The following is a 72,089-nucleotide window of genomic DNA, read 5'->3' as shown; positions in this document are numbered from 1 at the left end:
ATGGTGACACGATTTCCGAGAGATTTTGCGGAGATCACCCAGGCAACGGCTCCCTAAGCCGATTAAGCAAGTTATACAGCTCAGACAGTCGTTCGTCCCTGCCGATCGGCTAGCCGAGAGCACCCCGTCGAAAGGAAAATCAAGGCCAGATAACCGAGCGCTGGCCGAGAGGCATAGTTGATCGAAAAACCCAACAAGAGATCGTCTTTTCGCACCAGTTAGTCCAATCAGTCGGACTTATAGCCTCCTTCGACTAGACGTAAGGGGGAGGCATGTGATCCGGTAATGACCTAGGGGGGCCTACCGCCGAGGAGGTTCAATGTTCGGATGGTCGTCAAAGTCAAAGGGCGTTCAGCTAAGAGACTAGCCAGGCCAAAGTCCCCATGGGCCGAGCGGCAGGAGGAGTTTGTGGTGGTGAGGCCGAGCCCGCAACCCGATCAGCCTAAAGAGTTCAAAGAAGGCGGGCTGAATCTAAAGTGAGAGATACCCATCGAAGACCAAAGAGTGAGCCGGCCGGATAGACCCAAGGAAGTGACATCAGATTAACGGCTGACATTTAAGAAGGGAAATATGTCTTAACATCCTTTTGGGAGTCGATGTCGCCGGCTGACGACGCGAATGGACAGGAAATCGTACGTAAGAAGATTGCGCCGTCTTGGCATAAATGCGTCTGCCCCGTTAAGATAAAGTGTCAAGGATCCTTTCTTGATGTTAGCTATTCAGGAAAGTTTAGGAAGTCGCGTCCGCTCGGGAAGTGTGTAGTCAACCCATCGAAGCTCTATATAAGAAGAGGAGTAGTCACCCGCGGAGACACGCGCAGATACGTCTCTGGGCACCACCATTCACTTCTTCATTTCTTTCATTTCTCTTCTTGTCATTGTGTGACTTGGGCGTCGGAGGGCCGTCGCCGGAAAGCCCTTCTCAGCTTGGCACTAACGACTTGTGATTACAGAAGTGAGGTATTTCCACCACACATGGAGATCCATATCAACGATATTTCCTGACAACCGTCCACTCAATTTCGAGACAGGATCATTTATATTTAAGAAAATTGATACTCTACCGTAAAAGAAAATAAATCTCTATAATCGACCGACCAAAAATACGAGTTTTTTCATGCACTGGAATGGCTACGCTCCTCTACCTAGTCATTAATTTCTGCTCGGCTCAATTTAGTTCGGCTCGGTGCTTTGCATTGACTTGGCTGCCTCGGCTCGGCTTCGCCTTCCCAGGAAAGTGTAACAGAAAGGGTCTGTACGCTGTATTGCCGTACGATCGTGTGTTCTGCATCCGACGGGTGGATCAGCCCCGAGCGCAACGAGAGCATTAGGGTGTTTAATCGAAGACCTAAGCGAGAGGCGTACGCCGCTATTTAAGCTGCTTACGCAACTCTCATCGCCTCCGCTCCCCTTCTCGCATCCTTTCCGGCGATTTGAATTGGAAGTGGAGGCAATAGTTCTAGTTTCTGCGTATCATTTCCTTCTCTTTTAGTCTCGGATCTATGATTTTTTCTTCTTTTTTTTTTTTTTCGATCCAACGATCGATTGGATTCGGTTGCTGTTCGTTTGATTTCTTTGGGTGACATGCAGACATCATCCCGGAAGGAAACATGTCGGACGAGGAGCATCATTTTGAGTCGAAGGCGGACGCTGGGGCATCCAAGACCTTCCCACAGCAAGCCGGTACCATCCGCAAGAATGGGTACATCGTAATCAAGGGAAGAGCGTGCAAGGTTGGTCTTAATTAGATCCGATCTCATATCTGTTGCTTACTTGATGAAAGCATTGATTTTTTTTTTCACCGTCGTCTTTTTGGTCGTGATCTACTGGGAAGGATAATTTGCTGTTTATCGCACTTATGGTGCCGCTTCGAACCTTTTATATCCAGAGTTATCTGTTTCACTTCTGTTACTTCACGTATCCTCTTCTTCTGTTTGGTTAATTTGCAATTTATTAGCTTGTAGTTTCAAATGCTTTTATTATATATATATTTTTGTTTTATTCAAGTCAGGAATTGCAAACAACTTCGATGCAGATCCTAGGATTAATAGTAACTGTTTGTTTTAGAAATTAAAACAAGTACAATTTTTATATTTTATTCTGAAGAATGTGTTCGGCATTTTTATAAGTTACATTGATGTAAAACATTGAGGGTACCATATTAGTCAATACACAAATCTTCTCTAGTTGCTTGATGATAGATTAAAGGAACAAGGACTAGAATCTTCAATTGTTCTCCATTTGTTATAACTGCCGTATTAAATAATGAAAGTTGGGGCAATACATATTTACCCTTTTAAAATTATGAAATAGCATATTTACTATTACAAAATCTAATACTAGATGTGTATCCTTCCAAATCTAGAAAGCAAACTAAGATTAATGATGTTCAGCCAAAATTATATATGCAAATTGCCCTCATAAGTCAATAAAAAATTGTGATAGCTATTGAATTTAGCCTCTTTTTTTTCTATCTCTTCTTCATATTCAATTGACATTCTGAAAAATTAGGTAAATCTACTTGAAAAATTGATAAAGAATATATATTAGTGTCTAAATTGAAAACACTTTCGTATAACCTTTAAAGTAAAATACAATATTATCAAATATAATCATAAACTTGTCATGGGTCTCTGCCATTGTGAAGCTCACAGATGTATGAACTCATCATGGTTGTCACAATCATGTGCGGGTTTTGTTGTCCACTAGTTTTGTGTGCTGGTCGGTGGACATAATAAGATGGTTGGCTTGTGCTAACTAGCATGGATTAAATTTTATACCATGCTTTTAACAATGTTTTTACAACATATTAAAGCTGATCCCTTATGTGGAAAGAACCTTTGCATGATTATGATTTGGGAATACCTACAAGGCATCTTTCACTAAAAGAGATATTTTTTCTGTGAAAGAAATGGAGATGTTGGTTATCATCCATAGTTTCTAGAAATCTTGGATATTCTCAAGTGCATGTGAAGAAATTGGATGAATTTTAGCTGTTACGCCCTATTATCACAACAAAATTAGCAAATTTTTGTGATTATGTAATATGAATTCCAAGTTTTCATCTCTATTTAATTTATGTATGCAGCAATCATGTTATTATTCTTTGCTTTTGTTTATATTTTTGATTGTTCCACTAGGTTGTAGAGGTTTCAACTTCTAAGACTGGAAAACATGGTCATGCTAAATGCCACTTTGTGGCTATTGATATCTTCAATGCCAAAAAACTTGAAGATATTGTCCCTTCTTCTCATAACTGTGATGTAAGTGTCTTGTAGTTTTTATCTCCAGAATTTTTGGCCTATGAAGGCTAATGCTGTTTTTCATTCTATTGTAGGTTCCTCATGTCAATCGTACTGATTATCAACTTATTGACATCTCTGAGGATGGATTTGTATGAGATCAACATGCTTTTTAACTCTTCTTTTATCTGTTCATTGGTTGAACTTGGAATTTTTCCTGCATGTTGCAGATTAGTCTGTTGACTGACAATGGAAGCACCAAAGATGACTTGAGACTCCCAACTGATGAAACTTTACTTGCTCAGGTTCAAATGCTACATGCACCCAACTTATTTTGTGCAAGCATTGTCAATATGCCCCTTTGCTTATTTATTAACACTGATTGGAACTTTTATGTATCTCCACAGAAGCATGTGTCAATATATATTTGCCAATTTCTATTCCATTTCTGGTGATTAGTATTTAGTGGTCATTCTTTGTCTTAGTTTAGGCATGGGTTTATTTGCTTATTTTTGGTTTTACTTTATTTTTGCTCTGATGTCATTTGTTCACCCACTATGTTTTACAGTTCTACCATGTGGAGTCTGCCAACCATAATTCTTTCATAGTGATAGTTGCACTCTAGTATGTCACTGAACTGCATTTGAATAGAAACTTCTAACTTAGAAAGTGGCATTGGTGGTGTTATCTATTTTGATTTATCCCAAGTCCCAATCCACAAGATTGAGACTAAAAAGTTCAACCTTGTGCAAATAATGTTCTACCAAAAAATTAACCTAATTATTTGGTGCTCAAGAGATGTTGATTTTATTATTTGATTGCTGATGTTGTGTAGTTTTGCATCTCCTGTTCTTTGATCCCTTGGTTCAACATCTTTTGATTTTGTTGTTCTAGATTCCATAATTTATCTACAGATAACTTCAACCCGAGAGTGACATTTTCAACTGACAGATTTTCTTTTCTGTTGCTCGCCATCGGAATTGTTTGTTGTATGCGTTGGTAATGGCATGCTGATTCTTTAAGAGCACCACATTCTGAATTGTAGCTTTTATCATGTGAACTGCCTGTACTAGACAAGATGGAGGTGGTAGAATCAATCATGCACCAAATTCTTTTTTAGGTGTTTTTTTTTATCTTGAAGATGAATGCCATAAGAAAATACATGCTCTATTCTGTTTTACTTGACGTAAAACATTGAGCAAGCCTACCATGGTTAGGATTGAGAGTGTATTTGATGGTTGACACATCTTCGTGTATATTTAGTTGACCTTACTGTCAGCTGGTGGAATTTACTCGTGTATATATGTCACAGAATCATTTTTGGAAAAGAGCATATCAATTTGTCAATGGTAAATGTACTACTGTGTTGGTGTTTCCAGAATTTTGAACTCTACCTGGCCGTAAATGTTCAGCAATACTTGCTGCAAAAGTAGTTTTAAATATAGCTAATAGCTTGGTTACTCTCTCTAATTGTAGTCCGTATTTTTTGTTTTTTTTTTGCGTGATGCAGATCAAAGATGGTTTTGCAGAAGGGAAGGATCTGGTGGTGACTGTCATGTCTGCGATGGGTGAAGAGCAGATCTGTGCGTTGAAGGACGTTGGTCCCAAGTAGATCTCATTTTATAGCAGCTGCTCCTGCATTTTAGCAGTTGCTATTGTGAGCAATGAGCGTAGTATTGGGGGATAAACAAACACCTATTTATTGTAAGGATTTTAATTCGTTATCTTGTCTTTTCGACTTTGGTACCTTAAATTCGCATCAGAACATTTGGAGATAAATAAAGCCATGCTTGAATTATCATTTCTTATCTAATCCAAATTGGAGTTGTCAATCATCATGACTGCATTGACTCAATAAATTTGTAGGGATGGTAAGAGGTGATGCACAGATCTGATCTATATCTATCCCAATAATTCCCATTTGTTTCTTCTAATAATCCATGCCTTGTGCGCTCTACGTGAAACAATCTAAGTTCGATTTGCAGAGACCATGCAGTAGATGCCTATTCCTCCTAATCCGGCTTCAATCACGTGTACTTGGCCGAAGCTACTGGGTGATGGTTCCTTTTCTTGCTAACTGTTAAAAGGTAGAAAAGGATGGAACAAGAATTTCAATCAGAAAGGAGCACTACCCTACCACTATGATCACAGCAAGGAAAATAATAACATGCCTATCTCACTTTAGTCAACTAATAAGTATAGGCCCAAGCTAGAATCTCAGGATTGGTCTCCTAACAGGAAAGTTGTCATGCTAATCTAATGTGTCTAATTGCAATGATAAGCACAAATTAGTCCTGGGGCAGTTGCCAAAGACTTACTCTGAGGTATCAAACTCTGTTAGGAGCCATTATCAAACCAAAACATGATTTGTTTTGTTAAACCACGCGAAAACACGCGAAAACACACAGCTCATATCTCTAGACAGTTCAGAGGACAGAGATAAGAGCTGTACTGGAACGCAGCCACTTAGAGGCATCTCAGCTCGGTTGATCTCAAAACATAAAAACAGAGATTCCATGATTTCAGCAGGTAACGCGGATTCATGCATCACCTCACGTGAAGACGAGTTCCTCTTTTTTCTGGCATTGTCTACTATTTATAAAGGGGAGAATCTTGTCTGTGAATGGGCTCAAATGGTAGGGTTAAAACAGCAGCTGTGGATTTGTGCTCAAATGATTAAGGTTAAAGAAGAAACGACAAATGCAAGATGGCCTTAGCTAGAGACAATTAACTTCCACAAAATTGCAGGGGGGTATTCCCCTACAGGAAGGAGGGCAGCTAGGAAAATCTGAAGTCGTCTTATCTAATTATAATAATAACAATAATAATGGTCTTATGTCAATTCGAGAAGTTTTCTTATTTTTTAATAAAAAATAAGCTCCAATCATCCCACTCGATCGCCAACAACCCTTCTCGTCCATTGACACCGATTCAGTTACCCATTCTTCCCTACCTTTGCTAGTGATTATATATATATATATATATATATATATACACACAGTTTTGTTCCGCTACGGAACAAAACTTGCGCACCTTTGCGGACCGCCCTCGTGGCACCGTCCGCGTCACCTTTTCTCTCCCTTAGAAAACGCCACAGTCCTCCTGCCTAAGCCCTAACGCAATCTACTCCTCCTTTTCAGTCTTTCTTCTGCGGAACAAAACAGATCTTCTCCAACCTCGCGATCCTTCTCGCCTCCGCAAAGGTCGGCTTCCATCCCTCGCGAGGATCTGTAACGCCGCCGCATAGATCTGCCGCCTCGCCATTCTTCTCGCCTCCGCAAAGGTCGGCTTCCATCCCTCGCGGGTTCTGCAACGCCACCGCGCACATCTTCTCCACCTCGCCCTTCTTCTCGCCTCCGCAAAGCTCGGCTTCCATCCCTCGCGGGTTCTGCAACGCCACCCCACACATCTTCTCCACCTCACCTTCCTCTCGCTTTCGCCGCTAGCATTACAGAGGCCGACGGTCTATCTAGGGTTTCAGGCGTCGCCTCCACTCATCAAACCCAACGATTCTAGGGTTTCTCTCGGCGCGACGAATTTCATTGCAGGTAAAACCTCATTTTAAAAAATGTTATTGTTTCTGTTTTTATTTATGGTTTCGGGTTTTAATCTGTAGCAACGCCGAGAAGTGCATGATCAATGTGACATCAATTAACAAGAATCTGTGATTTGTTTGAGTGTCTATTTATGTTGTAATTTGCAATATCAATGTGATTAAGAAGTGCATAAACAATTTTTGATGGTTTCTGTTTTTATTTATGGTCTCTGTTCTTAATCACATTAGGCAAATAACTGAGGAGTCAACTTGGCTATGTATCATCCAAATATGCTTCCTTTAGTATGAGGAGTCAAAGAGAAAGTGATATGCTAATACAAAACAAAAATACATTTATCTGTTAGTTGTTTCTAGGCTACTTCCATTCTCAAAGCTTATACCAATTTTGAGATACTAGTTTTTTCATGATATCTAGGCATGTCATTCAAATGATATCCTTATTTCGGTTATATCTAATATTTGAGATACTAATTCAACATGGATCATGAAACTTACTATTAAACACAGTCAACCTTTAAAGTGTAGGATTGTGTCAATGGATGGTGTGCACCTACTAAAGAGGAGGGTTTAATAGCTGTTTGCATAACTGTGATTAAGAAGTGCAATATGTTTACTAATGATTTGTTCTTGCCTAAACAGTGCATATACAAATCTTTCTATAGTTATATTCTTGTAGCGCTTTAAGTTGCAATCATTTCTTTTGAATGCTCCATATATTATCACTTGAATACCATCTATATTTTTCAATACTTATTCAAACTGCTATTGTTTAACTTAATTTTGTTAAATTTTACTTTTAGGTTGTTATTGAATGGCATCATCAAGTAACAGTAGCATCAACCATACCAAATATGAAACTGTACGATGCAAGGATTGTGGATTAACAACATTTGTGCTAGTCTCAAGATCGATCAAGAACCCAGGAAGATTATATTATGGATGTAGGCAGCATGGATGGTTAAAGTGGGTGAGGTCTGATACTGGACTAAATGTAGACACCAATGATATACATTTTAGGATGTTGCCAAGAGTGGAGTCAAGAGTAGAAAGTGAACACATTGCTTATCCTAGACATAATATGAGAAATTGGAAGTACCACTTATGGTTTGGATATTAGTGATAGTGAACTTATTTCTTTTGGCTATATACTTGTTTTGTTTGTTGGTTGGTCTAGTTAAGTGATGCTAGTGTTGTAATGTGATACAGAAATGTAATGACGGATGATGCGACATTTGATTTTTTTTTGTTTATGGATGGATATTAGTTTTGTATCCTTAATATTTGTATTTCATAACTCCATTAACATTCAAAATGGGTCGGGCGCCATCATGATTTTCCATTGAAGCTTAACCATTGGTTCAATGTTGTGAGATGGGAAATTAGAAGCATTTACTTGTATTTTGTTTATATTTTATAAGTTGTAATGGATCAATTGTTTTGAGTAGCTCTATACATATTTAGTCCTCAAAAAGACTTCTTGAGCTTGTATCCTCCATCTGGATAGAGTACTGAGTTCTACGAAGAAGTTCCTGATACTTCGTCATTTGAAATTAACCAATGGCACGATACCTGCAACGCAATTTAAAAAATCTCACAGGATGATTTGATCGGTGAATTTGATCGGTGAATCGGAATCAATATCAGAAGGATCGATCCATAGCTCTCGAGTCCTCGACGGTGCGAATAGTCTGATCGATCGTGGACCGATCACCTGTGCGTCGGATCGTCCACGATCGATCCCCCACGATTCTCGAATTCATATATTCTTCAGACAGCCGATCGATAGCCTATGAAATCTTCATGTATTGGCCGACCGCGCACCGATCGAGATAACCTACAAAGCTTCGTGGTCGAGCTCGACGATCGCAGTCGATCCTCCGAGGTATCTCCGATGCTGCGATCCGGAACACAACAACCAGATGAATCGATCTGAGCCAATGCGATCCAAAGTCCCTGAGTTAGTTTTAGAGCCTCCCAGCCCTAAACCCTAACCCCTAACGTATTTCTGGTCCAGAGAACGAGCTATCAAGCCCTCTCTGACCTAGTCCAGAGAACGAGCTGCCGAGCCCTCTCCGACTTCGTATTGAAAATTATGTTTTGAAAAATATTAAAAATTAATATTTACAGAAGATTCCTTGGCATTCTTTATAGAACTGGCATTCTTTTCAAAATTATGTATTATCATTCTTTTCAACAGGCATTCTTTTCAACAAGATAATTCCCTGGAGCTAATTCACAGAACATCCAACGATAATTTTTTCAGTAATAGTTCTACTTCTGGCATGGTTTTAACATTCAACAACAACAAGAATACTTCTCCTTCTACAGAACATCCAACAACAAGAATACAATGAATTAAGAAAAAAAAGAAGAGAAGAGTAAATACATGAACTGCATCCAACATCCATAAGTAAATACATATAGTCATTAGAACAGAAGAGCAAGTGAATAGTTTATAATGTCAGATAATACATCAATGAGGAATACAGCTCCTGCATGGTTTAAAAAAGAAGCAATAGAAATTAAACACCATTACAAACTCAAGTACCAAACTGCCATCTTCTATGCCTCTTACAAAAATTTGATCTGGAAAATTTTTCAAACACTTGATCACCATGCTGAGAAGAGTAAGAGAATAGTTTCCAACCAAGATATTCACGCAACAAAATATCAACCTAATTGGATAAACAATATAAACAGTATGTGAATGATAAAAAATATGATACCACAACATAAAATAAAAAATTAAAACAGTATGTGAATCGATTAACAATCTAAGAAATAAATAATATGATATCCATGTAACTAAATTTGTTTAATCTATCAAGTTAAGAAGTTGAACTTTGTAAGGTTATCTTATGCAACAATATGATGTTTAGGATTGTAAAATATAACAAAATATAGCTTTCACTACTTTTCTAATTGGTTGATTACATTTTGTATACTGTGCTACAATCACATTATGACTCAAAGCTATCAAATTTGGTTTGTGCATTGTGCTACATTCACTACAATTTGTGTGCTGTGCTACATTACTACTTTTGACAATGGTGAATGGACAAATCATTCACGAATGAAATAATTTACAGCAAGTAAAAAAGTAGCATCTATCAAATATCAAAATTTTACACCCACACTAAAAAGTCAATCTATAATCACATAAAGACTCAAATCTATACATACTGTTTCCAATGACACTAAATCACAATAAGCAAACACCTCACTATAATAAACACAATAAACCAATCAAACATACCAACAAAGCAAATAGATGAATACCAACCATAGTTAGCATCCTAACGCATGTTATTAGAACCTGTAACAATAAAAATAATTATTAATTACATTTTCTCAATAAACCACTATAATTCAACACAAAAAACTTTGATATTACCAGAAATAGATGCCAAATCTGGTTCATATGTATCGTCAACACTGTTATGATAATTATCTTGAGTTGACCTGATAATTAACACAGTGTCATATTTATAAAATATAATAAAATTAATCTGTTCTTGCAAGTAAAAGTATAATATAAATGCAGAAATAATCGACACTTACCCTTGCTGTAAATTTGGACAATTACGCTTGTCATGTGACACTCCTCGATGTCCACATCCATGACATAGCCTGGAATTTGAGGTTGATTTCTCCTTCGCTAATTTCAATCTCTTCCCACATCCCTTTGTTCTAACTAAAGAAAGATCAATAATACCAAGACCCTCATCCATGGATTTCTTCCTTTGACTTCTATCACTGCATACTCCACTAATGTTCAACTCTTGAATTTTATTATAGATACAATCAAATTGTTCATCCAAGAAGGTTGTCCCCTCATTAGTCAAAGATGCATCATCAATTAATACTGAAGCTTTATAGGATAACCTTGAGTGTCTCGACATCAAAAACTTTTCTGAATCTGGATCATCGATCACATTTTGCTCACCCAAACCATATACCGCTCCAACTTTTGCATCTCTTGTCCATCGCTTAAGTATATATGTATCAGGCAAATGAAACACTTGATTGATACGAAAAAAAGCTAACATATGCCTGCATGGAATGCCCTCGAACTCGAATTTTGTGCAACTACATGATATGTAATCCCTTTGTTTATCATGTGTGAGCACCCTTGATTTGGAGGAAGAAAAACTTTGAAATTTCATCACATGGTAAACCACTGAATCAACACCTGTAAATGCATGTTGCACGTAATAACCATGACTCTCGGTCATCTCACTTTGAAATTCAAGCCATTTCTTTTTTGTGTACACCTTAACCATTTGAGTTTCCATTGGCCAGTTTGTATTAATCTTAGGATGCTCATTCATATCAATATGGTCTGCAACCAACTCATTGTGCCTTTGGTGTCTTAGTGCTCTATTAAAACGGGTGATAAAATCCATCAATGAGTTCTTATTTGAGACATATCTCTTGAAAAATGCATGTGAGCCTTCGGATCTTTGACTACTCGACATTCCAGCACAAAATATATGCCTAAAATATATTGGCACCCATCTGTGTCGCAGTTCATACATCAAAGACAACCAATCATTATTCCCTAAGTTAGCACACTTGATAGCTTCTTCCCATGACTTTTCAAACTCATCAGGTGTTGTAGAATTTGCAATGACATTCTTTATGTTTTGATAGTGGTTTCGGAATGTCAAAGGGTCTAATTTATCTGGGAATTTATTCAATATATGCCACAAACAATATCGATGCACTGTTTGAGGGAAAATCTGTGCAATAGCTTTTGTCAGTGATGATAATGTTGGGTGCACCTTTGGGCATAGCTTTTAAGAACTTTGTAAGCAACCAAACAAACGAATCAATTTTCTCATCACTAAGAAACCCGCAGCCAAAAAGAATTGTTTGATGATGATGATTAACTCCTACAAATGGTGCCAAAATCAAGCCATATATGTTGGTGTTATATGTTGTATCAAATACCACTACATCACCAAATACACTGTATGCTCTTCTTAATACATGATCAGCCCAAAAGCACCTACTAAATCTATTATCCGAATCAGTCTCGTAATCAAAGAAAAAAGCCGAATTCTTCTCTTGCTCAGATGTAAAAAACTCGATGAGTGTTTCAGCATCAATACCCTTTTGTTCATCCCTTAGATTTCTTTCAAAGTTTCTAATATCTCTTTCTGTGCAACCTACACCCTCAGTTCCTCCATACTCTATCTCTAATAATCGCATTTGTTGACAAGTTGGCACATTTGCCTCTGAAAATTGTTGAGTTAAAGCTTTCTTTGCAGCAGAAACATTACGATGTGAGAGTAGGAAATGCACCTTTGATGGAGTTGCAAGTGGATGATTATGAGTTTCTACAAAATTACTGACAACCCAATTAGTTCCAGTTTGATTCTTGACAAATGTAATATTTGACTTACATCCCGTTCTAACTGACCCACGTGCTCTTTCCCTTGTCAGTTGATCAACTTTTGCATGTTTATTCCACCGCATTTGATCTGTATGCCCTTCTTTAAAGCATACAATTTGTTTCCATGTTACTTCATTTGTTATCTTATTTTTCTTGCTCGTGTGCATCCTTGAACTAAATCCAGCTTCTCGTGCATATTGGTTGTAGAATGAATATGCATCCTCTAGTGATGAGAATTCCATTCCAATTTGTGGCTTTCGATCTTCTGAAACTTGGGGAATATATTCTTGATCATCAACTCTGTTTTCTTCTATTTCTAGGCGCCATCACATTATAATTGACAAATATAATTAGATAAAAACCACAATTACAACCTTATTACTATTTGCATAAGTAATGGAAAATATATATGGTATTGAAGTGACAATATATGGAGCATTCCAAAGTTTTGATTGCAACTTAAAGAGCTACAGAAACCATAAATAAACAATTAGGTGCAGAATTCTTTATAATATCATGCATAAAGGTAGTGTGAAGCTAATTAATTTTGTCTGTTCGGTTATTTGGCCAATGAGACTAAGAACAAAAATCATAAATAAAAACAGAAACCATCAAAACTTCTTATAAAAACATTGATCATGCACACTGATATTGTTAATTGATTTGATAAAAACTTCTTATAATTCCTATGACTGTTCAGTTCAACAGAAGATATTGTATATGCACTCGACGGAAGGCCGTCAAACTAGACGGAGTGCTATAGCAAGGGTTTTACCTGCAATGAGAGAAACCCTAGAATCGTTGGGTTTGATGAGTGGAGGCGGTGCTTGAAACCCTAGATAGACCGTTGGCCTTTGTAATGCTCGCGGCGAAAGCGAGAGGAAGGTGAGGTGGAGAAGATGTGTGGGGCGGCGTTGCAGAACCTGCAAGGGATGGAAGCCGAGCTTTGCGGAGGCGAGAAGAAGGGCGAGGTGGAGAAGATCTGTGTGGGGCAGCGTTGCAGAACCCGCGAGGGATGGAAGCCGACCTTTGCGGAGGCGAGAGGAAGGCGAGGTGGAGAAGATGTGCGCGGCGGCGTTGCAGAACCCGCGAGGGATGGAAGCCGACCTTTGCGGAGGCGAGAAGAAGGGCGAGGCGGCAGATCTGTGCGGCGGCGTTGCAGATCCTCGCGAGGGATGGAAGCCGACCTTTGCGGAGGCGAGAAGGATCGCGAGGTTGGAGAAGATCTGTTTTGTTCCGCAGAAGAAAGACTGAAAAGGAGGAGTAGATTGCGTTAGGGCTTAGGCAGGAGGACTGTGGCGTTTTCTAAGGGAGAGAAAAGGTGACGCGGATGGTGCCACGAGGGCGGTCCGCAAAGGTGCGCAAGTTTTGTTCCGTAGCGGAACAAAACTGTATATATATATATATATATATATATATATATATATAATTTTAAAAATATTTCTTAATCATCACATGAACATTTTTTTTAATCAAAAGATGTTCCATTTTATTAATCTCCTTATACACAACTATCCTTAAGTAGATTATTCAATATTATTATCTTATAGAGAAAATTATACACAACTATCCTTAAGTAGATTATTCAATATTATTATCTTATAGAGAAAATTATGTTTTTAGTCTTGTATTTTATATTTTTTGAATTTTAATCTTGTTATGAGTCAATTTATATTTTTAGTCCTGTAACTTGTAATATTTTTCAATTTCAATTATTTTTTCTCTAAAATTAAAATTTTTCAACGGAAAATGATGAGGTGTAAATTGAATTTGGAATTTTGATTTTCTATGACCCATGTGTTTTTTATATTCCAACCACAAATTAGACATCTTTCGTTGAAAATTTTCAATTTTGGAGGAAAAATGATTGAACTTAAAAAATATTACAAGTTACAGGACTAAAAACGTAAATTAACTCATAACAGGACTGAAATTGAAAAAGATACAAATTACAGGACTGAAAATGTAATTTTCTCTTATCTTATACTATATGTATTAAATCATAAATTGATAAGGTATTTACATGAATAGAATAAGTTTGTGTTGTAGTAACTATAATTTCATAATTACTATAATGTGAATATTATTGAATAATAAAGTTCATACTCTAATAACTATAAAATCATAATGGTTAAAATATAAATATTAGATGAACTCATTAAATCCATAATTATACCAGTTAGTATTTCATAACTATTATAATTTATATTATAATAATTATGAAATCAGATATATATTATTGAACAGATTGCATCCGTCCGATTTTAATATCCGTTGGCCAATGAATATTATAGCGGTATAATTTTACAAGAGTGGACTCTTTTGTTAAAAAAAAATAAAAAACTTTTGAATTATTATTATTATTATTAAATTTATTTTCAATATCTCTTTAGAAAATTCACTGCGACATTTGTTTTGAAATTTACCGAAAGATGTCTCTTTTGCTTTAAATTGAACCCAAAGTCAGGACATGCTCTGCTCATGAACCCGGAGAGAGGAGGGCAGCAGGCCTGAGAGTCGAGCAGATTGTAAGCACCCAGTGCACGCTCCATGTGCCTCTGCCCTTTACCGTCTCAGACAGAGACTCCTGTCTCGCTTGTCTGAGCCCTGAGCCCTGAGCCCTGGAGCGCAGGACAGGACCTGACATGGACGGACCCGGCAATGGGTGCCCGAGCTGAGCCCCAAGGCAAAAATGGTCTCTTGATAATTATGGGAACAGCTGAGGGTAAAAGCAGCACGCCCTTCTCTACTACGTCTCTGCATTGATGATGTTTAACCTCTAGACCACCAACCAGATCTTTGGGCAAAGGCTCACAGGACTGGAACAAGCAAACAGCTCATTGCGTCTCGTCTCCCCCTGTCTCTGCACCTCTCACCGCATTTATGGCTCCGAAGCAACAATCCCCTTTCCGCTCTCACCTCCCACAGATATTTCTCAGCTTCCCTCTCTGCCGTTGCCTTCGTCACTGTTGAGTTTCTCAATTTCTGGCTCGTGGCTTGCTGCCGCCGCCCGGCTGTGACATGCTTTGTTTTTGTTTTTGTGGGGATTTGAAAGGTTATGGTTGCACAAATATCCGTTTTTGTTGGGTTTGGTTTCTACAAATCTAAATCTGGAGTGATCTTCGCTTTTGTTTTTTCTTTGTCAATGGCGTCATTGCTGAGAGTGTAGCGCTGGAGGCTTGTTGTCTGCAACCTAGGTCACATTATTTCACCTTCTTTTTCCTGTGGAGAAGAAATTTAGAGGAAAAAGAGATATCTTTGGCATTTGGGTGGGTTCTAGTTAGATTTGGTGTCGTGAAATCTAAATCTCGCAACATTCTCGGCTTTGCGGTTGTGCCTTGGACCAGGAGTGAAGGATGAGGAAGCATGGATGGCAGCTTCCTTATCATCCTCTCCAGGTCTCTATATAATTTCTTTTATTTTTTTCTCTTATTATTTCTTTCCTTATGGTTTAGTTGCGATTCATCTCCCTTCGTTTTTTTGCTTGACTGTGTGCAGGTGGTAGCGATTGCTGTTTTTCTTGCTCTCGGGTTTGCTTTCTATGTGTTCTTTGTTCCTTTCGTTGGGAAGAAGCTGTTTCAGTATGTGGTAATGGGGCTTTACACTCCTCTGGTACGTCATTCTTCTCGTGACCTGTTCATTTCTTTGTCTTCTCGCCTTGCGATAGATCTCTCAAAACTCACATCTCTGTTAAATTAATTACGAGCAATGTTGATCCTCATTTTCTAATTTTAACAAATTTTAACAAAAACTTTTCCAGTTTATTCACAAACATTAAGTTACAAGCTACATTTTTAATTATTAATTGATACGAGATTCCCTCCATATTCTAAAATGATTAATTTGACAGTGGCAACTACGATATTAATAGAAGGATGATGCTGTTGCTGCGTTTCATTTCCAAGCTATCAAAATTTAGTGGTCATATCGTTTTAGATAGGTGCGGGTATATGAGAGACTTTAAATCCTTATAAAACTATGACTGGAGATGTGTATTCACTCGGTGGGGGAATCTTAATATGTTGTGAAAACTTATTTGTATTGGGATAACAAGTGTTGTCTTATGCCACTAGATGGGGTTAGATACTGCTCTAGCACCACTTGGTTGTCTCAAAGCACACAAAAATAGGTCCAAATAGGCAATTACTAGGACAACCCCTGAATATTTTTTCAACTAGGCAGACCATTTATGAATGGTAAATGGACAGACCAATTTGGATTATATTGGATGCTTAGGACCTAATGAGAAGGTCATGGTGTGATATTTTTTAAATAACATATTTGTGGTTTTTTATTTTTAGATGATATTCATTACTTTATCTGTTGAACTTTCAGTTGGCCATACTTCATAAATTGTATGGAAATTTGCATATAAATTGGATGCATTATGTGGTATACGGTTCGTTCAGTTTTTAATGTGATCTGATTTCAAAGATATACAGGGGAGTCTACTCAAAAAAACTGACACCTTCAATATTTCTTTGCAGGTTGTGTCTGTCTTCTTTTTATACGTTTGGTGTGCTGCAACAGATCCTGCTGATCCTGGCATTTTCAGACCAAAGAAATCTCTTAAAGTAGGGGACTACAGAGAACAAACCTTTTCCAAAGAGTCTAAGCCAGAAGATTCAACAAAGGAACTAAATGCTGAAATAACCGCTGCAAAGCAACTTGATGGGAGTGTCAATTCAGCTAGGCATGAATTGCATTCGGAACTCGAAAGTGGAAGATTACCTGGCTGCATTACTACATTTTTGGCAATACTTCTGAGCTGGTGCGGTTTGTCTTTTCTGTGTAATTTGTGTCAATCACATGAGCAGTCTTCTGAACAGCAACTAAGTGACGAAGGCATGTTTTACTGCAGCCTGTGTGAAGTTGAGGTATGACATGATGATTATATGAAGTTTCTTCTCTAGTCTACTGATCTGTTTTTAGTGAAAGTCCACAGAGCTTTCTCATCCTTAATGCTGTTTTCAATTCTGGATCTTATTATGAAATCAATTTGAGAACAGAGAACTTTTTATTTTTCTGTAATATTTGTTATTGCTATTAATTGGGACTTATGGCTTCTTGATGAGTTGTCACTGGTGTTTCTTGAGTTGGAATGTGCAATTGTGTGTCCACTCTACTTCTCTTGCTTGCTGGAAACTGAAACATACAGTTGCTTATAATGCTTTGTAGTTTCCAGCTCTATCTTCTCCTTCTGTTAGTGTTTCATGGTAAGTTATTTCCATTGAAATGACTTGACTAATAGAAGGTGATCCTGTCCGAGAGTCGAGGCAATAGATACTGGGGACGTGGCGCTCCTGATGACTGGAGGTGGACTCCTCGTCAATGAAGCCTGCAACCACAGTAACGTTAGGGCCGAGCCAGGGAGGGGTTCTCCGGTGATGGCCCTCCGACGCTTAAGTCAAACATCGGCGATGTAGAAGAAACGAGAAAGCAAAATGACAGAGTAACTGTGGCTACAGTAGAGATTATGCATACCTCCATCGAAATTTAGGGGTCTTTATATAAGACTCCCTGGGAGCGCATGCACGCTCCCCAATGCGTGCACGCTCCTCAAAGCATACCCTGAAGAGACGTGTCAGAAAAGTGTCCTTGACATCATACCTTAACGATCCGAGCATATCTCGGACAAGATAGTGGAAGCTTCCACCGTATGATCCTCGGCTTGTCTATGCCGCCAACCATGCCGTCTGTCGGTGGCGCGAGTCCCTATGAGGATATCGGCTGATCCTCCTTTTGTCTGTTAGTGGGCCGAGCAGGATGGACGCTCGGCCAGCCCTTGGTCGTGCAGCGAGCCTTGTTCTCGGGTCGAACGGAATGGCCGCTCGGCCAACATCCCATTGTCCTGGTTCCATGTTATGTAGGCCGGAGCTATGTCTGAAGGTAGTCTGCTCGGTCGTCACTGTTTTGCCGGTGTGAGTCTGAGCGGGCTTGCCGCTCGGCACATACTTTGTCTGTCTGAGCACCGAAAGCTCGGTACCTGGCCGAGCTGTGCTAACGTCTGCTTCATGTAGGCTCGACGGTTCTTCCTCCCGGTCGGAGAAAGGGGGTTGCCCAATCGGACGATAATATCGGGACCGTTGACCAACTTGACTTTGACCTCTACCTTGTCATTGACCACCCTGCTGACCGGGATCCCTCCTTATCACCGGATTAGAAGGTATAATGATCGGTTTCTTGGCAAGAATAGCTATCTTATTTTATGTCTGACCAAGGTGCGAAATTTAATTTTGAGCCTGGGTTTTGGTCCCTGATTGAAATAGGTTTTTTATTGATAGTGTGCCGATGGTGCGGATATATGGTGATCCTGTCCGAATCAGGGGTCAACGAACGCTGGGGATGTGGCGCTCCCTGCTGGATCCTCGAGTGCTCCGGTGAACCTGCAACAAAATCGAGCCGGGAGGGGTGTCCCACACGGCCTCCGGCTCAAGTCGAGAATAACAAAGAGGTGGCTTAGAGAAGACTGCGTGTACCTCCGGTGAAGAAATGGAGACCTTATATAGACCTCTCAAGGGCACGACGCCAATCAAAGCAGCCGACTGCCTGACCACGCCGTGTATGGGTCTCCGAAAGGGCATCCATAAGGCCATACCGCTTGCTACTCAACCTCTCCATGATGTGACGGCTAGATCCTCCGTCGTGAAATCTGTGTGCGGCATAATCATTAGCTCTGCGACATCCCATATCCCGAGCCGAACGAATGGCCGCTTTGGCTCACCTATATCCCGCCCTTATCGGCCGAGCGGACCCCGCCGGCCGCCTTGGTTCGAGCAAGACACCCGCTTCGGCCACTCCTAACACTAGGCAGGCCGGATGGAACCCAAACCGACCGGGGCTGCGGTTACTCCAGCTCGCTTACCCGCTTAGCGGCGCTTACCTGTCCTATCTCGATCCTCGCCCGACCCTTGAAGTGGGTCCCCATTCTTATCATCACTTGTCTCCCTTCAAGTCTAGTCAAGGAGGCGGTGAGTCCGTGGCCGATCGACCGAAGCGCTCGCCGCCAGCCGCATAATATCCCTTGAGCCGCGGCCCTTACACAGGCCTTCATTGTTTTGAATGTCTTAACTCAACGCGAGATGTTTGCTTTCTAAATCTTCTCGAAAATCACGAAATCCTTCTCATCAAGTCAAGCACGCGCTGGTACGGGGCGCATTAATGCTCTCACGGTGACAGAGCGCCACGTGCTCTTCTCACGCGGTGATGATCCGTCCGATGGGACGCGCTTGTTTTGAAATGGGCGGTTCGATGGCGTCCTTGTTTCCGCGACTGAGATCGGACGGTGGAGGCAATCGACTTCGCAGTATAAAGCCTCGCTCCTCCTCCTCTGCGCTCTTTGCCGTGCTTTATCCTCCGACTCTTGTTGCGGCTGCGGCTCATCCAGGTTCCGCGCTTTTACTACCATCTCACCCGATCTTCTCCGCCCATCTCCTTCTTAGTGAGCCTTCTTTCCTCGCTACTGTGTCTTCCCTAATCGTTTTACCTCTCTTTCGTTGCTATCCTTTTGTCTCTTCGAGATGACGAGCTCTTCCGAACCCGCTACCCATGTTCACAGTCCATGGTATATGAGTATGGAAAGTAAATTTGACGAGGAGGGCGCTCGGCGTCTTGTTCGGACGTACGGGATCCCGGACGACCATGAAATAGTTATAGCCGACCCGACCGATCGGCCCCATAACCCGCTGATCGGTACCATTTGCTTTTTTCTAGACCAATTCCAGGGCGGCCTTAGATTTCCTACCCATCCATTTATTTTGGAAGTTTGTAATTATTTCCGCATCCCGCTCGGCCAACTTGTGCCGAATTCCTTTAGGCTGCTGAGCGGGGTGGTCGTCCTCTTTAGACTGCATAGTATTCCACTTGACCCCAAAATATTCCACTTCTTCTTCTACCCCAAACAATCCGAGTTGGGCACATTTATTTTCCAAAGTAGGATAGACTTAATTTTTGATAATACGCCGACCTCCAACAAGCACCGGAAGGAGTTTTTCTTATCTCGACTTCCGATCGGCCGATTCGAACTAAATGGCGGCACCACCAAACACCAACCATCGACAAATTTAAGCAATCCCTACCTACCTGTCCTGTCCGGACTGTCCGGTCTACGCAAATCGACTTTGCTTCTCAAGGTGTTGTACATTTTGGATTATCTCCTGTCGCGAATCTTCCCTACCGCGTAGTAAGGACTCTTTACTCACTCCGCCTTTTTGTCTAACCGATTTTAATTTTTCTCTGGTGAAGTCAGTGTGGCGCTCAAGGCTCATCGATCATCTCGAAGAAAGCCGTGGAGATTGAGGCGGCACTAAAAAAGAACTGCTGATCCGGCTAGCAGCTAGCTGACCGGTGACGAGGGGGCGCGGTCGCCGCACGCAGGCTTACCCATCCGCTTCACAGAGGTTGAGGCGGATCCTGACTCCGCCGAGCCTGGAGTTCCCAGTAGGGGATTCACCAGGAAGTTCGGCGGAAACGTCGAAGAGACCCACCTCCCGCCGACCCAAGAAGGCGAACCCAGCGCCGATCGAGGTCGCCCGCCCGATCGCCGCCGTCGCAGCAGATCACCCCGTGGCCTTGCCACCTGACCCCTCGGCTCTCCTCCATCGACTCCGTCGCTAAACTGACGCTGAGACTTCAACCGTAGGGAGTCCTCGGGCCAGCAGCTTGGAGGAAGCGGCCACCCGACCGGCCGTCAGACTACCCCCGATTCCCATCGGGAGGAATATTCTGTCTGCACGATCGGCCTTGCAGCCATGAGATAACCTTGAGGGTCGCGCCACAGAGGACGCTTTTGAGGATTGGGTCTTGCCCTCCCAGCTGACTCGGCGATAACCATACGCGAACCACCTGGTAGGTTCGTTTTCTTCCGTGCTAACGCTCCGACTCTTGTTATTTTCCTGCGAAATAGAATCGCCACCATCTGCCTGGAGGACCTCATGGAAAAACTCCAAGTCTCGGGGTCCATCGGCAGCGGGAGAAACAAGCCGAGGCCGAAGACCGACCGCGCACAGAGGTGGCTCGACTCAAGGCTGGTGAAGAAATGCGAGCCGAGAGCAGCGAGCGTGAAAGCGTGGGAAGAAGTGGGCGATGCTGATCAGACAAGATGAAAGTTGAAGTCCGAGCCCTAGATCAACACTCTAAGAATCCTGAAGTCCAACTAGGCCGAGCGGGATGGGCACTCCGCGAGCGCACTAAAGGAGGTGGACCGAGAAAGTCCTCAAGATTCACTAATTGCCTCCCGAGCTTTTCGGGAAGTACAAGGAAGGGCCGAGTCGCCAGCAGCGAAGGCGAAGAATACCTCCGCCGGAGCGATTCGGCTAAAAGTTCGTAGCAACGCCTCCTCCTTTCGAGGTAGGTCAGTCTCACTAAGCGTGCTTCAGAAGGGGCACCTTCCTGCCGACTGAGCATTCCTCTTCAGATCCGGGCTATGATTAACGATATCCCGACGCTTTTTAATTTTGAGGACCCGGAGTAAGCGAGTTCTCCCAGATTATTTCTGATTTCATCTGCGATGTAAAATTTTGCATGTGCCGATCGGTAATTGTCTTCTTTGCCTCTATTTTCGCTTGCCCTTTTTCGTTGCTTTTGCTGTTGGATCTAAGCTCCACGTGTTCCCCACTGCACGTCGGGTTAATCACCGACTTGTTTTCGAAATCGCGCAGCTTAGCTATGTGAATCGTCAGAAGTCAAACACGATGGCGAGACTTAATCAATTTAGTACTCGCTCGCTATTATTCGCGCCTAGTTTAGGCCATCCCAAGAAGTCTCGACTCTTAGCGCTGGGTTCGCGATCTAACGCGGATTCGACGGCTATAGCGGATTATAGTCGTGGCTCTCGATTTTAACGATCGGTCCGGCCTATGTTTATAGCCGATGTTTCGCGCGGCTTCGATTTTTCGGTGAGCCTGTACCGGATATTTATAGCCGATGCGGCTCTCGATTTTAACGACCTGCTCGGCCGGATATTTATAATCGGCATGGTCGGCTCGATTTTCGCGGGCTCTAATCGGCGCGGATATTTATAGCCGGGGGCTCCTCGATTTTAACGACGCCAGCAGCTCACGGTCGGATATTTATAGCCGGTCGGCGAGCGGCTCGATTTTAACGGGAGCTTCGTGGCGCGGATATTTATAATGTCGCGTGCACTCTCGATTTTAACGGGCTCGCGGATATTTATACGGGCCCGATTTCGACTCGGCGATATTTATATCGACGTTTGAACCGGCGCGCGGCTCGCACCGATTTTACTTTGCCGCCGCGCTGGATATTATAAGCCCGATCGGCGGCTCGATTTTAACGACTCATCGAGTCGCATATTGCTCGGATTTATAGCGGTCCGGCTCTCGATTTTAACGGCCGAGCTCGGGCGGATCATATTTATAGCAGCCTCTCGATTTTTAACGGCTCGAGTCTCGCGCGGATATTTATAGCATTAGCGCGGCCTCGATTTTAACGATGAGCTCAGGCGGGATATTTATAGCCGATCGGCTCTCGATTTTAACGACGGAGCTCGGCTCACATGGATATTTATAGCACTCGATTTTTAACGAGCGCTTGGTGGTATTTATACCGACGCGCTCGATTTTAACGTGCGGATATTTATGCGGTGGCTCGATTTTAACGAGCGGCGTCAGATATTTATAGCGGCGCTTCTTATTTAACGTCGGGCTAGGCGGCCTTTAAACTCGCCAGTCGGCGACCTTCGCCTTCATAACTTATCTCGGCAACAGTTTACGTCTTACGGCGACGGGTCATTTGCTGCTAATCCAATCGGCCGAGGCCTTCACTATTCAGCTGGTGGATAATCCCTACGCCTTTCACCGAGCGTACTCCCAGAGCGGCTCAGTGCCTCGTCGAGCATTTGCTCGGATAATTTACCTCCGTCCGAAGGTACTGGTCTTCGATCCTCGAGCGCTCGACCCATTTACCCCGCCGGCGGCTCGAGGTCTTCTTCGATTGCCGCTCGGATAACATACTCCACGCTAGCCGGGTCTTCTTCGTCGAGCGCTTGGCTCAAATATTATACCTCACCGAATCGGGCTCGGCTTATCGAGCCTTTGGCTCGATGATATATCGACGACCGTGGCCTTTTTTCGGAAAATTACGATGAATTCTATGCCCGAAAGAAACTATATCCGGAAAACTGACCTGCCGATCAGCATAAGATCTAAATTAATTTCTCAACTCCCGAATACCCGTGGAGTGAGGTGGATACAATGTACTCGTCGAAATTTATCAAGGCCAGGAGGACGGCGAAACTCCCCGGTCGGTCCACCATGGCCGCTCGGCCGATAACGCCAATTGCGCACATTATAACATTTTGCCTTCTACTTTTCAAATATAAAACCAAACGGAAAATATACAGCACATATTCTATTGGTGCACCTTTCACCCTGCCCCGGATAGGCTGGAGATAATTTGCACTTCAGGGTGAATCCAAGTGTCAATCCATCTTCATCCGCTCGGCAGCTCGTTCACCCAACTCCCTCGTATGCGATCGATTCATCGCCTGACATCAAACTCCCGCTCTTGAGGTTCCAGAAGGAGGGGCTTGCTATAAGTTAGATTCGGGAGATGAAGTATCTGCTTTTGGGGGAAATGGGACTGTGGCAGTCGGTGCTTCCGCTCGGGAGAAGTGTCCGCTCGGAGGGCATTGCCTTTTCTGTTGTCCCGACGGAATAGAACGGTAGCCGGTGGTGTTTCCGCTCGACTACCAGACGCTGACGTTGCTTGCTTCTCCTTCGCTCGTCTTTCTGTTTTGCTCCACAAGCTGGCCCTTATCTCGACCAGGCGCCCAACTCTTCTTGTGAGAGTGCCACGGTATGTATTCTTCCGGCCGTCCATTGCCTCCTTCCGACGATGCGGTTCCCTACAGGCGCACGATCCGATCGTCCGAGGGGTCAACGTGAGATGTGGCGCTCCTGCTGGATCTCGAGTGCTCAGCGAACTGCAACAAAACCGAGCGGAGGGGTGTCCGCGATGGCCTCCGACGCCAAGTCAGGCGAGGAATAACAAAGAGGTGGCTTAGAAGCAGAAGACCCGTGTACCTCCCAGGAAAGAAATGGAGACCTTATAGACCTCTCAAGGGAGCACACGCCAATCAAAGCAACACCGCTTCGACCATGCCGGTATGGAGTGGGTCCGGGAGAAGGGCATCCATAAGTCCATACCGCATCTATACCACCTCTCCGATGTGACGGCTAGATCCTCTGTCGTGAAATCTTGTGTACGACATAATCATTAGGGTGCCTGGACATCCCATATCCCGAGCCGAATGAATAGGCCGTTCGGCTGACCTTTTTCCCGCTTTATCACGGCCGAGCGGACCACCCGCCGACTTCCCTCCCAGGCTCGCCTCCTTCGGCCGGTTCCATTCGGTAAAGACATTTAGGCCTGAAACCCAAGCCGATGGTTGGGTTATATCTGGCTCCGCTCGGACCCGCTCAACCGCTCGACGCGGCCCTTATCCGCTTAGTCAGCCCTCCATCTGTCCTCAGGTTGGGACCCTTCAGGAAGTGGGTCCCCCATTCTTACCGCCGGATCATGTGGTGTTGGTGGCAACAAAGAGGAAGAGGGAAGAGATGGAGAAGAAACAATGAAAGGAGGGGTTTCAATCATTGAATAGGGGACACGACTAAGAAGAAAAAGAAGAACAATGGGTTCAATCTACAAGGAGGGGACACAATCGATGATGAGGGAACACAGTAGGTTTTGATTGGTGAAAAAGGGACACATGAGGTGTCAAGTGTTGAGCAGAGAAGAATAAGACTGGTGGGTTTGATCAGCAATGAGGGGATGTTGCGAGTTTTGATCAGCAATGAGGAAACATGGTAAGTTTTGATTGGTGTAGATGGGATGCATGAGGTGTCAAACGACGATCAATGGTGGGTTGCAAATTAGTGTACCAGTAGTTTTATGCTTTCTCACATGTCAATCTACGGGCATAATGAAAAGTTTTGGCCATGTTAAGTGACACAAACAAGATCTAAAACCATGTGTTTAAGGCATTCAAAGCTATTGGCCTCATCCGGTGGGTGGCTGTTCAGAAGACTGCTCGTGAGGGTATGTAGTGGGTTTCAATTGGCAATGAGGTGACATAGTAGGTTTCAACTGACAAAGAGGAACACATGAGGTGTTAAGGCGGCAAGCGGTGGTGCAGTTCATAGGAGCATACCAGTAGTTTTGTTCTTTTTCGCGTGCCAGTCGGCAGATGGAATGATTTTTTTTTCCCTGTGCCAACCAACATGGACAAAATTTAAAACTTCGAGGCTTCTAAAGTTGTTGGTCTCTTCCTGATCAATACTTTTAATCTTCCATCTTAACTAAGGTAATATTTCTTCGCCATTTCCTGTTCTGGTGTTTGGATTGCTATGGATGGAGAAATTGTGCAATAATTCAGAGTGATGTCACTGTTGGGATTGGAGGTGATAAGTTGCAAATTTCTAGGCTAACCAAAACAATGTGGGTGCTTCTTATGTGGTGTGGTAGGATGTCTTAAAAAGAATAGGACAGTAAGATGAGTAATTTACTTTTTTTGATTGCTTGATCAGATGGCCTTTGGACGAATGCATAACCATAAAAGATGGATAATTCAGAATATTGGTTATTAGGGAGAAAGGTGATAGAGATCTCATTTACGATGAGCCACACATCCTTTTCAAGAAAATAAAGTTCTTATGTGCTTTATATTAACTTGGTTTTTCTCTAATGATTTCTATCTGTATGTATTGCAGGTTCTAAAATATAGTAAGCATTGTAGAGTCTGTGACAAATGCGTTGATGGCTTTGATCATCATTGCAGGGTGAGGGTTTTCTCCATTCACAACCTTATATGTTTTGTTATCTTGTAGTAATATGCAGTATTCATCTTTCCTTGTAGTGGATCAATAACTGCATAGGAAGAAAAAATTACAAAAGGTTCTTCATCCTCATGGTGTTTGCTCTTCTCTTGGTAAGCACAAATATTTCCTACCATTCCAATAGTTGTATTCATTAATCATAGTGATTGACACTATTTTCTTAGTGTAGATTTATCATCTGTGTGCATCAACTTAGAAGATACTATTTTCTTAGTACGTGAAGGACCTGATACATAGAATGCATTTTATGTCAGGTCCTTTTCATTCTGATTGACTATTGATTGGTCTCCATGCTTTGTGCACCTTGGGCCAGCTTATTCTGCAGTGGGCTGTTGGGATGCTTGTGCTGATACTGTGTTTTGTTGAGAGAAGGAGATTTTCTGCTGAAATTGTTTCAAAGCTGGGTAGTAGCTTTTCCTTGGCACCCTTTATCATTGTGGTGGTGAGTACTCAGAAGAGAAAATGAATGAAAATCACACATCATAATGAGGATTTTTCAAGGTTCTGATACTAATTTGATAATGTCTCTATAATGCAGGCTGTGTGCACTTTATTAGCCATGGTTGCTACTCTTCCAGTTGCACAACTTTTCTTCTTCCATATTCTTTTAATAAAAAAGGTACACTACTTTCATATTTCTACTTGTGACACAGCAAACACTACCAGTTACACAGCTCCTACATTTATATAAAACAAACCTATGTATCCGGTCAAATATCTCTATTTCAAGGAATATATCTTTTATATTTTCAAATTCTTTACATTCATCCATACACTGAGCATTACTGAAACTTATTATCCAACTGAACTATTACAGCTTGTTATTTAACTGATAGATTTTCCATAGTGGAAAACAAATAGTAGAATTTGAACGATATGGTGTTGTTTATTCATCAATTCTGGAGAAAATTGACACTTTAACTAGCTCATGCTACTCTACATGGATGCGCTTACAGGGAATCAGCACCTATGATTACATTATTGCTTTGAGGGAGCAAGATCAGGAGCAGGAGCAACTTGCTGTTGGTGGGCAGCAAAGTCCGCAAATGTCCCAAGTGAGCTCTTTTACTGGACTAAGCAGCACCAGTTCTTTCAATCAATTCCATCGGGGTGCATGGTGTACTCCGCCAAGATTATTCCTTGAGGATCAGGTATCATACTTTCATTATTTAGAAAGTTATTGTGAATGTAATTTACCATGGTTAAGATTATTTTTGAAAAACCTTTTAATAAGATTTTTTTTACTGTACGAGGCAAATCCATTTAATTAAAAGTTTTTTTTTGGTAAAAAAACCTAGTTGTAAATCTTTATCAGCACTTCATTCATTTCTCCTTATTCATCATTATCGTATTTTTGAATAAAAATTGAAATAACAAATGTAATGCACTTGCTTATTGTTCACTTGGTTCAATGGTTAGCGAACTTAGGTGTGTGCTGTTTGAATTTTGTTTTCATGCATTGACCTCTTTAGATGATTTGTTTCTTGTGAACCTATTTTGAAAGATGCAATATATCTTTTAATATGGGTAGTTAATGTTGTTATAATTAACCCGTTTTTATGGAATTTCTTGAACTAAGAAACTTGTAAACTGCATGCGATTTCTTATTCAAGCTCTCGCTGGAAAGCTAACCAAAATCAACTTAGTTGATCATTAGCTATTCATAAATTGAACTGCATCCACATTTCCATTTAGGGGTGGCAATTCGGTTCGGGTTCGGGTTGACAGGTTCGGGTTGGCAGGTTGGCGGGTTGGCAAATGACAACCTGAACCCGACCTGATTATTAATTCGGGTCAAAATATTCAACCTGAACCTGATCTGTTTATTTGCACTTGACCCGAACCCGAACCCGACCTGTTTGACCCGTTTAATCCGTTTGACCCGTTTAACCTGTTTGACCCATTTGACCCGAATCTGACCTGAATTCATTAAATAAATTTTGTATATTAAATTAAAAATTAAAAATAACATTTATCTACACAAATTAAAAATTCATATCATAAATGATAAGCCATAGCAACATTGCAATCAATAGCATAACATATCTCTATGTTTAGGGTTTTTAACTTTTTTAAATTTGTAATTTTAGTTTAAATTTATAATTATTTATAAACGGGTTCGCGGGTTGTAATTGTTTCATTTCAGGTTGACCTGAACCCAACCTGTTTATTAAATGGGTCAAATGGGTCGATCCGATTTCGACCCGAACCCGAAACTACCCAACCCTAACCTGATTTTTTCGTGTTCGGTTCGGGTCGTGTTTTCGTGTCGGGTCAAAAATTGCCACCCCTATTTCCATTGCCAACTTCTGACTTCTGAGAATTTGATAGTAGGATAATGTCTACAGTTTGTTAATACATATATTTCCATGACGCATGGGTGTTGGAAGGGAATAGAATGTCGTCTTCGATTTTGGGACTGTGAATGTGCCATGTCAAGTTGAACTTTTACCTTGCTTCAGCTCAATTGTGTAAATAATTGTCAATCTCATGGTATAACTTAAGTTTGATTTTGTTACAGAGATTCTAGTTCAAAATTAATTCTAGTTCAAAATTAATGTCAATAGCACTCGCGGCTTTTTCACGTTCGTTTAAAAACAATCGAGTAAAACGTAGTGAAATATAAGTTAAGTAAAAACGATTGCTAACACAGTTTATTTTTACTTGGTTCGGAGTCTACAACGATTTCTACTCTAAGACCCGCGATCGTTGATTACTTTCGTTGGACAATTCACTATCAATTCGGAAATTCTAATTACAAGGATGAGTACAATAAAAATATAATTTGAATGCTTTATAAAAATTATACCGACGACTTTTGGAATTTGGAGTCTTGCTTTCGGTCATCAGAGTCGCGTCGCGGAGTCGTAGAATCGTCCTTGACGCAGCGCACAAGAGAAGAATCGTAAGAATGAGTTATGTAAAAGCTCTTGCTCGAAGCCTTCTTTTATGGGTTGTTGAAGGTGCCTCCAGCTTGGATCCTTATCTCTAAATCCGCGGAGACGATAATTCCTGCATTCTGCGAACTTTATTCCTTCGAAGGCGCCTTCAAGCTCATGGAAGGCGCCTTCCATCCAGCATCCAAGGCGCCTTAAGGCGCTTCGAAGGCGCCTCCGTGCCTCTTCCGTGCGGGCCTTCGGCCAAGCCGCCCGAGGCGCCTCCAACAGCCTTGGAGGCACCTCCAACAGCCTCGGAGGCGCCTCCAACAACTTCGGAGGCGCCTTAAGCACTGTTCATCCAAGCCTTTTGTGTGCTTTTTACTCCCTGCAAGATATGTTAGTCCAAAATACTAAACATATCCTGCAAAACAAAGTTAGCACAATAAAATATGATTAATAGAATTGTTTGACAGTCTCGGACTGTCCGGTTCTGACTTTTGGATTTCCCGGAAATCTTAGGTCGAATCGACGCCTACTGTTCCCTCAACAGGGAACGCGTCCTCACCTACTTCTCTCAGGAGAGTTTATCTTTTGCCAGACCGGTCTTCCAGACCGACTGGACCTTTGCTTAGCGTCCGATCTGTTAGGATTTTATGCTGAACGTCCTATTCCTAAACCCGTCCAGACTTCCACCTGGTGTCCGTGACTCTCAGGATTTTTACCTAGAGTTCTCGACTCTAGGATTTCGCCCGACGTCCGCCAAGACTTTGCCCAATCCCCCGGATCAGGACTTCGTTACCTAACCATAACTAGGACTTTCCACCTGCCTAAAATCCACTAGGATTTTTGCCTAAGACAATTTAGGATTTTCCTACAAGCTGAGTCACACTTGTTAGACAACAAGACAACTTAACTTTGAACCTTTTGCCATTACCAAAATAGAGGTTTGATCGTCTGGTGCTCCCTGCACCAACAGCTTGCACATGATCTATATCTTGTTAAATTCTGATTCTATCGCAGCAACTTAGCTATTCCCGAGATCCTGCACCAAAAATTTTGAGTGTATTTCATCCTTTGGTCTCTTATTAAGAAGAGATAATAATACGGGGATACATATGATAAAGGGCATTCCCATGAAGTGAACAAGTATTATATTTTCATGGATCGTGTATCCAGGGATTAACTGGTATCAGATTACCCTTTCTCTTCACCAGTGAATAGGGAGCTCAAGGGTTGCTTGTGCCATGAGCGGTGGGCTGCAATAAGAAAATTAATAGATTTTGGCAGAAGGAGAGCTTCATGGGGTGACTAAAGGCATTTTTGACATCAGTTCTGGTTCAATGATTGCTGTTGGATACAATTATGGAACTACCCAAACTTCCAGGCTTTGTGTTTGCTCATACTGGTCTATAAGGGAAAGGCAGATAGCTATATTTAGGCCTAATTTAAACAGATAGTGGCATTTTGTAACTTCCTAACTATCATAATGCCAAAAATAAATTATTCTTTTTGTGTTTTGCAAAGCTTTTGCTCTCAAGAGTCGTGCTAAGGTTCCTCTTTTTCCCAGTTTGATGTAGTACCTCCAGAAATTGGCTCATCTGCAAATCACAAAAACAAGAAGATGGCTGAGGAACCAGTGAAGAGAAGAAATCCTGGAACTGTCAAAATTAATCCATGGACACTCGCACGCCTTAATGCAGAAGAAGTTTCAAAAGCTGCTGCACAGGCAAGGAAGAGATCCAAAATACTGCAGCCAGTTAGACGAGAAACTCTGCAAGAGCAAGAGACAGAGAGTAGTGTTGACAGTGCCAGTGGAAGAATGGCCCTGAGGTCTGATAACCGAAAGCGAATCAACAAAAGGGGAAGGGTTCCTGTGGATCTTCCTCTTGAACCTCTTGCCAAAATTTCTGCTAGTGCTACTGATAGTAATGCAAGTGACCTGGCTCCAGAGACATCCACAAGCTTAGCACCTCTTCAGCTTGAAGCTAGGAATGCTTTTCGGCCGAGCATGCCAATGTCATTGACCAGAGCTGTTTCCTCTTCCCCAGAGAGCAGTTTGGACTCACCTGACCTCCATCCATTTCGGATATCCTCATCGGGAACTGAAGAAGTGCAAGGCATGAATTCTTTTTCTGCTTTAGGCAATGTTCCACCTAAGGGTATTCATCTGTCAAGATCAACCAGTGATGGATATGAAGCTTCTGGAGGCGAAGATAGTGATCGGATTCCATCAAGGATTGTTCACAGGTCGTCAAATTGGGCAAGCATTGTCCTTGGCTCCGAACATAGCCAGATAACAGATGATTTAAAATCATACACTAGACAACAGTGATGCAACATCCATTCTGAAACCTATCTGTAATTTCCTTTGATCGGATAGACTAGTTAATGGGATGGCCATTTGTACTTCTTTTGTGAAAATTTCGGATGGCGAAGGATGCAATCTACAAGCCTGGATTTTTGTTCTAGCAAGAAATATTTTGGTATTGCAACTTGCAACTATTGTTTGATATGCATGTTGAAGTAATTCTCTGCTAGTATTCATCAATTTTGATCTTCTGGGGGTTTGAATTGGCCTTGAAAATGTCATCAACTTTCTAATTTTTAGATTCAAAATTTTCGTGACAGTAAAAGTCTAGATCGTCTTTACTTTTATCTTTATGCAAGTGATAATAATCTATCACCTCTAATTGATTATCCTTTTGCACTGAAGCTAATTGTCAAATCTATTATGGATACATAAAAACTGAAAATAAATCAGACAACGTAAGGGGAACAAAAAAACAGAGGATGAACAAAATCTGACGACGTGCATAGTTTGTGTCTGTGATAAATTAATCCGAGCTCGTCGAACTGCTAGCGTCGCAGTCACCGCCGGTACTGCCATCGTTTGCCGGTTGTCGATTACTTGGGCCTGCGCCGCCGTTGATGGCTGCAGCGATGGCCGCACGGAGCGCAGCCGTGAAGTCGGGATTGGCCATCAAGTCGTTGCTCAACGTGTCCAGCACAGAAGGCGACAAGCCGTTAGCGCTGCTCGGTTGCACCGACGATAGGGCAGCATTGGGTTGCGCCGCCGCCACTTGGGAAGCACCGCCGACGAGGGAGGATGTCAGCGGCCGGACCTGGCCGGAGGGAACGCCGCGGTTGTCGGGGTCTTGTGTGAGGTCGAGCATCATGGTGGGGAACGGCGCGGAGGAGGAGAGGCTGTAGGGGAAGGGGATCGACGGTGGGTTCATCAACCTACTGCCGCTTTGCAAGGAGCTCGACAATAGGATCTCCAAAGCGTCGGAGGTGGCTTTCGCCATCGGTAAAGCCGCCGGCGGCAGCGGGTGGTTGTGAACGCCTTCGTACGTGACGACCAAAACCGACCTGTCCTCCGCGCACCTTTGCACCTATATAAATCCACCATTAGTCGAAATTGAGTGAACAATCCACTGAGAATCGACCAAAACCTACCTGCTTTCGAACAGGGCAGTTAGCTTTGACCATCGAGCAACGGTAATAAGCACGGGGCTCCGGGTTTCCTTTAGACGTCTTCTGCCCGTACTTTCTCCATTGGCACCCATCTAGATTCTATAAATTAGAATCAAATTAATTAAATGCATGCATATAACGAATCCAACTTGTTGATTTGATGTTAATATACCTTCTCCGTTTCAGATTTGATTCGCACGCACACGCGAGCTTTTTTAAGCTTGGCTGGTTCTTGCGGCTTCTCACCGGAATTGTTAGGAGACAGCTCGAGCTTCTTCTTCTTCTTCTTGTCGTCATCCTTCTCGGGGCGATATTCGATCTTTTCTTTGCCTTTTCTCGACCCGGATGGCAATGGCACCGCGCCTTCGGCCGCACGGCTGGATGAGTTGCACGACTCGGCGATGGCAAGTCGTCGTCGTCGTAGGTCGTCCTCTTGCTGATTTTCAAGAATGGCGATTTGGCTTCGGAGGCGGTCGTTCTCGGTGGTGCGGTGTCTCAATGACGCCTGCAGCATTTGGTTCTCTTCGTTCACCGTCTGTAGCTGGGCTTCCAGTTGCCGCTGCGCTTCCTCGGCGGGCAGTGCTGACTCGCCAATTTCGGCCGGCGTTCTGTAATTACACACGCGGGTACGGAACGACTCTACGTGAGCACTCACGTCCACGGCGGGCTTCTCCCGGTCGACGGATTTCATCGCCGTCTTCTTCCTCTCATCAGAAAACGACAGCGAATAGTTGTAACCCGATCGGTCCATATTTTCCCCTGCAGTCAGATTGTTCAAAATTCCAAGAATCAAAATAAAAACTAATACCTTGTGGATGCAGAGGTGGAGAAGGCAGGGGAGGAATTAAGCAGTCAGAGGATGAATGAAAGCGGCGTTGTATGAGACGGACGATTAATCAGAAAGGTGTGTATTTATAGATTGAACGACAGCCAGGTCAAAACATGGAGGGAAGAAAAAAAAATAACAATGTTTAAATGTCTGTTGCGATCTAATTTCTAGGGAAGTTTTCTTTGCTTGAAATTTTGAAGGAAGTTTGTTAACTAAAAACTTTTGACTGGGTTAATTCAATTCGCTTTTTCAATATATTATCTTAATTTTATTTTTATTTTGGTTCGTGCCGTTATCTTTTAGTACGAGGCGCATGTGGTTGGCATCGTCATTAATAATGATTTCAATTAAACAACGGTAATTTACTAAAACACGTATTTAAAATTTTAAATTTATAAAAAGAAATATGTTATTTTAATATTTATCAAATAACATACTTTTTTACGATGATTTCCTATTCTACACTTCTGACAAATTTAATTGATTTCTTTTTTCTTTTCTTTATCATGTCTCTCTCTTCTCTTTCTTACTATGCACCTAATATATCTTCTCTTTCTTTCTTCTTTTTTTATCTTCTCTTTGTTTTTCTTTTTTTTTTTCATTTTTTTTCTCAAACGTGTTATAAGAGATCAAACTCACGTTGGGTTTGATATCTCCCCATATCATACCCAATGTGGGCATGATATGGAGAGATATCAGGCCTAACAACATGGAGAAAAAAAAAAAAGAGATTTAGATTTTTCAACACGGTCCACTACTAGAAATGCTGAAAATAATAATGAAGAGCATATTTAGACTCCTTGTAATTTTAGAAATCTACAGGATCTGTTGTCTTTTTTTTTTGTTATTAGGCCTGATATGAAGAGATATCAGGCCCACGTTGGGCACTTCGGAAATTCCTTCATGAGGGCACTTCGGAAGCAAAGTTAGCGAAACGGAACATCCTCCGAAGCCAACTGATGAATCTTCGGATGAACAAGGGAGAGAAGGTAGCTCAACTCCATGCTAAGATCAAAGAGCTGATCACCCAGCTCAACATCCTCAGAAAAAGGTAACAAATTGTGACTTTTTAAGGTACACACTTAAAGCCTTTCCAAGAACTCTAGAATAGTCAACCTTAGTAGATGCCTACTATATCTATAAAACCTCGAGATAAGTATGCTTGAAAGTTTATTCTCTACTTTTGAACTTCATGAGTTTCGTTGTGTAGATACTCAAGATATAGAAAAATCAAACAATATTTTTTTAAGAGCTAAGAAGGATGAATTAGACATCAACACTTTCCTCGACGATGACGAAACAACATTTATGGTAAGAAAATTTTAAAAAAAATTTAGATCCAATAAATTCAATGAAGTGTAGGCCATGATATCACTGCAACGAAGAAGGAAACCTCAAAGACAACTTCCCAAAATTGAAGAACAAGGACAAAAGATTGATCCAGAAAAAGCACAAGAACCTAAAGGCGACGTGGGACGAAACGTCGCTATCAGAGTCGGAGATTGAATCCTACGCCAGACTTGCGCTGATGGCAAGTCACCAAGAAGATGATGAAGCAAACTCATTTGAAATGAACATCGAGAGACTCGATGAAGGGGGAGCAACATCAAAGGGAAGCGACACTATAGGGGGAGCATCAAATAATGAGATCGACAAGGTAAATCGGGTATGATTTCTATCTCCTGATAAGTTATACAAGTTTATTAAAATGCTGTGTAAGAATTTTTGTCAATTAGAAAATAAAAAAAAATTATTAAAGGAAAACATAGAATTAAAAGGAACTTTAGCTAAATCTTGTCGATTAGAAGATTTCAACAAGATAAAAATTGAAAATGAAAAATTGAAAGAACAAATAGAAAATTTAAAGAGTTCTATATATTCGAATTTTGCTACTTCAAATTTAAGAGGTTATCAAAGGCTAAATTGATATTATAGATTCTATAACGTCAAATTAGAAAAGTAACAAGAAAATATATATTAAAAAAATTTCTGATTAATTCAGTAGGTAGAAACCTATATTGAGTTTTAAAATCATGCTTAGGTTAAAATTTTTATGCATGTTCTAATTTTTATTTGCTATAATATTTTTATTGCATGTTTAAATTTGTTAAAATTTTCAAATAAATTATTTTGTATCCTTTTTATATAAAATTAATTAAATCTTAATTATTTTTATGGGAAATAATTTAATTACTTATATGTAGGAAAAATTTTAAATATTTTTTACTGCTATATTATTTTTATAAATATTCTAACATAAATTAATATCTTTAAAATTAAAATTATTCCACAAAGTTATTTTTGAAAATTTTATTTTCTGTGATGAAATATCATGTTCTCTATCAAAGTAAATATTTTTGAAATTTTTTGATCATTATTTAATTTTTTACAAATTTGTTATCAAAATGATAATTTTTAATATTAAAAATTCTTAAACATTCAATTTTTGAAAATTTATTTTTTATACATATATAATTCTTATTTTACATACTCAAAAAATTTTACAAAAATTTTCAAGCTCAAAACCTATTTTTTAAATATTTTTTAAAAAATATATCTCTCTAAAATAAAATAATTAATTACTACTTATTTTAATTTTATTTATTTATAGAAATTTTATCACTATTTTGGATAAATATGTTAATCATTAAAAAAATTTTAGAATTAATTCAGTTTTTCAAAAAAATAATTCCCAGAATTTTTTCTAAGTATTAGTCACTATTTTTTTGTGTAACCCTTAGAATTTTTACCCCTATTTTTAATATGATCAAAGGGAGAGATTTATAAATTAAGTATAGGGGAGGTAACATTTAGCATATTAATTGTTTTAATTTGCATATTTAATGCTTAAATTTAATTTATTATGTTTGTTTTTCCCTAACTTAATTTGGGTTGCTCACATAAAAAAATAAAGAGATTGTAAGTACCTCATGATAGTTTTGGTGTGATCAACTAAGTCAAATTAGGTTCTGTTGTGTTTGATCCTGGTGTCTAAGTGTGCAGGAACTTAGAAGCACAAGAAGTCGTGCGAAAGATGCAGCTAGCGAGAAAGATGACATGGGAAAGAGTCAACGGGCTCAGTGCATCCAAGGGATGAGGTGTTGTAAAAGAGTATGCTGATGGATGAGAAGGAAGCACACGACCTTTCTTAGGGATGAGAAGTTGGAGCAAAAGATTGCTCGAGGAGAAAGCTGAAGATGGGTTCGAGTGAGCCCAAATCTGGATGGCTGAAATCACCTAAGCGATCGGAGAAGGCGCCAGACAGTCAACACAAGGCTAACTGATTTGAGTACCTGGACCATTTTGGTGCCGAGAAGGCGCCTTAATGAAGTGGATTGACTTTGGGTCTACGTCAGCAGTGGTCTGGGCGCCCGAGGGTGGATAAAAAGTTATCTTCGTACCATTGCAAAGGTCGTTGTGTGGAGATAGAGTTTACCATGCTGGGGGCACCCGGATAGGGTTCGGGCGCCCGGATCGTGCCACATCAGGAAGCGGTTAGATTCGATCAGTGGACTATAAATAAAGCCATGGTCTTCTTCATTTGAGCAACACTTTCTGTATTCGAGTTTTTCCACTCTTTTCTTCATTTATCTCTGTGTTCAACATTCTGTACGAGGCTTTTCCGCCTCTGACTTGTCTCGAAGACGGAGTTGATTAGTTGAACTTCATTTACCTTGGATTAGTAACCTCCTCGGTTACAAACCAAGTAAATCATTTCTTTTGTCTTGTACTTAATTAATGCATTTTAGTCTCTATTTTTAAAGTGAAAGTCGAAAGTTTTGGAAAGGGTATTGTTTTCTTTTCACGATAATTCACCCTCCTCTCGCTGGCCGCATGGGACCTACACTAAGTCCCAGACTCTTGTACGGATCGACTGAGTTATAAGTGAACTTGCTCTCGCACCTAAGTCCCAGACTCTTGAACTGTTCAACCGAGTTATAAGCAAGCTTGCTCTCACGCCTAAGTCCCAGACTCTCGAATTGTTCGACCGAGTTATAAGCGAGAGTGCTCTCGCACCTATATTCCAGAATCTCATGTCATTTATCTGAGTTATAAGTAATCATGCTCTTGTGCCTATATTCCAGACTCTCGGATAGTTTGGCTGAGTTATAATCGAGCTTGCTCTTGCACCCTGGTTCAAGACTCTCAGACTGTTTGGCCAAGTTATAAGCAAACTTGATCTCACGCCTAAGTCTCAAATTCTCATGTTGATTGGTTGTGTTATAAGCAAGCTTGCTCTCGTTCCTAAGTTCCAGACTCTCTGACTGTTCAGTCAAGTTATAAGCGAGCGTGCTCTTGAGCCTATGACCCAGACTCTCAGATCATTTAATCAAGTTATATACGAGCGTGCTATCGCGCTTATGTTCTAGACTCTCATGTTGTTCGGCCGAGTTATAAGCGAGCGTGCTCTTGTGCCTATGTTTTAGATTCTCGTGTTGTTCAACTAACTTATCAATGAGCGTGCTCTCGCACCTATGTTCCAGACGCTCATGTCGATCTATCGAGTTATAAGCGAGTGTGATCTTGCGCCTATGTTCTAGACTCTCATGTTGATCGATCGAGTTATAAGTGAGTGTACTCTCGTGCCTATGTTCCAGACTCTCATGTCGATCGACCGAGTTATAAGTGAGCTTGCTCTCACTCTCGGACCATTCAACTAAGTTATAAGCTAGCGTTCTCTTGCGCTTATGTTCCAAACTCTCGTGTCATTTGACCAAGTTATAAGTGAGCGTGTTCTCGTGCCTATGTTCCAGACTCTCGTGTCATTCAGTCGAGTTATAAGTGAGCTTGCTCTCATACCCAGACTCTCAGACCATTCAACTAAGTTATAACCTAGCGTGCTCTTGCGCCTATGTTCCAAACTCTCATGTCGTTTGACCAAGTTATAAGCGAGTGTGTTCTCATGCTTATGTTCCAGACTCTCGTGTCATTTAGTCAAGTTATAAGTGAGCATACTCTCGGGCCTATGTTCCAGACTCTCGTGTTGATCGGCCGAGTTATAAGTAGCATGCTCTCGCACCTATGTTCCTGACTCTCGTGCTGATTGGCCAAGTTATAAATGAGCTTGCTCTCGTGCCCATGTCTCGAGCACTCTCGCCTTAGCATTATGTTATACATGATCTTTCCCATGTTCTCAGACCGTCTAGTCATGTGTTCAAAACTTTACAAATGGTTGAAGTGATATTTGTTGTATCTTCGTTGGTTGATAAGAGAGGGTGAATTGCTTGTAATAGAAAGTTGTACCTTTCTTGATTTTCGACTTTAGTTAGCACACACTTGTAAATTACGATAAAACAAATGCATAAAAAGAAATATAAGACTACCAATTTACTTAGTTTACAACTGAGGAGATTGCTAATCCAAAGCAGAAGTAAACACTAGAAAGAATATCTTTCTTCAACAAGGTCAGAGGCGAAAAAGACTTATACAATGATTTATAGCTCAAAAACTAGCAAAATAGACTTGGAGATTGAATACAAGTGTTGTGTTTGAGCTAGAGGACATCCCTTCTTTTTATAGTGCTTATAACACTTTTTACTGTTGACTGATGTAACACTAGAGACACCTCAATTGAGCTCGAGGCACCTCCAGATCACTAAAACTTTTTTGATCAAGGTTGATCTTCCCAACGACTTTGGATGCATGAGGTGCCTCCAGTGAGTAGTCGTTATTATAGCTAAGTTTTGCGGGGAGGTGCCTCCCCATCTTTTCAGTTGAGGCATCTCCAATCTGCAAAGGCACCTCTATGCCTTTCTATGACAAAGGCAAACCAGATCACCCGAGGCACCTTCAATCCATTGAGGCACCTCAGGTTTTCAAGGCAGAACACTTCATTCCAAGGTCAACCTCCAAGTTGACTTTTTCAGGACTTTTGCTCCTTTGGGTAATGCTTCCGACTGTTCGGAGTTGAGCTCACTTGAACCCAATTTTGATCTTCTCCTCAAACAGGTTTCCTCCCTGGCTTCTTGTCCCTCAGACTGTCATGCGTGTCCTTCTCGCTCCACTAGTGTACTCTTCCGCAGCTTCTCGTCCCTCGGATGCACCGAGTCCGTCGACTCACTTCTTATATCATCCTTCTTATCCACTACATCTTTCGCTCGACTTTTATGTTCTTAAGCTCTTGCACACTTATACATAGACATCAAAAACAAATAGGACCCAACATAATTTGATTGTTGACATCAAAATTAACTTGGGGTACTTATAATCCCTCCCTTTTTTGATATACATCAACTCAAGTTAAAGTTAAAGTTAAAGTTAGATTTAAATAAATAAAATAATTTTAAAGAAAAAAATTAAAAAATAGTTATAATATGAATATTGCATTTAAGTATAAAAATAATGTAAGTAATATTCACTTTTAATTACTCCCCCTAGATTAAATAACTAATTGAATAACTACTACTCTCTTCCTTTGATTAAATAAAAAAATAGGAGTAGTTAGTGAAAAAATCTAAAAAAAAATTCTAATGGCGAGAAAAAGACAAAAATAAATTTTCAAGAAATAATTTTTTAATCGATTAATCCACTTATTTGGAAATTAATTTAAAAATTATTTTAATATTTCAAAATATCCTGAATATTTTTTTCAAGAACAATAATAATTAATCAAAGTAGGGTAAAAATTTTTATATACAAAATATTGTTATTTTAACCATAATAAATATTTTGAAAAGTTAAGGTTATTTTTTAAGATAATATTTAAAAAGAGTTTTCTAGCCCTAAAAATATGTCTAATTTTTCTACTTATTAAAAATATAATGGTAATTATCTAAAAAATTATATTGTTCAAAATTAATCTCTAAAATATTTAAAATTAAAATTTTTGATAAAAAAATTCATAAAATATTATATCATCCGGCGGTAAGAACAGGGGACCCCCGTTTTGGGAAGTCAACGCCACGTGGAAGTCAAAGGGCCAGGTGGCCGACCGGAGATGGGTGGGTCGAACGCCCGGCCGGCTGACCGGTGTCTAACTGATGGCAAAAGGCGCCCTAGCAGGAAGCTGGGCCTCGGTGCTCATGGTACAGGATCGTAGGGCCGAGTGGAGGGCACGCTCGGCCGAAGACCTGAGGTAGCATACTGCTAACAGTCTCCACAAAGCACATTACCGAGAATCTCCCAAGTAGACCACTATAGGTGTCCGACCGGACGTCGGACTACACGTTTGGAGCAAGGGAAAAGGACAAGGGACATCTTTTTCGACAACGGGCATGTTCTACATTTAGGCCATACTCCAAATCTTACGATGGGGTTCCATGTCACATCAAAGACGTGCTTGGGTGTGTTATGGAGTCGTGGTAAGCTCACCGACAGCCCTTCTCGGGGTATGGGCGAGGACACATGTACACCCTAGTATGTGTGCACCGCTCCACACCTCTATATAAAGGAGCCTTATACTGAGGTACGCCGCTTCTACAATTTTGAGCCACTTCTTCATCTGTTAGCTTGCCATGACGCGTTCAGACTTGCGTCCGCGGTCGGCAGGGAACGCCTGAGACCCTTGAGTTCAGTTCAATCCGTCGATTGAGCGATTCGGACACATCACGTCTGGTGCGCCATTGATTCATTCTGGATTCATCAATTGGCAGGATCGCCGATCCGATCATGCGCGCGTCGTGGACGCGGTCGAGCAATGGGCCGCTGTGATGCTCCACGAAGGAGCTCGACGCTCTAATTAAGGCAGCTAAGCTCGTGGAGCAACAGAGAGAATGCTTGGCCGGCCAAGCAACAAACAACGCCAAGATCGTGGCCGAGGCAATGATCCTCGGCGGAGGCAATGATCCCGAGCAAGGTAATGATCTCGAGCGGACGCCTCCCGAGACAATGATCCAACCGACATTCAAGGGGAGCACCTCCGAGCGGATGAAGATGGATTGGGACTTGGATCAACCATGAAGCGCAAATTATCTCCGGCCTTTCCGGGGCAAGGTGAAAGGTGTACCAATATAATGTATGTTAAAAAGCAATTGGCATTATCCGCCGAGCGGCCTATCTACATGGTGTATAAGATCCGAGCCACCGACTCAATGGCGAAGACCCGTGCTTCGGTCGGGCGTAAAAATTATCCGAGCCAAGTGATCGAAGACGAAGACCCCTAACGGCAGTGTTAAAATTAACCTTAAAGGCCGCCGAGCTCCGACGTTAAAATTGAGAGACTATAAACTCTCCGAGACCGTCGAGCTCCACGGCAATCGCTTGAGCCCGAATACGGCCCGAAAGGAAGGCGGAAGAGACGAATTCGACGAGAGCAGGCGTGCCTATAAACTCTCCGAACGAGCCGAAACTAAACTCTCCGAAAAATCGAGAGATCAGTTAAAAATCGAGAGACGAGCCGTATAAACTCTCCGGAAGGCCCGAGCGGCTTCGAGACGAGACTATAAACTCTCCGGGAGCCGACTCAACGCGAGGCATTTATAAACTGAGCGGAAGGCCGCCGAGCCCGACGTTAAAATCGAGAGAGCCGGCGCGCTTATAAACTCTCGCGGAGAGGCCATAAACAGGCCGTCGAAATCGAGAGGCGCCTATAAACTCTCCGAACGTCTATAAACTCTCGATGGCCGGAAAGGAAGGCCCGCCGAGGCTCCGGCGTTAAAATCGAGAGACCGGCCGTCTATAAACTCTCAAAGCGGGATTAATCGAGACGGTGGCATAAACTCTCCGCATAAACTCTCCGAGCGGGCCGCCAAGCTTTAAAATCGAGATGAGCGCCGGCGCTATAAACTCTCCGAGCGGAAGGCCGTCGAGCTCCGACGTTAAGCCGCCCGACGTTAAAAATCGAGACGACGAGCGCGTATAAACCCTTCCGAGCGGAGGCGAGCCCGAGCGTTAAAATCGCCGAGACGAGCGGCGTCGAGACGCATAAATCTTCCGAGTGGAAGACCGTCGAGCTCCGACGTTAAATATCGAGAGACGAGCCGGCGTCTATAAACCCTCCGAGCGGATGAGGCCAATAAAATGGACTGCAAGTGTCCAAGAGACTCGCCGTCAATATCGTTCGACCGTCTCTACGTTCCGCTCGGCTCAGAACCCAAAAGTTCTTCTTCGGCATATAGCGAGCGATCTCTGCTATCAAAGCGGAATATTACATATTTAGCCGAGCGGAAGGGTCACGCCAAATACTTCGTAAAAATCCCTTTCGGATGCTAAAGGTGTGATAATAGATGAGCGGAAAACACATACATTGGCTAGCAAAAGGGGCAAAGTACGCAAAAGAAGGAATGAGGCGACGGAGGAGAAAACGAAGATCTTATAGGTTGGAGGCCGGGCGGCCTCCACCGTTGGATCCAGGTCACGGGAATCAAAGCTCGCATCGCGCCGTTCATTTCGAACCGCTTCGATCCCATCAAAGCACCACGCCGCCGCCGCCGTACGATGACGACAGTGCACCATGTGGCATTCAGCCATTCGAAGCATTTAATGAGCGCATGCTCAGCCTTAATGTGATCCGGCGGTAAGAACAGGGGACCCCCTTTCTGAGGAGTCAACGCCACGCGGAAGTCAAATGCCCAGGTGGCCGACCGGATATGGGTTGGTCGAACGCCCGGCCGGTTGACCAGGTTCTAACTGAAGGCTCCCCAGCAAGAAGCTAGGCCCCGTCGCTCATGGTATAGGAGCGTAGGGCCGAGCGGAGGGCATGCTCGGCCGAAGACATGAGGTAGCATACTGCTAAGTCTCCACGAAGCACATTACCGAGAATCTCCCAAGTAGACTACTATAGGTGTCCGGCCGGAGGTTTGGAGCAAGGGAAAAGGACAAGGGACATCTTTTTCTCGACAGGCATGTTCTACGCTTAGGCCATACTCCAAATCTTACGATAGGGGTTCCGTGTCCCATCATGATGGAGTCGTGCTTTCACGGCGTTGTCACTTACAGTGCAGCCCTGTGGCTACGAGTTGAGACGTGTATCGTGATGTGTGCACCCGGCACTTTATACAGGACCTTATATCACGAGGTACGTTCTACAATTTTGCCACCTTCACTGTGGAGTGCCACTAGCACTCAGATAGGCCTTGCGAGTGCTGGACCGGTACCTCCTGCCGACTTGCCTCTGCTACCTCTGCTTCTGGTTAGACGATCTACGCGCCCGGATTCAGGCGACTCTCCGTCGCTGATTCGTCAGATCTGATTCATCTTTCAGATCATCATTATATATTCGTCAAACAATTCCAAAATTTTTTATACTGATAGTTAATCCATTTGTGTATCACGAAAAAAGATTTCAACAGAAAAATAAATGGTAAGTATACAAACTAATTAATTTTGTAAGCAATGTTAAAAATTAAAGCAAATTAAATCTAAAGCATTTATAAAATTTTACTTTAATCATACTAAGCATGATTTGAACCCAATATAAGTTTCTGCCTATTGGATTAACAAGATAATTTTTTGGAATATATTTTCGTATCACTTTTCTAATTTGGTTTGATCTTGTCTGAAGGCTGAGGAGATAACGCGTTGACTCAAATGGAAGGTTGGTTGATGAATAGTTGACTTCCTGATATGTGATGAAGCTCCTCAGCAATCCTACGCACAACCAGACGATCCAACAAAGCATTAGTGACCTAGGATTAGGGTGGGAATCCCTGACTAAGTCCTCCAACGCTCAAGTTAGTTTGATCTCCAGAAGGTAGATGAAGAACAGTAAGGAAAATACTTACAAGAAGATAGGGTTCAGATGTAGATACTTGCGTACCTTGCCAACGGAAAGGACTTCATTTTTATATCACCTTACGTAACCTCCGTGATCGTCAAGTGGCCCCCGATACATCATATTTTATTAGAAGATGAAAGAAAGTATAACTTGGGTGTTTCATATAGTCCGAGGAATCTTTTTCCTACCCACAGATGTACCTCCTTTGTCGTTTATACATCACGCCCTTTTTGAGGTGGTTAAGAGAATATGCTGCTACAATTAATATGAGAAACATAATAGCCTTCGAAGAAAATCTTAAAGGAATATTCCCCGACAAGTTCTGATAGGTTGTCATAATGTTGTCTTCTGTTGGTCTACTGAATATATCTCAATTGGCTCATAAGGCTGACCGAATTGCTTACCATGATATCAATCTGCTCTATCATATATTAAATATTGTAGAGATCTGTAAAGAGACTAATATAGTGCTCACAATTTACCAAAACTTTATTCAAGAAATCATATGATAGAGCAGATTGATATCATGGTAAGCAATACGGTCAAATTTTGGTAAACACTTAGAGCTCGGTCAAATTTTCACTTGGTCAAGCTCCCTTACATTCGACCGGCTACTTGACTACTCAGCTATATTATTTCATGATTTTTAGAGTAAAACACTAGAGCCCTTATATCTGACTGGATTTATAGCCGGTCGACTTTATTCGAGCATCCTACTTTGTAACCATTCGGTTAGGACCTTAGAGTTTTATCGTGGGGCGATCGACAGAGTCATATGAGAAGTGCTCCTTCATTTTGACTTTGATCCCCACCTTACCCTGACTTTTACAACCACGTCATCCTCAAGATTCATTCGCTATAACCTATATCATGACCCTTATGAAATCTAAAATACAAATTAAGCTCTTGAAAATTTCTAAAATTCTAAATATCTAAACTTGCATAATTCTTTTCTAATATTTTTATTTCATCCATTAATTTATCATTCTTAATTTTCAATTTATCATAATCTTCTAATAAATATGTTTTGCTAATGTAACCTTTAAATCAGTATTTTCTCTTTTTAATAGAGCATGTTTTATTTTTATTTTGTACAAACTTCTAGAAAGTAATTTTATGAAATCAAACTATTTTCCTGGAGGTAAGGAACGTACTTAACTTACTGTGTTGTTCTCATAATCTGGCACTTCCCTTTCATTGTTACTTTCTTCTGACGTATCTCCTGTTGGAGCAATCCCAATGGTCCGTGCAACCATGTGTTTTGATGTTTGGGTAAAGGGTTTAAGTTAGGTTCACCCTTGTATATAATATGTGTATGTGAGTGTGTAGGTTTGTAGGATACACATATGACTTATCTTGATGGCTTCGGGTCCGGTGAAGGATGGAGCATCTGAGAGACCGTGGACAAGGCAACAAGGACAAGGGTCAAGGGAAGCGACTTCGAGGCATATGTGAAGGATGACATTGGGGACTATCCATGGGCTTGAATGCATCCGAGGGACGAGAGACAAAAGAAGTAGACTTGAAGGTAAGAGGTCAAAGGTATGAAGAAGAGTCAAGTGAGTCATTAGGGTCCGAGTGCGAGAGAAATGTACTCAAGAAGGGAAACCCTAGGTTTAGGGTTGTGCCAGTCAACTGGTACTGGGACTAGTCAGCTGAAGGTGAGCATAGAGAGTTTCTATGCCCGAACGGTAAGGACCAGTCGACTGGTGCAAGAACCAGTCGACTGGTAAAGAGTCATTGAGAGAACCGTTGGCCAGGCACCAGTCGACTGGTGCAAGGACCTGTCGACTGGTAACAGTAAACAACCTTGCTATTTCTTCCTAAGCTCTATAAGATGGAGCTTGGGATGACTAGCCAAGGTGATGAAATTAGACTTGGTAAAAGCTTAATTAGTAGTCACTAAGTGCTCAAGGTTTCCTTTATGCCCAAGTGTTCTTGGTTGGTGTTGTGGTGAGGTTTCTCCACCCACAAGGAGTTGCTTGAGTAGTCGGAATTTGCCGGGGGCTAATCCACCGACGGATAGGGATTGCCCACCTTATGGATAGCCGTGGAGTAGGAGCTCTAATCTCCGAACCACGTTAAACAACGTGTAGTGGTTTGCATTACTTTTCTTATCTTTAGATTAGCTTTTGTATTTATATTAGTTTGTATTTCCACTCCGCAAACTAACAAATACATAGGAAGAGATTGAATTGGGGGCAACGTCTATTCAACCCCCCTTCTAACCAGCCACAAGATCCCCAACATCTCCCCCTTCATCGATACTCATTTCAGACGAGCTTTCGATATCTTCTTGGTAATCCGCTATCATTGTTAGACCAGCATATTCTTCTATCTCGAACTTAGATGAGGACTTGTCTAACGTTTCTTTTAGGTTCTTGTTCTTGGATATGCTTGGTCCTTTGTCCTTTCCTTTGCTTTTCAGCTTCGAGCGGTTATTTTTTATATCTTTTTTTGACAGTTGTAGCACTAGACATTCCTTTTACTCCAAAAAGATTTTGTTGCCTGTTTCTTGTCAAAATTGTTAGATTTTAAAATTTTTGAAAACTTTCTTACCAGAAAAGCTTTTTCATCTTCGTCAAGTGAAGCTTCAGAGTTTGGTTCATCCCTTTTTGATTTTAGGGTGATGTTCTAACTCGGGCCCGTTCTTAGTCCTGCACATCTAGATTCATGAATTTCTAATATAGAAAATAAGCTCTCTAACGTACTTACCTCTAGATCCTTAGAGATGTAGTAGAAGTTGATTATGATGCCCAATCTGGGGTCCTCAGAAAATAATTAAGAGCATACCTTAGGGAGTTTCTGTTAGTTACTATTTCTCTGACATTTATGAGTCTAGTGATTAGACCCTTCAGTTTAGCATACAGTTGAGCTATTGACTCTCCTTCTTTTAGCTAGAGGTTCTTCAGTTGATTTCGGAGCAAGTCCTGTCATGCGAGCTTGGCTTTAGAGGTCCCTTCATGAAGTTTTAGGAATTTCTCCTAGAGTTCCTTAGCAAAGCCGTAAGTGTCGATTTAATTGACTTCTTGAGGTGGTAGCACACTTAAGAGGTGGAATTCAACCTTACCATTTGTCATGAACTCAGTCTACTATTTCTTATTCCATTGGTGTTCTTCTTTGTCTTCTTCATTCTCATCTTTAAGGATTGTAAAACCATATTTAATAGAAAGTGGAATATTGAAATTGGTTTTGAAGAATATCTTCATTTTTTACTTTCAGAGTGCAAACTCCACCTCAAACTTTGACAAATAGATGCTAGATCCGACCATTGTCTTCTTGCTTTAGAAGATAGTTAGTCCTTCTAGAGCGGTAAGACTCTAATACTAATTGTTGGATCTTCATTGATTGGCAAGAGGGGGTGAATTGCCTGCAATAAAAAGTTACACCTTTCTCAATCTTTGGACTTTAGTTAGCACACACTTATAAATTAAGATAAAACAAATGCATAAAAAGAAATATGATACTATCAATTTACTTAGTTTACAACTAGGGAGATTGCTAATCTAAGGTAAAAGTAAGCACTAGCAAGAATCTCCTTCTTCAACAAGGTTAAAGGTAGAGAAGCCTAGTACAACGGTTTACAGCTCAGAAACTAACAAAACAGACTTGGAGATCGAATACAAGTGTTGTGTCTGAGCTAGAGAACATCCCCTCATTTTATAGTGCTCAGAACACCTTTTATCATTGGCTGACATGACATTGGAGGTGCCTCTAGATTAGCAAGACTTATCTGATTAAGGCTGATCTGTCCAACAACTCTAGATGCATGGAGGTGCCTCCATTGCATCTAAGGCACCTCCAGTGAGTAGTCATTACTATGACTGAGTTTTGCATGGTGGTGCCTCCATTCTATCAAGGTGCCTCCTTGCCTCTATCCCTGCCTTTTTGTGGCTGAAGCAAACCAGATCACCCGAGGCGCCTTCAGTCCATCGAGGTGCCTTGGGTCTTCAAGACAGAACCCTTCATTCCAAGGTCAACCTCCAAGTTGACCTTTTCTGGACTTTTGCTCCTATGGGTGATGCTTCCGACCGTCCGAAGTTGACCTCACCCGATCGAACTCAACTCTGGCCTTCTCCTTGAGCAGGCTTCCTCCCTACTTCTCGTCCCTCGGACTGTTGCATGCACCCTTCTCACTCCACTAGTGTACTCTTCCATAGCTTCTCGTTCCTCAGATGCACTGATCCCATCAACTCACTTCCTATGTCATCCTTCTCATCCACTGCATCTTTCGCTCGACTTCTAGTGTTCAAAGCTCCTGTAAACTTAGACACAAGACATCAGAAATAATAAGACTCAACTTCACTTGGTTGATCATATCAAAATCAATCCGGGGTATTTGCAATACTTAGGTGGGTGGTAAACTATCCAAATGCCACTTGCACTAATGGAAACAGACAAATTGACACCACTCTAAGAGAAAAAAATGCATGACACAATGCTAAGTAAACACTTCAAGGGAAAGAAGCATTAGAAGAATATACATATTCAGATAACATAAGAGGATGAAACCCCAAATACATAATCTCTAAGCGAAATCTGGGAAGGCGTCGCTCAGAATGTCCTCTAAAATTTTCTGGTTATGGATAAAATTCTTAGGAATGCCCACGATCAGGTGGCCCGCCTCCCTAAGTTACTTTATGGCCCCTCCATGCCATAACTGAACATCTTAGAGATTTGATTGGCCAGGATTACGTTAAAGTCCCGAGAGCACAAGTAATTAACTCTGAATGCACCCAGCCGCTCGGGCTCTCCTGCCTTATAATTTACTAGCTCGACCTTTGATGCCTCCAGCTCGGCCTTCAAAGCCTCTTACTCAGCATCCCTTGAATTTAGTGCTTGTTGTTTCTCTTGAAGTTGGAGGTCCTAGACAGTGAACTCGACCTCTTTTTCAGCCCGCTCAGAGATAAGACTGGCCCCTATCTCCTTTAGTTTCTTGGCGAGGGCTTGGGCTTCAACATTTTTCAAATCCAAGTCGAATATGGCTCTTAATTTCCAAGTAGTCACCAACTGGAGGTGGGGCTTGGAAGTTTGCAATTGTTTCTAGAGCCTCTTAAGCTATACCACCAGGTCATGTCCTTTATCTCTCTCTTTTGTAAGAGCTCATTTCATTCTTAGCAATATCTCTGATTAACTCTCAAGCTTTCCCTTCAGTTGAGCCACTTCAACTTGAAGCTGCTTGGCTGAGCCTTGTGAAGTGTCAGCTCCTCTAGATGAGACCTCCCAGGTTCAATAATCATGATTGAACTTTGCCATTTTTTGGCATATAGACAGGTTGGCCACCAAAAACTAACAAATCAAGGAGAAATTAAAGAAAGGCACATGAGAAAAATAAAGGTATGACATTGAAGAAAAGCATGCCCCCTATGACATCTTGGGAAAATTGATTGGCTAGCTCCTCTGGAGAGCACTCGACCATGTGTTCTCGGGAGTCGGTCTAAGTCTGAGCCAAGAGCCTTGTATCATTATTGTGTGATTGGGGACAAGCGGCTCTATAAGGTTAGTGGAGATACACTTTGCAAAGGCAATCGTAGTGTGGCAATAACCTTCTTTGATTTAGGTTGTTCGCTCAGCCCCTCTACTGCGGACTTAGTCTTGGACTTAGACTTAGGAGTGGAGGATATCTTGGGGCAAGGTTGCAGTGTTCGGTTGAAGGAGGCAACAAAAAGGAGATGGGTTGTGTGGCGATCATGCCATTCAGAACTTCGAAGATTAAAGGTGTCCACTTGAACAAAGTAGGTGTGGGATGATCAGTGCCGAGCACAGGAGGGAGGGATTGGGAACTCTCTCCTCACTTAGATGAAGGATGTGGGGCCAGTGCCTCGGTAGAAACTTGTTGTGTTGGTGTAGCTGACCAGCGCCTCTTGCGGTATTGGCGTAAGATCAGGAGCTCTTCTGAGGTAGCAAACTCATGGGGCACAACAGTAAGTATTCTATGGTAGTTTTGATATGATCAACCAAGTTAAATTAGGTCATATTTGTGTTTAATGCCTTGTATCTAAGTGTGTAGGAGCTTAGGAGCATAAGAAGTCAAGCAGAAGATGCAACAGATGAGAAGGATTGCACGAAAAGGGAGTCGACAGACTCGGTGCATCCGAGGGATGAGGTGCTATGAAAGAATACACCGGTAGACGATAAGGATGAGTGTGATGTTCAAGGGACAAGAAATCATGGATGAAGTATGCTCAAGGAGAAGGTCAGAGTTGAGTTTAGGTGAGATCAACTCCAGTTAACTAAAACATCACCTACGCGAACAAGATCAGTTTGGAGGCTGAAATGCTTCATAGAAGGCGCCTCCAAGAGGCTTGGAGATGCCCTCATGCCTTCATCTAGAAGGCTGATCTGCTTCATGGAAGATGCCTCCAATGGCTTGGGAGGCGCCTCACATGAACAGTGGGAAGGTACCTTCAAGCTCATTGAAGGCACCTCCAATCAAGCATATCTATTAGCAGCAACCATTGAGTTGAGGATAAATGTTTATCCACTTAGAGGTGCCTTGGAATCTCTTAGAGGCGCCGCCGACCAACGGTAACTAATCCTAGGAAGTTATAAAAAGCCCTCGGAGCTAGCAATTATTTAATAACTGAACTACAAGTCTTGTAATCACTTCCTAGTCTTTCTTGTGAGCTGTCAACGTCTGTGATATGGGTTAGGTTTCATAGGTCCCCGATAAGGAAGGGAAAGGAGATAATCAAAGGGGATAGGCTAATATCGGCCGGGATATACCTCCATGGGAGGTAGGATTGTATCGATCGAAATATGCTTCCAAGGAGGAAGATCCATCTCAATTGACATATACCTCAAAGGAGGTAGGTTAATATTGGCCGGGATATACCTCCAAGGGAGGTAGGTTTGTATCAATCGAAATATGCTTCCAAGGAGGAAGATCCCTCTCAATTGACACATACCTCAAAGGAGGTAGGCTAATGTCACGCCCCAGGTAGTCTCTGCCAGAAGAAATTTCGGCAGCATCTCCCCTGTACGACGGACAATATGAATCTCAGTATACATATATCTCTACCTCGGCCACACTCGGCCGGAACAATACACACAAATAGTAAACAATCCACGCACTTATATTCAACATTTCTACACAGATATAATATGAACAATCCACGCAGTTATATAAAGAAAAGATGATATAGAAATCAACGAAGATATACATACACATCCTACTCCACTACAACGAAGAAACGAAATCCACAAATGTAATGAAAATATCTGCAGCGGAAAACCAAAAGTAGTAAACCCAATGTTCGTCATAAAGTCCACAATACAAATCCACATCACAAGTATACGTATAAAAGCGAATACAGAAAACGATATCTAGAAATCCTCACGACCGAGGGGCTAGCGACTGGAATCTCTCCTGACGACCTCAACCTGAAAAATAGTAACAACGGGGTGAGTTCAAAGAACTCAGCAGGTAATCCAATAGATATGTACAGCAACATATAACTACCAATAACAATCCTACGGTACAACATCCTAACAGTATACATATATAGTACAGTCTGCTAAGTATAACAGGTATGCATAACTAAATAAACTGCAGTAACCAACAATAAGCATGAAATACAATCTACTGCAAGAATATATAAGAAGTGCATAACTGAAATAAACTGTACTCACCTACGAGGCTTGGGTGAATGACTGTGGACATACATAGATAAAGATAGTCAGAGCAAATACGCATGTATCCTATATGCATGTCAATCATATGCAATCACCCAAGTGCACTATGCAACAATCACAATAAATGCAATTTGTGCATATGATGCAATATGACATGGTCACCCCTGACGCCAGTCAGCATCTCACACACCATGGTGAGACTGCGTGGGTAGGGCTGTGACACCGTGCACTCTGCCGTCACTACCCCTGAAGAGTGACCGAGTGGACGGGATGCACCGGAGTACACCTATCCTCCAACCTCAACTATAGGAGGGAGCGCAATGCTCTCATCTCCCGGTACACAATGACGGGGAGGGACCCTGGTGTGCTACCACGCTGCCTATCACACTACCCATGAGTGGAGCCTCCAGCGGAGCACCACCGGGAAACCTACACACTCTGTGTGCTGTGCCACTACCCATGCAGTGGTCACGTGGTGCGCAGGTCAATGTAGCCGGCCGACGAGCTCAACAATAATGGAGTCGTCAATCGCCCAACATGCAATCATGCGATATGGTGCATGCGGCTACAATATGTCATACCTGAACATATCCTCCATATGTGTAGATGCCAAACAGACAAACACATATATAACGATGATAATAAATAGCATAAACCCAACGTCACATATCCAACATGTATAACAACTAATCCAGTATAGTGAAGCACTAAAACATCCATATCCACGAGCATATATACACATGGTAAGAAGTAAAGGTATAGCAGCCTAATGTATAGTAGATAACAGTAGAAGCATGCATCAGGTATCAACTAAACTAAATCCAGGAAAAATACTAACTACCAACACTAGTAAGTATATATAAACTACACATATCATAAGACACTATCAAAAGATAAGTCAAAGGGTACCCGCCTCAAATAGAAGGTACAATCAAGCGATCCAAAGTCGAGATGCCTGTCTCGAATCAGAGTCCTATGTCAAACAATATATACATTTTATTTAGCTAAATCCAAATGAATAGCTAAACAAAATCACTAAACTAAATTAGGGCAAAACCCTAATCACCACAATCACACCTACCTAATTAAATCTAACGGTCAATTAGGGTCAGTTACCTAATCCCGAATCACCAATAGGTTAGAAATCTAAACTTAGATTAAATCTAATAGTTGACTATGGTTAAATGTCTTAACCCTAATTATTCCATTAGATTAATCTAGGCAATTAAATCTAGTCACAATCAATATAATCCTTAATTCAAATGTACACATCATGTATCAACTAATCAGGGATTAATCCAATGCATTTCTAATCCAATATATGAATCTACTTCATCAACATTAAACCTAATTCCTCTAGAACATGTATCAATTAATACACAATACCTCAAGCTCAGCCAACAAGAGTGCTGCCAAAAGGAGGTCCTGCTGAATGAGCTACTGGATCAATGAGCAACCCACAACACCATTTCAAATCCTCGGAACAGATCCTCACTGGAAACTATCTCGACAATCAGATCAGTTGAGGAGATCACTGATCGAGTGCAAACCTCCTAGACTCTGCCCGACAACTCAAGAACAACCTCACGGAACCCCTCCAATCTGTGACCTAATTCAACCACAAAAGAATGTGGATCAAGATCTGATAGGATAAAAATCTAGCACCAAAGATCCAAAGGGCAAAGCTCCGGCGATGGATCTAAGGCATGGATTGAAACAAGAACACAACAGAAGGTTCGATTGCTTACCTTTGAAGCCCTAATCGCCCCTTCCACGCCGACGATCGGGTGGCACGGATCGATCCAGATCCGGCCAAGGAAGAGATGGATCGCACTGTGAGCAGTGCGAGGAGAGGAAAAGAGAGGTCAATTAATTGAGAGACGACGTGAATCTGGCTTCTCACCGTGCCCTAGCCACCAAGGAATCACCGTTCGGCCGCAGGCACCACTGGAGCAGACTCCTCAGCCGAAGATTTGAGAAGAGTAGGTCAGGATGATTCGAGCCTCCTGGTTCGGTCTCCGGCAAGCTCCGACGATAAGCTCCTCTGTCCTCGGCGCCGAGTCGTCCGCGAGAGAGAGGGAGAACAGAGGAAGAAGAGAAGAGTCGGGGAAGAGATCAGTTCGGGTTCGGCGATGGGTTTAGGGGAAGAATAAGAAAAAGAAAAGTATTTATATTTAAAACTTTTCCTCACTTAAACGGGTATCCCAAACAGACTTTATCCGAACCCGAAATTGATCCCCTTAAAACCCGTCTTACGAGCTCCGAAAAATTCCCAGAAAATTTCTAAAAATTCCGAAAAAATTCTATAAGGCTATTTTCCAAATAACCCTATTAATTAAATTTTCCGAGATCTCACATCCTCCCCTACTAATAAAAATTTGGTCCCCAAATTTCGCTATAACTAACAGCAAACACTAAAATATAACCAAACAGTATAAATGCTGAAAGGAACTCTAACCCACATACCTCAAGTAAAAAGATGAGGGTATCGAGCTCGGATCGTATCCTCCAGCTCCCAAGTAGCCTCCTCATCAGAATGATGCTGCCATCCGACTTTAACCAGCCGGACAATCTTGTTCCGTAGCTGACGCTCTCTGTGGTCCAGAATCTGCATCGGAACCTCCTCGTAAGTAACATCAGGCTGAATAGGAACAGATATATCTGACAGAACATGTGCCGGATCGGATACGTATCTCCTCAGCATAGATACATGGAATACATCGTGAATGCCAGCTAGAGATGGTGGTAGCGCCAGACGGTAAGCTACTGCTCCAATCCTCTCCAAGATCTGGAATGGTCCGATATATTGGGGAGCTAGCTTACCTCGGAGACCAAATCTCTTCACCCCTTTCGTGGGTGAAACTCTAAGAAATACATGATCACCAATGGAGAACTCCAGGGGTCTCCGTCTCTGATCAGCATAACTCTTTTGACGGTCCTGAGCCTCTGACATCCTCCGTCTGATAGTGCGAACTAACTCGATCCGCTGAGCTCGAGGTCCTATCACTGGCCTCCCAACCTCTTCCCAGAGGATGGGTGTCCGACAAGGCCTACCATACAACGCCTCAAATAGTGCCATCTGGATAGCCGAATGATAGCTATTGTTGTAGGCGAACTCCACTAATGGCAGGTGGTCCTCCCAACTGCCTCCGAAGTCCATAACACAAGACCTCAGCAAGTTCTCCAATGTATGAATAGTCCGCTCGATCGCCCATCCGCTGGATGGAATGCCGCGATCAAACAGTGTGCGGCCCGAAGACTCGCTGGCATCAGATCGGATGTGAACCGTGGGTCTCTATCGATATAATGGTCAACGAACTCCATGCAACTGATAATCTCACGACAGATATAACTCCGCTAATCGATCCGGAAGAATCGCTTCCGGATCGCTAAAAGTGGATTTGGTTAATCGATGAACGATTACCCAAATCGCATCATGGCCTCGTCGAGTCCTAGGCGGTCCTACCACAAAATCCATAGTAATATGCTCCCACTTCCACTGAATAGGGATCCTCAAGTAACCCAAAGGTCTCGTGCTCACTTCACTGGCACGACGACAAGACATCTTGCTACAAACTCCACGATGTCTTTCTTCATGCCTTCACCAATAGGAACGCCTCAAATCGCGATACATACGAGTACCACCGGGTGGATAGCAAATCTAGAACGATGAGCCTCAGTAACTCCTCCATGACCGGGTGAGATTGAGGTACATAATCCAAAATAAACAATACCTCATCATCTCGTAAACTCGTCATCCGTCCTAGCTATCGGTTGCTAATGAATCAGAATGTCGATCTCGGCCGCCTCTGAATCCTCATCACGATCGACGATCGAGCAACCATGGTAACAAGAATACCCGTCTGGCTCCCGCCTCAAGGCCCAACTCGTGAATCCTCAATCAAGTCCGTGATCAGAACTCGATGACAAGCTAAAGTCCTCTGACTTCGCCGTATCATCCGACCACATTAGCTTTACCCGATGGTAGCTAATAGTACAATCATAATCCTTCAGAACTCCATCCATCTCCTCTCTCGGAGATTTCCTTCGGTGAAAATATATTTGAGACTCTTATGATCGAAGAATCTCAAAAGTAATAACATAAAGATGATGTCGCCAAATTTTCAAAGCGGAGATAATAGCGGTTAAATCATGTCTGGGTAGTTCTTCTCATGCTCCTTCAAGACGAGAAGCATAGGAGACTACCCTACCGTGTCACAGATCAACACGCGCGCCCAAGCCCGAAGAGATGCGCCTGTAAAGTATAAATGTCCCATCACCGAAGGTAAAACCAAGACGTGCCGATACTAATCTCCTTTGACTCACGAAGCTGGTCTCACAAGCCTCGACCACGTGAACTTCACGCCTTTCGGTCAGACGTGTCAACAACATAGCAATGTGGAGAAACCCTCAATGAATCGTCGGTAATATCCAGCCAGCCCAAGAAAACCGAATCTCTTGGACTGACTTCGGCTGCTCCCAGCTGGTGATAGTCTCGATCTTCTGAGGATCTACTGAAATACCTCGGCTAGAAACCACATGTCCTAGAAAACCAACTGAGGGAAGCCAAAATGCACATTTGCTGAACTTTGCATACAGATGATGTCGTCGAAGAGTCTCCAAGACTATGCGAAGGTGTTGCGCATGTTCCTCCTTGGAGCGTGAATAAATCAATATGTCGTCGATAAATACAATCACAAACTGATCCAGATACTCCAAAAAGATACGGTTCATCAAATCCATAAATACTGCTGGAGCATTGGTAAGCCCAAATGGCATTAACAAAAACTCGTAATGTCCGTATCGGGTGCGGAAAGCTGTCTTCTGAATATCTGAATCTTTGACTCTCAGCTGATGATATCCAGATCGCAGATCAATCTTAGAATACACTGATGTATCTCTGAGCTGATCAAATAAATCCTCGATTCGTGGCAAAGGGTACTTATTTCTGATAGTCACTGCATTCAGCTGCCTGTAATCAATGCACAACCTCAGAGTACCATCCTTCTTCTTGACGAATAGTACAGGAGAACACTAAGGCGGAATACCGTGGGGTTCTCCACAAGGACATCGAAATGCTCCGCCAGGTACATGCCATCTTTGCACGTGAGGGGTTGTCCTCTGTCGACGACGATGAAGATTGGGCTTCGATGCTGAGTGAGTCCCTGTGACCTGCATCATGAATAATACTCGAATTCTCGAGCCTATTCAAATAGTTTAGGCTCAAGTGCAGGCGGTGTGCAATAATAGCATTGATCTGCTCGGTGCATGCAGAGGGTGATGTGATCTCGGGATCCACATCAGTGAGAGTCACTGTGGATAGTTGGTTTCAGGCTCTGAATGCCTAAGAATGCGTTAACGCACTGGCGCACGTCCGGACTGTAAATGACCGCGAAGTACCTCGCTCGCTAAGTGTGACTTCTGCCTGGGCCGCTTGTGTCTGGTCTTGGGTCATCGAGGAGTCGGTCCGCGCTCTTCTCTTCCTATCGCATTCACTCTCCGATGAGTAGACTCAATCATGAGAGCTCTATCCAATGTCTCGGTGTATGATGAAGTACTAAAACCAGAAATCTTCAGAAGATGCCTGTCGATCCACCTCGACAAACCGAAGCATACGAGATCTCATCTCCAACAACTAACTCGTGATGTAGTCCGCCAACCGATTAAATTAGCATTATACTCCATCATCGAGCGGTTATTCGCGGGACTAAGAAAATCTGCCAGAAGAGTCATCCGATATGCTCGGGAAAATACGACTGAATGCCTCCCTAAATCTCGTCCAAGTAATATCTTTGTCGCCTATAATGGAGCGTCATGTGTCCCACCATCTCCCGCCCCATCTCGCAGTGGTAAGGCTAGCTCGGCCTTCTCCCACTCGAGCCATGTAAAATAATGTCCGCCCATAGTCTCAATCCAGACTGATCTATGCTCATCGGTCTCTCAATAATGAATCGGCCGTTACGCCGGATCGGCGCACGGCAGTCGAACTATATCGGTGGGAATCGCAGCGACCGCGTGGAACCACTGGGACTTTCCATGGGTAGTCATTGATGGCGAACACCACCGAGTAGACATATGTGGGGCCAAGGTTGCGGTGGGTGGTCTGGTAAGAAAGGCTATGTGACTCTGGGTGCCGATATGTAGTAATTGGCACGTGTGATGCGACCGCGCAGTGGTACGTAGCCAGAGTAGAGGGGTGTCGCACCACTGGGCATGCGTTGATGGGGGAGGTGCTGAATATACCGACGGTGGTACCACTGGTGGTACAGTCGAGGTAGGTACCTTTGACGTCGGAACTATCGGGATCTGATACGCAGATGTACCCACAATGACCGGAGGAGTCTGCTCCTGACGGGCAGGCTCAGCCCTAGCAGACCTCTCTGAAGACTCTCAATTGACACATACCTCAAAGGAGGTAGACTAATATCGACCGGGATATACCTCCAAGGGAGGTAGGTTGGTATAAATCCTAGGAAGTTATAAAAAGCCCTCGGAGCTAGCAATTATTTAATAATTGAACTACAAGTCTTGTAATCACTTCCTAGTCTTTCTTGTGAGCTGTCAACGTCTATGATATGGGTTAGGTTTCATAGGTCCCCGATAAGGAAGGGAAAGGAGATAATCAAAGGGGATAGGCTAATATCGGCCGGGATATACCTCCATGGGAGGTAGGATTGTATCGATCGAAATATGCTTCCAAGGAGGAAGATCCATCTCAATTGACACATACCTCAAAGGAGGTAGGTTAATATTAGTGGATATACCTCAAGGAGGTAGGTTGTATCAATCAAATATGCTTCCAAGGAGGAAGATCCTCTCAATTGACACATACCTCAAAGGAGGTAGATATCGATTCGATATACCAGGAGGTAGGTTGGTATCGATCGAAATATGCTTCCAAGGAGGAAGATCCATCTCAATTGACACAAAAGGAGGTAGGCTAATCTCGAAGGAGGTAGGTACTCGAGGGATTATGCGATCCAAGAGAAGAAGATCCATCTCAATTGACACATACCTCAAAGGAGGTAGGCTAATATCGGCCGGGATATACCTCCAAGGGAGGTAGGTTGGTATCGATAGAAATATGCTTCCAAGGAGGAAGATCCATCTCAATTGACACATACCTCAAAGGAGGTAGGCAAATATTGGCCGGGATATACCTCCAAGGGAGGTAGGTTTGTATCGATCGAAATATGCTTCCAAGGAGGAAGATCCATCTCAATTGACACATACCTCAAAGGAGGTAGGCTAATATCGGCCGGGATATACCTCCAAGGGAGGTAGGTTTGTATCGATCGAAATATGCTTCCAAGGAGGAAGATCCATCTCAATTGACACATACCTCAAAGGAGGTAGGCTAATATCGGCCGGGATATACCTCCAAGGGAGGTAAGTTTGTATCGATCGAAATATACCCCAAAGGAGGTAGGCTAATATCGGCCGGGATATACCTCCAAGGGAGGTAGGTTTGTATCGATCGAAATATGCTTCCAAGGAGGAAGATCCATCTCAATTGACACATACCTCAAAGGAGGTAGGCTAATATCGGCCGGGATATACCTCCAAGGGAGGTAGGTTTGTATCGATCGAAATATGCTTCCAAGGAGGAAGATCCATCTCAATTGACACATACCTCAAAGGAGGTAGGCTAATATTGGCCGGGATATACTTCAAAAGGTACCTCCAAGGGAGGTAGGTTTGTATCGATCGAAATATGCTTCCAAGGAGGAAGATCCATCTCAATTGACACATACCTCAAAGGAGGTAGGCTAATATTGGCCGGGATATACTTCAAAAGGAGGTAGGTTTATATTGACAGTAATATGCCTCCAAGAAGGAAGGCCAATATCGGCCGGGATAAATAATATAGAAGGGCACCGATAGAAGCCTCATGAGGAAATAATAATCATTAAACTAAACCTAGTCATGATTAACTTCGACCGATACAAGGAACCTTGGTACATTGAGTTATCCATGATATAATAAAAGAAGGAGAAGTGAGAAGAAATGATAGAAACACTTTAAGAGGACTCATGAGAAATAATATAGGTAAATATTTTAAATAAGATAATTAATAAAGATATCTGCAATATGTGATTCTATGACAGGTATTATACATTTTGGCGGGAAATGTGTTTTTAGATTATTTTGCAGGTGCTAAACGACAAAGAAGGTACATCTAGGGTACAAGAAAAATTCCTTAAAAGTCAGGCACCACAAGTACGCAGCTGATGTCATCTCCTAACAAACTCTTAACAAACCGGGGTCCACTTCATGACTACGGAGGTTATATGAAGTGGTATAAAAGGGGGAATCCTCTCCGTTGGCTAGGTAAATTCACATCATTGTGCACATTCGTAACTCCAATTTTGCAACTACTGTTCATCTTCTTCCTCCTTCTTCTTCCACACCAAGAGAGATCACTGACTTGAGCGTTGGAGGGCCTAGCCAGGGATTCCCACCCCGGTCTTAGGTCACTGACGGTAGTGTTGGTCGGTCGCTTGTGCGCAGGAAGCTTTGGGAGCTCCAGATCTGGGTGTTCTTCGATCGGATCTCTTCATCGCCATTGATATCTTGCATCGGGAGGGCACTCTTGTGGCTTCATCCTCTTGGATCGACTTTGGGTTTCTCGGATCAGCGTTCCATAGGTATTATTCTCCATCAGCAGTAGGTTTTTTCTCCCGGCTCTCCGTTTTGTCCAGCTTCTCAGACAAGATCAAATTTGGCGCCGTCTATGGGAAATTCACCTGAATCTGAGACTACAGGATGGAAGAGGCCGGAAAATCAAACCTACTCACTATCAGTCGTGAGGATTTGGATTTCCTCATCACTTCCCACGTACAGAAAGCCTTACAACAACAACAACAACAACTTCAAGCCCACACTGGAGCTACTCTACCAACAGCTCATAATCCAGTAATATCAACTACCGAGCGTCGGAAAGGAAAGGAGCCGGAAGAGGAGGAACAGGCATATTTTCCTCCAACTGCTGTTTCTCCAACAAGGCGTCCATGAGCTTTCCTTCGCACTCCCATGGAGCAGGGGGTAGGAGGCCCGTGTTCCAAGAATCCTCTGGCGAAGCACCAGACAAAGAAAAGCGTAAGATTAAAATGATAACTAGTGATAGCTCACCAGAGAAAGTCTTCTCCCCATTCTCTCAAAGTGTATTGGATGATCCGCTTCCTAAGCGGTATCAAAATCTTCAGATCGGAGAATACACTGGAACAACAGATCCAGAAGATCATCTGTTGAAATTCGAGAATGTAGCATTATTACAACAATTCTCTGACGGGGTGAAGTGTCGGATGTTTCTCACTACCCTCGGGGGAGCTGCACAGTGTTGGTTCAAGAGATTGCCAGAGAAGTCTATTCGGAAATTTAAAGACTTCAAGAAAGTTTTTCTACACCATTTCTCGAGCAACAAGAGGTACCATAAGACTCCTTGGAGCCTATTTTCAATTAAGCAGGCATCCAAGGAGTCCATCCGAGCATACATCAAAAGGTTTAATCAGGTAGCTATTGATGTACCTAATGCTACCACTGAAATATTAGTAAGCGCTTTCTCTCAAGGTTTAAATGATAACAATTTCTTTAAAGATTTAGTGAGAAACCCTCCTGTTAATTTTGATTCCTTAATTGAGCGTGCTACCAAATTCATTAATGTGGAAGAAGCTCAAGCTGCTCGCTGAAAGGAGGGTGTTACCTCTTCTCCTAGCCAGGTTAAGGAGAAAGCTCCAGCCCCTATTCCTCCACCAAGAGGGCCAAGAGCAACTCATCCACCTCATCAACAACCAGAATATCGTCCATAAGCCGTACAACACGTGGAGATACAGCCAGAAGCACCAAGGAGATGGTGCACTTATCATAAAACTAGCAGTCATCATACTGAAGACTGTTTTGTTTTTAAAAATAAATGAGCTAATAGGGAGCGTTATCAGAGGCAAAACTATTATCGGCAGCAATACCCCAGGCAGCAGAGCCCACTCAAATTGGAATATCGCCCGGTCGAGCCTCGACAGGAGGCATTGCCAGTCCCGGCCGGTACAAGCCAAGTGTCAGAAAAAGCACCTTCTGAAGCTATGACGACGCGGCAGGAAGAAAACAGGAGTAATGCTGCTCGGGGCAATATCAATATGATTGCGGGAGGACCCACGGATGGGGATTCTAATAGGGCCAGAAAAGCACATGCCCGAAGACTGGAAATTCATGCCGTGGGATGTAGCATGGAACGAGCGGCCGGCCCCGAGATAAGTTTTAGGCCTAGAGATCTCGAAGGGGTAGAAATACCCCATGATGATGCCCTAATTATCAAAGCCGTTATAGCCAACTATGCCATTTCTCGTACCTTCATAGACACAGGCAGTTCTGTCAATATTATATTCAAGAAGACTTTCGATCAACTACAAATTGACCCGAGTGAACTTCAGCAGATAGCCACTCCTCTATATGGGTTCACAGGCAATGAAGTGCAACCGTTAGGTCAAATAAAGCTAGCTATATCTCTGGGAGAAGAGCCTCTGATAAGAACAAGGAGATCTTATTTCATGGTAGTAGACGCTCCATCCTCCTATAATGTGATACTGGGTCGACTTGCCTTAAACGAGTTTAGGGCAGTCGTTTCTACTTTTTGTCAGAAGATTAAATTTCCTGTGGATGACCAAGTCGGGGAGGTGCGAGGTGATTAGAAGACATCCCGAAAATGTTATGTGGAAATAATTCGGACTGAAGCTAACACTGCCCGAAAGATTCAAAGAATGGAAGTTAATGCCATTCAGGAGAAGCAGCCTGTTCTGGTTTATGAAGAAAAGGAAGAAGTTCAGATCCAGACCAGTCGACCTGAAGCTACTACATATATTGCGGCTGATCTTGAGCCCACTCTAAAAGCCGAACTGGTATAGTGCCTAAAGAAGAATAATGATGTGTTTGCCTGGACGCCCAAAGAAGTTTCGGGCATTTCTCCTGCAGTCATGGAGCATGCCTTACATGTCTTCCCAGATTCCCGCCCGGTCATGCAAAGAAAGAGGAATTTTAGCGCGGAACATGATCAAATCATCAAAGAAGAAATAACCAAACTTATGGAGGCTGGTTATATTAGGGAGGTACAATTTGTTGGTGCAATATCCCTCAGGTCAAGGTTGACCTGGGTAACCAAGCTGAGTCTTGGTTTGGGTTTAGATGTTTGACAATAAGATATTGATTGAAGAAGAGTCAAGTAGGTCAAGGTTGACTGGATACTTGACTGGGAAGTCCTAACTGGGATGTTAGGCAAAATGAAAGACCTAGTGAGGGTGATAAAGTCACGGTGCGGTGGAAGTGAAAGGGTGAGTGAGCCGTGAGAAATCTAGTGAGTGAAGTGAGGAGGCGGATGTCAGTGCCAGGGAGTGAAAAGTGCAGTGGGTGAAGCTGGGCGGATGGAAATCACGGTGAGTGAAGCGGGTGAAAGTCCTAGTGAGTGAAGCTAGGCGGATGGAAATCTCGTGGTGAAGCCGAAAGTGGTGAGTGAAGCCGTGGATGGGTGAAAACCCTAGTGAGTGAAGCTGGAGATGAAAGTCCCAGGGTGAGTGAAGCCGTGAGCAGGAAAATCCGGATGGATCAAGGATGATCGAACATCTGGTGTCGGAAGTCCAAGTAGGTCAAAGGATTGGGATACTTGGCATGAAAGAAAAGTCCAAGTAGGTCAAAGGTTGGAGGATGACATTGGCAGAGAAAGTCCAAGTGGGTCAAGGGATTGACCGACACTTGGTAAAGGAGTCCTAGCGGTCAAGGGAGTGACTAGATGCTAGGCATGACATACCAAGTCAAGGTTGACCGGATGTTGGTTTGGGAGGTTTGGGAATTGGTTTTGGACAAAATCGGGATCGATCGATGGACTGATCGATCAGGGTCGATGCGTGATCGATGGGCTCTCGAATCGCGCTGGATCGATCACCTGCACTCCATCGATCAGCGATCGATGTCAGAGGTCCGATCGATCGGTGGATCGATCAGTCGGTCCCAATCGACGATTCCTGTATTGGGATCCATGGCACAGGGATCGATCCGTGGATCGATCGAGCATTTCCGGATCGGATCGTCCGTGATCGATCCAAGCCTCCGATCGATTGGAACATTCGAATCGATCGATCCGACCGTTGGCGTCGTTTATAGCTGCGTGTGATGGTGCGTGCAATCTCTGCAATCTCATCTCGGATCTTCGCCATCCTCCAGCTCTAAAGATCGGATCGCTGTTCTTGAAGGATCTTGGAAGCTTTAGTCAAGAGGCGGATCAAAGGCAAGAAGAGAAGCTAGGGTTAGGGTTTTCTGTACTCATTGTAAGCTTTGCGCTTGTATTTTGTTTCCCTTTCCTTTCTTCTTGTACGGAGAGTCTTGTAGGGCTTCTCCGCCTTCGGTAGTTACCGAAAAGGAGTGTTTCATAGTGGAGGTGCGTGTGGTGTGGATCCTTGGACTAGTCACCTCTTGTGAGGTGGATACCAAGTAAACCAACCGTGTTAGCGTTGTGTGATTGTTTGTGTATTTTCCGCTGCCACATCTGTGAAGGAACAAGCAACGCCGAGCACCGAGCGAACGCGACGAGCTATTCACCCCCCCCTCTAGCTACTTTTGGTCCTAACAAGTGGTATCAGAGCAAGGTTGCTCTTCACCGGAATCACCGCCGGAAGGGGCAAACATATCAAGAAAAGCTAGAGGGTGAAGAAGTTGGAGCAAATTCTTCAAGTTCAAGATTCTATCAAGCTCAACTTCAAGATGCAATTCCAAGATGGACTTGGATTTGACACAAGGGTGGCTCCACCATATTTATCTACAAGCTTCGATTCTTGGAAATCAAGAATCGAAAATTTTCTTATGATGGAGATAGAGCAATGGTTTGCTCTCATGGAAGGTTTTGAAGCTCCCACAAATTCCAAGGGCAAAGTACTCAAAAGGAGCAAGTGGAGCAAAGACCAAATCCAAAGATGTGAGGCCAATGACAAAGTGACCAAGCTTTTGGTCAATTTATTGCCAAGCAACATCTTGGAACAAATTGGAGAGTTTGAAGATGCCAAGGAGCTTTGGAGCAAATTGGCAAGAATTCATGAGATCCCCTCCACTGTATCAAATCAAGGAGAATCCAAAGAGGGTGACTCATTGGATCAAGACCAAGAGGAGGACTCCGAGGTTGAGAGATGCTCAACCTCCGAAGAAGAGAAAATCCAAGAAGCTTCATCCTCAAGGGAATGCAACGAAGGGAACAAGGAGAGAGCATACTCCTTGTTTCATATTCAAGATGATGAAGCCTCCACCTCTAGGATTGAGGGGGAGCAATCCTTGGTGACACTGGATCAAGAAGAAGGAGAAGCTTCTACATCCGGGTCAAGAGATGAAGAGGATGAAGAAGCTTCCACCTCCACAAGTCAAGAAAAATCAAATGGAGGAGCATCACTATCGGATCAAGAGGAAGCCCCTACATCCACATCACATGGAGGAGAAAGCACCACCCCTACACAAGAAGGTATAAATGTTTCAATTAAAAATAAAAAATCATATAATATGTTTTGAGTGTAGGGAAAGTGGGCACTACAAGAGCAAGTGTCCCAACTTGGCCAAGAAAAAGGGTCAAGTGACACAAAAGGGCAAGGAGAAGCCCAAGGAGACCACCCCCGGGACAAAGAAGAGCAAGGAGCACATTGTGTGCTTCTTGTGTCAACAAAAAGGGCATTACCGAAGTCAATGCCCCAAGGGGAAGAAGATGGTCAAGGCTCAAGGAGGCACTAGTCAAGGGGGAGCCTCCAAGGTAAAGAAGAAGGTAACATTTATTGAGCCTACCCCTTTACGTTATGGTAAAAAGGAAAATAGATCAAATTTTTATCATTTTAATGCAATTTACCATAAGAATAGAAAGCATGAGGGCATTAAGGAAAAACATGTGGCTCTACATGCCAAGACTACCCAACCTAAGGTCAGGAAGGTAGATAGACATTTGGGCGATAACTCTAAGGATGTAAGATACAAGCCTAGAAACAAAAATGCTCATGGATCAAATACTAAGGACTTAGTGAGAGAAAATCAAGTCTTGAGGTCAAGACTTGATAAAATGGAGAAGACCCTAAAAATGATGGAAAATATCCTATTAGGGCAAAGTGAGCATAACTTAGGTTTAGGAAAATCAAAGCCATCCAATGGCCATAAAGGTTTGGGATACAAACCAAAAGCTAAGAAGGATGTGCCTAGTTATCATAGGGTTCCATATAGTTATGGAACGAATCCTAAGTCTAGAGGTCAAGTCAAGGATACAAGGGAAGATATCCCTAGAAGTATCTTTGCAACCAAAGTGATTAAGACTTTTAAGAAGTCTAAGAAAGTCACGAACAAGGTTACAAGGGAGGCTATCCCTAGAGTTGACCTAGAAAATGTGACCAAGGCTTCTAAGAAGCCCAACAAGGTCACTAGGAAGGTATCTAGGGAAGTTATCCCTAGTGAGTACCTAGAGCATCCAAGGAGCACCAATAGGTGTTGGGTTCCTAGGAGCATCTTCTCTCCCCATAGATGGGTTAGAGAGTGTCAACTCCGATTAGAAGGGTAGTTAACCCAACTTTGAGGAAATTGACACTCAAGGAGCATTTTCAAGGTTTTAGTTAACCTTTGAAAATGAAATGGACCTATTGATTACTCCTTGAAAGAGTAAAATGTGCCTAATGGTGGAAGAATTGATTTTAATCTTAAATGACACATATTGGGAAATTCATAAGAACTATCAAGTTGGGATTTTGGTATGTTCTTAGGCAATTTAAGGCAATCCGGGCCTTAAATTTAAAAGTGCTACTCTTGAGGAAAAATGGAATATGCCAACATTTGAGGACATGTTTATTTTCAATTGGCATACATTAAATCAAGGAAATTAGAAATGCCAAATTTAGGTTTTGGCATTCTCTTGTAGCACTTTAGGGCAATCTAGGTTTAAGTTGTAAGTTTAGCTAAGACTTTAAGGATACTTAGATAGTTAATCTAGGTATATTTTATTTATGCTAAATCTTTCCATGATTGTTTGCCCATAATATGACATGACATCATGTCTAGTTTTGCATTCATGTTTTATTATGAAAAATCCAAAAATACCATGTCATGACATTCATACATCATGTAGTAATAGGATATTCTCTTTTGAAAATTATTTTCTTTTGATGTATGCCATAACATAATCATGCATTAAGTTTAATTCCTTGTAATTAAGGACAAATGGCATTTAACGACACTTATTGACAAGTGACATCCTAGGTGGATGTCTAACATTTCTAAAATGCCTAGATAAATATGCATGATCCCTAGATTAGGGCAAAAACCAAAATCTACATCTCACAAAGACTATAAGGTGACTTGTATGTGTTTTGTCCATATCATATACAAGTGAGATGTTAGGATGATGAACAAAACTCAAGATGTTGATTTAGTACATTCTTTTGAGTTTTAAATTCATCAAAACACATAGTTATGTGTTTTCCCATCATTGGGAAAGCTAATGTACAAGTCATGTGCATTATGCCCAAGGAACATGATGGGATATTGGTTTTGAAAATGTTTTCAATATGATTTTGGAGAACCTTGGTGAAGACTATCTTTTGATAGTAATCACCATTGTATAGTTAGACACAAACTTGAAGAAAACACTAAAGTTTTTGCAAGTTCTCAAGTTTGTGTCAATCTTTGAAAATATGATGTATTTTCATAGAAAACTATTTTTCTGTGATAGTAAACGCCCTAAATAATGTCTACACGAAATTTCATAATTTTTGGATTTTTGTAGAATTTTCTAGGGGTTTCTGAAGTTGACTGAAATGGAATTTCAGCAACTGAATCGATCAGTCGATCCAGTCTCTCCTGGATCGATCGGGCAATCAATTCAGAGGCTGGTTCTGCGATCAGAACCTCTCTGAATCGATTAGTGGATCGATTGAAATTGGTTCAATCGATTGAGACCCAACTTCAATCGATCCGGAACTCTGGTTTTGGCTGGGAAGACCTGATTTCAGCATCTTTGAACCTATTTTAGTCTAGGTAACCATTCCAAACCCTTAAATATATTTGTATACATACAAGAGGTGTTTTCATGTTGAAAACAAGAATGGATTGGTTAAGGGAGACTAAGTAGATGTTTAGGTTGAGGTTTGGTTTTCATATTGAAGTTTTGAACCTCAAAACATCTAAATTTGGATTTCCTAATGGTTTAGGGATTCCAAGTCATTGTTGGTGCAATGACGAAGTTACCACCATGTCTTTAGGGGGAGGGACTCTTTAAAGACATGAAATTATTTTTCATGAACCTTGGAAGGTGGTTAACCTTCTGTTGTGAACTTGCTCAAGGTTGAGCATTTAAACTTGAAATGGGGAGAAATGGGGAGTGGATATCCTCATTATTTCAAGTGGACACTCAAGTGGTAGATAATGCTCAAGGTTGGGTAGTTGTCTACATTGAGGGAGAAGTTAAGGATAAATGAAGGGTATGGGACCTTCATTATCGTGTTGATCACAACGAGTGATGTTGTGAACAACGATGAGCAACTCTTCAGGGGGAGAGTCTTCAACAAATGGATTTGTTGAAGTGTGCCCAGAATTGGAGCATAGGTTGATGTGTGTCCAACGATGGGTTGATGTGTGCCAATAGGGGGAGAATGTATGGTTAAGTTTAGGCTTTCATTACCTATGGGAAGGTCATAGGGGGAGAATGAAAGGACTCATGAAAGGGAGTAAGTTAGGCTTTCATTACCTAGAGGGAGTTTGCCCTCTTAGGGGGAGAATGAAGAGCTTAATTTATGCTTTCATTACCTAGTGGCATGAAGAAGGAGGCTATGGGATTAGCCTAACTTACATATGGGATTGTAAGTGTTGTTGTGGTATTGTCAAACATCAAAAGGGGAGATTGTTGGTGCATATCCCTCGGTCAAGTTGACTGGGTAACCAAGCCGAGTCTTGGTTTGGGTTTAGATGTTTGACAATAAGATATTGATTGAAGAAGAGTCAAGTAGGTCAAGGTTGATTGGATACTTGATGGGAAGTCCTAACTGGATGTTAGGCAAAATGAAGACCTAGTGAGTGAAGCTAGGCTGAAGAGAAAGTCGTGAGTGAGAAGATCCCGGTGGAGCGAAGAAGGAAAAGTCACAGGTGAGTGAAGCAGGTAGGAAGTCCTAGTGAGGAAGCTAGGCGGATGGATCTGGTGAGGTGAAGCGGTGAAAGTCCTAGTGGTGAGCTGGAGGTAGGATGGAAATCTGGTGAGTGAGCCGGGTGAAAGTCCTAGTGAGTGAAGCTAGGCGGATGGAATGGTGAGGTGAAAGTCCCGTGAGTGAAGCTGGTGATGCTAGTGTGTAGGTAGCAGTGAAAAACCCAGTGGTGAGGTGAAAGTCAGGAAGCGCATGGATCGAGGATGATCGGGACATCGTTGCCAAGTAGGTCAAAGGATTGTTGGATACTTGGCATGAAAGAAAAGTCCAAGTAGGTCAAGATCGGATACTTGGCACGAGAGAAAAGTCAAGTGGGTCAAAGGGATTGACCGACACTTGGTAAAGGAGTCCTAGCAGGTCAAGGGAGTGACTAGATGCTAGGCATGACATACCAAACGGTCAAGGTTGACCGGATGTTGGTTTGGGAGGTTTGGGACTTGGTTTTGGACAAAATATCAAGTGTTGGATCGATCGATGGATCGATCGATCTGATCGATTCAGTGGATCCGGATCGATCCGGAATCCTCGCCGGATCGATCCGAGGATCGATCCGGACTGCGTCCCGAAAGTCGATCGATCATGGATCGACCGCTAGACGATCGGATTGGGACCCGCTCACATACTGGGATCGATCGCGTGGATCGATCGAGCGCATAGCGGAACGAGGCCGATCGTGGTGATCGATCCAAAGCCTCCGATCGATTGGGAACATTCAATCGATCGATCCGACCGCTGACGTCTGCGTTTATAGGCAGCTGTGATGGGCGCAATCTCTTCAAATTCATCTCGGATCTTCGCTCCTCCATCCTCCTCCTCTCAAAGATCGATCGCTTCTTGAAGGATCTTGGAAGCTTTCCAAGTCAAGAGGCGGATCAAAGGCAAGAAGAGAAGCTAGGGTTAGGGTTTTCTGTACTCATTGTAAGCTTTGCGCTTGTATTTTGTTTCCCTTTCCTTTCTTCTTGTACGGAGAGTCTTGTAGGGCTTCTCCGCCCTCGGTAGTTACCGAAAAGGAGTGTTTTCATAGTGGAGGGTGCGTGCGTGGTGTGGATCCTTGGACTAGTCACCTCTTGTGAGGTGGATACCAAGTAAACCAACCGTGTTAGCGTTGTTGTATTTGTTTCTGTATTTTCCGCTGCACATCTTTGAAGGAACAAGCAACGCCGAGCACCGAGCGAACGCGACGAGCTATTCACCCCCCCTCTAGCTACTTTTGGTCCTAACACAATTCCCTAGCTGGTTAGCTAATGTAGTGCTAGTCTCTAAGCCGGGAAACAAATGGCGAATGTGCATTGATTTCCGGGATCTCAACAAGGCTTGCCCGAAAGACTATTATCCATTACTTAGGATCGATCAATTGGTAGACTCCACCGCTGGATGCGAATACATCTCTATGCTAGACGCTTATTAAGGCTATCATCAGGTTCCCCTAGCTAAGGAAGATCAAGAAAAGGTCAGTTTTATAACATCTGAAGGTACTTATTGTTATAATGTTATGCCCTTCGGACTAAAAAATGCAGGAGCAACTTATCAAAGGCTTATGAATAAGGTCTTCCAGAAGCAAATTGGTAGAAATATGGAAGTATATATTGATGATATCTTAATTAAGTCTCTTCAAGCTGCTGATCTGTGCAGGGATGTAGAGGAGACCTGCAAGACATTGAGACAATATGGGCTCAAGTTAAATCCGAGCAAATGTCTATTCGGCGCGAAAGGGGGAAAATTCCTGGGATATATGGTGTCCGAACGGGGAATAGAAGCCAATCCGAGCAAGGTCAAGGCATTGTAGAACATGGAGCCGTCGCACAACATGAGAGAAGCTCAAAGACTGACAGGTCGTATTACAGCCTTGTCTAGGTTCATTTCTAGGTCGGCTGACCGTAGTTTTCATTTCTTTAAAATACTTAGAAAGACCAATAAATTTCAGTGGAATGAGGAATGTGATAAGGCTTTCCAAAAATTAAAAGATTATTTGTCTACTCTCCCTGTATTAGCTAAGCTTATAGTAGGAGAAACTCTTTGGGTATATTTGTCGGCTAATGAAAATGTCGTAGGCTCTGTATTAGTCAGACAAGAAGGAAAGGAACAACAACTTGTATATTTTTCCAGCCATTTATTAAAAGGAGCTGAGTGTAGATATACTATACTAGAGAAATTGGCTTATGCACTAGTATTGACTGCTCGGAGGTTGCGCCCATATTTCTTAGCACATGAAATTATTGTATTGACCAACAATACTCTGGGACGGGTGTTACTCAACCCAGAGGCATCAGGTCGGCTGATCAAATGGACAGCTGAACTTGGAGAATATGACATTCAATATCAACCTCGCTCGGCCATTAAAGCACAAGCTTTAGCAGACTTCATTATAGAAGTTCAAGGCCCTAAAGAAGAAAGCATTTGGAAAGTTTATGTAGATGGCTCCTCAACTAGACAAGGTAGCGGAATTGGTGTTCTTCTTATATCTCCAAGGGAAGACAGACTTCAACTCTCTATCAGATTGAATTATAGAGCTACTAACAATGAAGCCGAATATGAAGCCTTGATAGCAGGATTGCAAGCCGCTCGACATATAGGGGCAGCTCGAGTCCTTATCTATTCTGATTCTCAATTGGCAGCTCAACAACTATCAGGTAATTTTGAAATTAATAATGACAGACTCCGGTTATATGTTGAGGCATTTGATAAGTTGAAATCTCAGTTTCAAGAAGTGAATATACAAAAGGTTCCTCGATCTGAGAATCAGGTAGCAAATGAATTAGCTAAGCTGGCCTCTGCTATAGTGCCATGGAGTTTAGATTGGCCTGTATAACAAACTCTGTTAATATCCTATGTCGAAAGACAGGCTGAAGCAGAAATTCAAGGTGACTGGAGGGCTCAAATCATATTGTATTTACAGCAAGGTATTCTTCCAAGTAATACAGAACATGCAAGGGTATTTAAGAAGAGAGCTGCTCAGTACACTATGGTAGGAGAGCAGTTATATAAAAGAGCTTTTTCTAGACCATTGCTCAAGTGTATTGGTACAGAAGATATACAATTTATTCTACAGGAGGTTCATCAAGGTTCATGTGGTAGTCATCTAGGGGGGAGATCCTTGGCCCATAAAATCTTATTAGTAGGATATTTTTGGCCTACTCTACATGAAGACACCAACAAATTGGTAAGAACTTGTATGTCTTGCCAGAAATATCAAAATATTTCGCATCATCCCACACAGTTGTTGAGAACCTCTATAGTCTCGTGTCCCTTTGATCAGTGGGGCATGGACATAGTAGGTCCATTTCCTATGGCAGCTGCACAAAGAAGATTCTTATTGGTAGCAGTAGATTATTTTTCCAAATGGGTAGAAGCAGAACCACTCACCCGGATTACTGAAGA

The 72,089-nt window shown here is 42.4% G+C and overlaps 3 protein-coding genes across 4 annotated transcripts; 2 read left to right on the top strand and 1 right to left on the bottom strand.

The window, feature by feature from the left end:
- The first annotated feature begins 1,302 nt into the window (after positions 1-1,302).
- LOC122032159 (eukaryotic translation initiation factor 5A-2-like) lies at positions 1,303-5,042 on the top strand. 2 transcript variants are annotated; one of them, XM_042591418.1, is made up of 6 exons: positions 1,303-1,449; positions 1,590-1,732; positions 3,140-3,262; positions 3,337-3,393; positions 3,472-3,546; positions 4,752-5,042. In XM_042591418.1, the coding sequence occupies exons 2-6, from the start codon at positions 1,610-1,612 to the stop codon at positions 4,851-4,853; spliced, it is 480 nt and encodes a 159-aa protein (XP_042447352.1). In that variant the 5' UTR covers positions 1,303-1,449; positions 1,590-1,609; the 3' UTR covers positions 4,854-5,042. The 2 variants fall into 2 exon arrangements, with proteins under 2 accessions (XP_042447352.1, XP_042447351.1); XM_042591417.1 differs by having other exon boundaries at positions 1,318-1,469.
- A 9,862-nt stretch (positions 5,043-14,904) lies between these two features.
- On the top strand, positions 14,905-31,478 carry LOC122031920 (probable protein S-acyltransferase 22). Its single transcript, XM_042591151.1, has 9 exons — positions 14,905-15,593; positions 15,694-15,807; positions 16,683-17,072; positions 25,926-25,994; positions 26,072-26,143; positions 26,365-26,493; positions 26,590-26,670; positions 27,008-27,202; positions 30,498-31,478. The coding sequence occupies exons 1-9, from the start codon at positions 15,552-15,554 to the stop codon at positions 31,260-31,262; spliced, it is 1,857 nt and encodes a 618-aa protein (XP_042447085.1). The 5' UTR covers positions 14,905-15,551; the 3' UTR covers positions 31,263-31,478.
- Positions 31,479-31,764: 286 nt separating this feature from the next.
- On the bottom strand, positions 31,765-33,155 carry LOC122031491 (WRKY transcription factor 42-like). Its single transcript, XM_042590600.1, has 3 exons — positions 32,577-33,155; positions 32,387-32,503; positions 31,765-32,322 (listed from the first exon to the last, which is right to left on the bottom strand). The coding sequence occupies exons 1-3, from the start codon at positions 33,153-33,155 to the stop codon at positions 31,765-31,767; spliced, it is 1,254 nt and encodes a 417-aa protein (XP_042446534.1).
- Positions 33,156-72,089: the final 38,934 nt, after the last annotated feature.

The sequence above is a fragment of the Zingiber officinale genome, chromosome 11A (genome assembly GCF_018446385.1).
Source record: "Zingiber officinale cultivar Zhangliang chromosome 11A, Zo_v1.1, whole genome shotgun sequence".
NCBI classification, from domain to species: domain Eukaryota; kingdom Viridiplantae; phylum Streptophyta; class Magnoliopsida; order Zingiberales; family Zingiberaceae; genus Zingiber; species Zingiber officinale.
This window is presented reverse-complemented; position numbering and strand designations above follow the sequence as displayed.

Bases quoted from the DNA above. Each gene is read 5' to 3' on its own strand.
- LOC122032159 (XM_042591418.1), top strand. From the start codon at position 1,610: ATGTCGGACGAGGAGCATCATTTTGAGTCGAAGGCGGACGCTGGGGCA. The intron at 1,733-3,139 runs GTTGGTCTTAAT...TTGTTCCACTAG, and splicing joins TCAAGGGAAGAGCGTGCAAG to GTTGTAGAGGTTTCAACTTC. The intron at 3,547-4,751 runs GTTCAAATGCTA...TGCGTGATGCAG, and splicing joins ATGAAACTTTACTTGCTCAG to ATCAAAGATGGTTTTGCAGA.
- LOC122031920 (XM_042591151.1), top strand. From the start codon at position 15,552: ATGAGGAAGCATGGATGGCAGCTTCCTTATCATCCTCTCCAG. The intron at 15,594-15,693 runs GTCTCTATATAA...GACTGTGTGCAG, and splicing joins TTCCTTATCATCCTCTCCAG to GTGGTAGCGATTGCTGTTTT. The intron at 27,203-30,497 runs GTATCATACTTT...TCTTTTTCCCAG, and splicing joins GATTATTCCTTGAGGATCAG to TTTGATGTAGTACCTCCAGA.
- LOC122031491 (XM_042590600.1), bottom strand. From the start codon at position 33,155: ATGGACCGATCGGGTTACAACTATTCGCTGTCGTTTTCTGATGAGAGG. The intron at 32,504-32,576 runs GTATATTAACAT...TCTAATTTATAG, and splicing joins TCAAATCTGAAACGGAGAAG to AATCTAGATGGGTGCCAATG. The intron at 32,323-32,386 runs GTAGGTTTTGGT...GGATTTATATAG, and splicing joins ACTGCCCTGTTCGAAAGCAG to GTGCAAAGGTGCGCGGAGGA.